General features: G+C 34.0%; 7 protein-coding genes and 1 non-coding gene across 12 annotated transcripts; 2 read left to right on the forward strand and 6 right to left on the reverse strand.

Annotated features, from left to right (window-relative positions):
* Positions 1-297: 297 nt before the first annotated feature.
* On the reverse strand, positions 298-3,354 carry LOC108475014 (receptor-like protein EIX1). Its single transcript, XM_017777032.1, has one exon. The coding sequence runs from the start codon at positions 3,352-3,354 to the stop codon at positions 298-300; it is 3,057 nt and encodes a 1,018-aa protein (XP_017632521.1).
* An 11,549-nt stretch (positions 3,355-14,903) lies between these two features.
* On the reverse strand, positions 14,904-21,616 carry LOC108475015 (uncharacterized). The gene is given in 5 exon segments (XM_053026313.1): positions 14,904-17,023; positions 17,026-18,351; positions 18,846-19,177; positions 19,179-20,416; positions 20,492-21,616. Coding segments are annotated over 5 exon segments (6,141 nt in total).
* Positions 21,617-22,484: 868 nt separating this feature from the next.
* Positions 22,485-24,268, reverse strand: LOC108475016 (uncharacterized). Its single transcript, XM_053026314.1, has 3 exons — positions 24,250-24,268; positions 23,535-24,061; positions 22,485-23,456 (listed from the first exon to the last, which is right to left on the reverse strand). The coding sequence occupies exons 1-3, from the start codon at positions 24,266-24,268 to the stop codon at positions 22,485-22,487; spliced, it is 1,518 nt and encodes a 505-aa protein (XP_052882274.1).
* Positions 24,269-33,238: 8,970 nt separating this feature from the next.
* Positions 33,239-36,484, forward strand: LOC108476022 (scarecrow-like protein 1). 3 transcript variants are annotated; one of them, XM_053025869.1, is made up of 5 exons: positions 33,239-33,436; positions 33,863-33,924; positions 34,507-34,819; positions 34,919-35,509; positions 36,231-36,484. In XM_053025869.1, exons 2-5 carry the CDS (start codon positions 33,916-33,918, stop codon positions 36,239-36,241), a joined length of 924 nt encoding a protein of 307 aa, XP_052881829.1. In that variant the 5' UTR covers positions 33,239-33,436; positions 33,863-33,915; the 3' UTR covers positions 36,242-36,484. The 3 variants fall into 3 exon arrangements, with proteins under 3 accessions (XP_052881829.1, XP_052881828.1, XP_052881830.1); XM_053025868.1 differs by having other exon boundaries at positions 33,239-33,924; XM_053025870.1 differs by lacking the exon at positions 33,863-33,924 and having other exon boundaries at positions 33,240-33,436.
* Positions 36,485-36,555: 71 nt separating this feature from the next.
* On the reverse strand, positions 36,556-41,643 carry LOC108476024 (small RNA degrading nuclease 5). 2 transcript variants are annotated; one of them, XM_017778073.2, is made up of 14 exons: positions 41,370-41,643; positions 41,176-41,232; positions 41,015-41,080; positions 40,762-40,895; positions 40,575-40,684; positions 39,769-39,888; positions 39,589-39,659; positions 39,108-39,167; positions 38,758-38,813; positions 38,369-38,429; positions 37,975-38,242; positions 37,639-37,820; positions 37,257-37,552; positions 36,556-36,858 (listed from the first exon to the last, which is right to left on the reverse strand). In XM_017778073.2, exons 3-14 carry the CDS (start codon positions 41,036-41,038, stop codon positions 36,735-36,737), a joined length of 1,506 nt encoding a protein of 501 aa, XP_017633562.1. In that variant the 5' UTR covers positions 41,039-41,080; positions 41,176-41,232; positions 41,370-41,643; the 3' UTR covers positions 36,556-36,734. The 2 variants fall into 2 exon arrangements, with proteins under 2 accessions (XP_017633562.1, XP_017633561.1); XM_017778072.2 differs by having other exon boundaries at positions 41,339-41,643.
* A 487-nt stretch (positions 41,644-42,130) lies between these two features.
* On the forward strand, positions 42,131-44,769 carry LOC108474437 (uncharacterized). Its single transcript, XM_017776356.2, has 5 exons — positions 42,131-42,320; positions 42,413-42,542; positions 42,634-42,834; positions 43,115-43,282; positions 44,001-44,769. Exons 1-5 carry the CDS (start codon positions 42,187-42,189, stop codon positions 44,472-44,474), a joined length of 1,107 nt encoding a protein of 368 aa, XP_017631845.1. The 5' UTR covers positions 42,131-42,186; the 3' UTR covers positions 44,475-44,769.
* Positions 44,770-46,197: 1,428 nt separating this feature from the next.
* On the reverse strand, positions 46,198-49,463 carry LOC108475630 (mitogen-activated protein kinase kinase kinase 3-like). Of its 2 annotated transcripts, XM_017777613.2 has the most exons (9): positions 48,975-49,463; positions 48,025-48,288; positions 47,854-47,941; positions 47,687-47,749; positions 47,359-47,595; positions 47,224-47,283; positions 47,030-47,137; positions 46,688-46,914; positions 46,198-46,568 (listed from the first exon to the last, which is right to left on the reverse strand). In XM_017777613.2, exons 1-9 carry the CDS (start codon positions 49,358-49,360, stop codon positions 46,454-46,456), a joined length of 1,548 nt encoding a protein of 515 aa, XP_017633102.1. In that variant the 5' UTR covers positions 49,361-49,463; the 3' UTR covers positions 46,198-46,453. The 2 variants fall into 2 exon arrangements, with proteins under 2 accessions (XP_017633102.1, XP_017633103.1); XM_017777614.2 differs by lacking the exon at positions 47,687-47,749 and having other exon boundaries at positions 48,975-49,462.
* A 2,902-nt stretch (positions 49,464-52,365) lies between these two features.
* Positions 52,366-52,437, reverse strand: TRNAQ-UUG (transfer RNA glutamine (anticodon UUG)). Its single transcript has one exon. It is a non-coding gene; the product is annotated as a tRNA-Gln (tRNA).
* Between the last annotated feature and the right edge of the window lie 19,207 nt (positions 52,438-71,644).

Below are 71,644 nucleotides of genomic sequence, written 5' to 3' on the forward strand. Positions count from 1 at the left end.
CCCGAAGGTCTGAGGAGAAGAAAAAGTAATTATTTTCCTAGCATTTGGCTTTCTTTATTTTTCGAAAGGTGGGGGAGTTTGGTAAAATGATTTCCCGGAAAAGGGAAGCAACTTTCCATTCACCTAATCAACACGACAACAAAATTTTGAAATTATTTTTTTGTGAAGACATTTTAGTTCAATCAAACAATTTTATTTTACGAATATTTATCTACAAGCAATTAATTTACCTACTAATCATCAAAGAGCTGAAAGAACTGAAACAATCTTTGGAAAAAGGATCAACCGTTCATTAATTTAGAAAACAAAGAGATAAAAAGAAGAGAAAATCACTGGTTTAACAGATGATACTCTGATTTTTCTGCATCTGATGATTCCATCTACGATTCGGTCAACGCTTGCCCAATAAGCCTTCCTCCATTTCTCATTCACCAAATAAACAACCCCGAAAAGTCCCCAGAAACCAACTACATAGCCTGCAAATGCCAGTGCGAGCACTGCAAATGCCAGTGCGAGCACCATTTTCCACTCCCCAGATTGTTCTTCGCTATGCTCAGACTCAGATGATTCTGGCGTTGGGAAATCTTCTCTGTCGCAGTGGATACCATCGGGAGCTCCACACAAGAATTTGTTGCCAATGTATGCTAACCCATCTCTGCTCAACGTATCAAAGTGTGGGCTTGTCGGGATTTCGCCACTCAGATTGTTGTGTGCCAAGTTTAAAGTTGAGAGTGGATCCAACAAAGCCAATGACACGGGGATCTCTCCGCTTAGATTATTGTAACTCAGGTCGAGAGATTCCAAAAGACTTATGTTTCCAATGGCGGTTGGGATGTTACCAGAGAGACGATTATGGGAGAGATTGAGTGCATAAAGCCCTTGCAGATGGCCTAATTCCGATGGAAGATTTCCAGTAAGATTGTTGCATGAAAGATCCAGTTCATTATTATACGTTCGAACCATATCAAGTTGCATTGACAATCCCTTAGCGACCAGGTTCACTTGAACACCAATGTACAGTTGTGAGATGATAAACCCAAGAAGATTCCTATCCTTTGGCCTGTTTATGATTGTCTTTAAACCAGATAGCTTTTCAGGGATTGGACCAGACAGTTGATTATTAGAAAAGCCAATGAATTGCAGATTTTCTAATGCATTTATCTCTTCCGGAATTGAACCATTGAACGAGTTGAATTCCAACAAAAGAATTCGGAGGTCTTTGAGGTCTCCAATGAATTCAGGGATCTTTCCACTGAGTTTGTTGTTTCCCATATCGATAACCGATATTCTCTCAAGTCTATGAACAACAGCAGGGAATGGACCATCAAAATGATTGCCACTAATATTTAAAAAGCTCAATCTTTTCGCACCTTGCAGTTCCTCTGGAATACCACCGGTAAGATTGTTCGAGCCGAGGTTTAGATACACTAAAGAGCTGCAATTTCCGAAGCTGGTCGGAATGGTTCCGAACAAGTTGTTGCTGGAAAGATCTAGCAGCATAAGCTCACAGTTTTCTTGACATAAAGAGAATGGGACCCGACCAAAAAGTTTATTATCAGAGAGTGCCAAGTACCTAATGTTGCCTAGTCCAACCTCTGCAGGAACGTTGCCTGTGAAATTGTTCGCTGATAAATCCAAAGCTTGAATATTCTCGAGCTGCTGAGGGATCAATCCGTGAAGCAGATTGTTTCTTAATTTAAGTGTTGTCTGCATGAAAAATGACTTTAGCTTAATGCTAGGTGGGATGACACCTTGGAGCCTGTTGAAAGAAAGATCTAAGTAGCCTAAATTGGGAAGATTGAACAGCCAAGAAGGAATTGTCCCTGATAGACTGTTATTGGACAAACTTAAAAATACTAGTTTGGTCAGGTTTGATATAAAATCTGGGATTTTGCCTCCTATGTTACATGAATCAAGGGACAACAACTGTGGTTGAAACCTTGGTGGAAATGGTTGTTGGTCTACTTTCACAGTTAGCCCACTAAATCCCAGAATTAAGAGATATGGAGCTGAGTTTCTGAAAAAAGATGACAATGAAGGGATTGATCCATTCATCTTGTTGGAACTAACCTCAAGGTAGCTGAGCTCATTGAGCTGGCCTATGCAATTTGGAATGTTTCCGGTAAAAGAGTTGCCTGCTAACAATAGACACCTGAGAGAGGAGATACTACAAATTGTGTCCGGGATCAATCCATGAAAAGAGTTCTGAAGCAAAGATAGAAGTTGCAGGCTTTTTAAATTGGATATTGATGGTGAAATCTCACCACTTATGTTGTTCATATCTAGACGCAATTTTTCCAACCTTGAAAGGTTCATCATGGAGGCAGGTATCCGTCCTTGAATCAAACTGCTGTATGCTATGAAATCAACTAATGAGGTGATGTTGGCGATGGAGGGTGGGATGGATCCAGTGACATGAGTAGATGATATGTCGATTGATTCTAATCGAGGCCATGGGACTGCAAACATTGAATGGAGATCAACCATAACATCAGAGTTGTTTCCCACATAAAGTGTCTTTACTTGAGGAAGGTAAGGGATATGACCTTGTAGGTTCGATCTGGTGAGGTCTAGGACTGAGAGGGAGGTGAGATTGGCCAACTTACTCGGGATTTTCGACGCCAAGAAGTTGTAGTCCATGTACAATTCAGATAATTTAGTGAGGTTGAGAAGTTGTTCAACTGGAACCTCCCCAGAAATCCTACAATTAGACAGCTTAAGCAACCTCAGCCTGGAAAGAGTCGATACCGATTTAGCCCACAGGTTTGATCGAGATGCTTTGTATAAATCCACACCACACAGTTTTAGTTTTCTGAGATTATTCAACCTTTGCAACCAACTCAAATTTGGTGCATACAAATTGCCTCGATTCATGTATGAGTATTGAGAACCTTCATGAATTGTCGAGGTAGATGACAAGGTATAGTAAATTGATGAGTAGTCGACAATGCTCGAAGAGCAAGAAAGATCAAGTTCCATCAGGGAAGTAAGGTTGGAAAACTGGGTTGTAATGGAACCATTGAACATAACATTCGATAGATTGAGATACGTGAGTCCAGTGAGATTTGAGAATCCTAAAGGAACCTTTGAGAAACTGAAGTTGTTGAAACTGAGGTCAAGGTATCTGAGATGAGTAAGGGAGAACAAAGAAGGGGGGATGGTTCCAGTAAGAGCAGTAGATGGGACATCAGACGTTGAAACAAGTTGGGAATTCATGTCCAGAATAAGGCTGTCTGGTTTGGGATTTCGAAGGTCAATGGCTGTCACATGAAACGAGTCCGAACAGTCGATTCCATACCAGCTGCAGCAGTTTTGGCCTTTCCATGAAGATAAACGATTTGAAGGGTCTACCATGTTTGATTTGAAGCTCATCAATGCTTCTCTTTCTTGTTCATGACAAGAAGCATTTATAACAAGTAGTTTGGAAGAAATAAACAGTAGGAAAGTAAAGAAGGTCATGATGAGTTTTATGCATTAAAACAAAGTAATTTCTTGGATATGATCCGTTAAGAGATCCAATAGTTTTTATAGGAGCAGTAATTGAAGTTGCAGAGAAAACCCTGTTAAATTGTTATTTTCAAAGTTTTGATTGATAGGGGGAAGTGAGTGATGTAACATTATACAGGTAACTTGTTCTGATCAAGTCATGTATCTAAAGACAATTTCATAGGAAATTTAAAGCTCTGTGATAGTGATAGCGATAGTGTTGATACCTAAAGACAATTTCGTAGGAAATTTCGAGTTGGAATTTTTTCTGATCAAATCCTATCCCATCTCGACTCTTAAAAACAAAAAAAAATTGTCTAAAATTTCACAGAGATTCCACTCCCCCGAATTTAACTTTATTTTATTTTTATTTTTATTTTAAATCAAATAAAATTTATTTATTTTTATTTTGAACGAAATATGTTTTTCTTTTTGAGTTTATACTTAACCTTAAAATATTTATTTATTGAAAGTAAAAGTTAATATATATTATGATATTTTTGTAAATACCTCAAAATGAGTGAGCAAATTTATCTAAAATTCGATCCCGATCCGATTCGATTATTTTTCAAAGTTCATCCAACTTATAGGTTCCAGGGCCGAGTTGAGGCTCGGTTCCAAAAGAATTTCAAGGCCAGGCTCGTTTTCAAGTTGGCCCACCTCGCCTGAAAAAGCTTGTTTCACTATTTAAAATTTTTAAAAATATTAAAAAAATATTTTTATTGGTGTTTTATATATTTTATAATTAAATTTAAATTTTAAAAATATTTTTCTATCATTTAAATTGAATTCACGTCAAGCTGATCCGAGATGCAAAAATCTTTGCCCAAACCTGGCCCAAGTTGGGTCGAACCTATCTGACTAGGGAAGTTTCCCTAACCCTTGGACAGGTCTAATCCAATCTATCCCGAATCTGATTTTTTTGAAAAAAAACAATCCTAATAGGTTGAGTCGAATCAAAACCCATTCGATTTAAAAAAAATTCTATCCCCATCCATGTTTTGTATGAAGCAAGCACCATGCCACTTATTTATTTAGGCATAACGATAATTTTGGCCTTCCAATTTTACAAAAAAAATTATTTTAACATTTCATTTAATTTTGTCTCTTTTAATCATTGAACTTGTATTTTTTGTCAAATCACCTAAAAATGAATGAAAAAGTTAACGTTTATTAAATTTTTTGACATGTAGATTGCCACATAGATAATATATCAACATTTAATTAATTTTTAAAATTTAAAAACATTATAATTATTTTTGTATTTTTATAATTTTTAACAATTTTAATGATTTTTAATTTTTAAAAGTTTTTATAATTTTTTTGAATTTTTAAATTTAAAAATTAATTAAATGTTGATGTGCCATCCAAGTGACAATCCACATGTATGCAATGTTAATAAAGTTAAAATACGTTAACATTTTCATTTATTTTGGAGCGATTTAACAAAAATATAAATTTGATGTCTAAAAATGAAAATTTAAATGAAGAGCTAAAATAAATTTTTTATAAAGTTAAAAGACCAAATAAGTAATTATACAATTTATTTATTATTGTTACTTCATCAATGAGAGAACAATATACAAATGGACTGTGATTTTCTCTTTTCTATTTCTTGTTACATTTAAACTTTTAATAAGGGTATATGAATTATTCAAAAGTTAGATCTGTTAAATTGTTAAAATCATCATTCTCAATAGTGTGTTAACTAATAAAATAACCCTAAATAAAATGTAAAAATATTTGAAGGAAATTAACAAATTTGTCTAATATCTTTGATTTGGTTCCAACGATTAAAAAAGCTTCTTAAAAATTATTGCTTTCCTTTCCTTCTTATTTATCTACACATCACTTTTAGTTTTAGCATCACTATTTTATCCAATTAATAACTAAAGAGACGTGCTATTAGTTCTGTTGCAATTAAATACTTATTATGGTTTGTGGATTAAGAGTGTTTTCTTATATCTTTAAAATTGAGAATTGACCTATAGATTGCGTTTGTATGGTAATTTAAATGGGTGTATGAGTTTGAGATTTTAATGTATCAAAAAATATTTATTATTTCATTATATAATTCATCAAATCTTATTTTCGATTTTTATTTGATTAATTGACACTTAACGAGGAAAAAATTAAAAGATATTAATTTAGTTGATAAAATATAAAATAACTTTATATCACATTTTATTTAATTGCATCAATGAAAAATATTAAATTATGTATAGAGTGATTAAATTGTAAATTTACTAATAGTTGAATGACCAAATTATAAATTTACTAATAATTAAGTGCTCAAATTGTACACTTACTCGTCCCTACATCTAATGTTTGTTAGGAACTTAACGAGCCAATCACCAACTTATAACTTTCAAATGTTTCAATAACCATTTTGTAATTTTTTAAAGTTGAATGACTAAAATATATATTTACTAATAGTTGATGGATGTCGAAACCACCAAATATGATTTCCTATCTCAGAATCGAATTAAATTGTAGTATAGAGTGTTGGAACATTTTCAAATATCTTTAGTGTTCCAATAACTATAAATGAATAGGTATAATTAATCAAAAGATTATATTGTTTGATTTTTGAAAAGAATTATAACTATTTAAATAATTTTATTTGAATAGTTATAATTAAATGAATAATTTTAAATACATTATTATTCGAAAAGACACCTATTGATGAAAGATGTCTCTATGAAGAGACATGAAAATTCCTATAAATAGGAATGAGATTTCATTTGGAAATCATATCATCAAATTCTAATATTCTATCATATCATCGAATTCTAATATTCTTTCTTTCCTTCCTTCGTTTTCTAATATTATTAGATTATTCTATAAAGTATTACTGCAGAAATCCTTTATAGAAATTGAGTTTCTTGTCATATAATGCTCAGTGTGTAGTGGACTATTCTCGTCAGTGCAAAACGCAAATAGTCATTGGCTTCATTGTATCCTCGAGGTTAATTTGCTTGGAACTCGTTTGCACACCGAAGATAGGTGGGGGCGAATATAACCTTAAAGATAGTGGCTTAATACACGCCTTGGAGCCTTATCTTATTTCTTCTTCTATTCGAGTTCCGTTCGTGTGTTCGAGATTTTCCTCATCAAAGTTTTATACTAACATAAAGAAGTAGGGTCGATCCCACAAGGACTGAGACTCCTAATTTTCCTATTTACATGACCATATTCTTGAGTCTAGGCAGCTGTCGTGCCCACTACTTATACGTGCAAAGCTAGAAAGTAAATAAACAGGAATTTTAGATGATAAAGGAAAAACAAGTATAAAATGAAATGAAATAATAACAGAATGATAGTTGCAAAATAAAATTAAGTAATTTAAATTAAATTGGTAAATCAAATATGTGAATGCTTAGCCTTAGCTTCAGCACACTCCGAATTCGAATCAATCCTTGAAAGTGGATTTTTCTCTTCCAGATGATAAATTAGTCATAGCGATGAAGGACCCCTTAACCACCAACTCTTCCTTATGTAGTTGGTTCAGGTACGATCTGCAAACTAACTCTTATCGATTATCTGACCACGTAACATGTGTCTGTAACTTAAGATCTCGCAGCCTTGCGATCTAGAAGAGCCCAACCTAAATTAACAACCTCAACATGTGTCTGTAATTTATCTTTGACATGATGCCATAGTGTCTTTCAACTATGGTCTTACTCATTTTCTGTCATGTTGCCATGGTATCTTTCAACCATGGTCTTGTTCATTTCATATCACGTTGCCATGGTATCTTTCAACCATGGTCTTACACATTTCATATCGAGTTGCCATGGTATCTTTCAACCATGGTCTTACACATTTCATATCGAGAGCACACTCCATGAACCTCATCCTTACAAAGGGATTACCGGTCCAAAGCTAAATCCTCGTAATATAAACTCATAGAGTATTGTCGGGATTACCGGTCCAGGCTAAATCCCACAACGATAATTACTCTAATGAGCTTGAATCAATTACAGTCCAGGCTAAATTCAGACCCTAATTCGGATTACCGTCCGGGCTAAATTCATTTTACACATATTCTTCGGAGGGCTATATCGAGGATAGGATCACCGGTCCGCTAGATCCTTTTACCGTCAATTCCTTTTCGAGATCCATCGAATTTTCCTTTCATTCAAACGGATTTCTTCCCATTTTATCAAATATATCAATGTTTCATAAATTTCCATATAATGAACATTCAAATCATATTCATATCAAAAACATGCATTCCAAGCATTTAAGAATATAATTCAAGTTACACGAACTTACCTCATTGCTTGTTTGTGTTTATAATTTCATTAATCCGATATCTTTTCTTTTCCACGATCAAGTCTCATATTTGAGTCGTCCGGATCTTTATAAATAAATTTGATCATCATTTTCATTCATTTCATCTTCTAATGCATTTAATTAATGCTCTAGGCAAAATTACCATTTTGCCCCTAAACTTTTAATTAATTACGATTTCATCCTTAGGGTCAGGAAAATAAAATTCTTGCAATTTAATCCTTATTTCCGGCTAGTATTCTCATATATATTGATAACAGACCATGAATTCTATAAAATATCATAATTTTCCATAATTTCAACACTCTTCAATTTAATCCCTAAAACATGTTTTCCCCCGATCTTGAACTAAATTAATAATTTCATTCAATTTTGTAATTTAAATAATAAAATAATCCATTTCATGCAATTTGGTCACTTCTGACATTTTTACAAATTACCCATAAAGTTTTACTTTTATTCAATTTAGTCCCTAAGCCTAAAATATGCAAATTAGCCATGCTTAATGAATATTCATATATGTTTTCCTCCTCCTCCTCTCCATTCCACATCCTTGATGTATGTAGCACACTTGTAAGTAACATTATCTATAATCTTTATTATTTACTTTTATAAATATTCAAGCTGTCCATTTGTGTCATAGTCACTAAATTATTTATATCTGGAGCTATAGGACTCCAAATTAAGATCCGATAATTTTCCCTGAAACTAGACTCATATATATTCTTACCATAAAATTTTCATAATTTTTGGTTTAGTCAATAAGTACAGTTTATTCTTTAAAGTTACCCCTATTCTGCTGTCTGACAGTTGTGACCCTTCTTCACTAAAAATTAACTATCTCCTTGTACAGAATTCGAATGATATTCATATTTGTTTCTATTGAAAATAGACTCATTCAGGATTCTAAAAATATAAATTTAATCCCATAATTATTTTTATCCAATTTTTTTATGATTTTACAAATTCAGAATAGGGGAACCCAAAATCATTCTGACCTTGTCTCACAAAATTCATCATATCTCATGATTTAGAATTCCATTGCTTACATAATTTCTTTTATAAGAAACTAGACTTAATAAGATTTAATTTAATATTTTATTCATCCTATAATTAGATTTCTACAATTTTTGATGAATTTTAAAATTAGACTACTGCTGCTGTCCAAAACTGTTTTAGTACAAGATATTAATTACCATGTTATAACATCCTTATTTTCTTTTTCTACACCATTTCTCATCACTTTCTCTTATTTTTTTCTTCACTAACATATCAAGAACATAGGACCTTATGTAAGAAAACTCTACTATAACATTATTTCCATGCTTTATCAATAATAACAAACTTAAAAACATATTGAAATCTTGATGTACTTACCTTTTCTTATTGACTTCAATCTTTAACTTGATTTTTCTCTCTCCTCCAGCTTCGATTTCTTGAATCCAACTTGATATTATTGCTCCCCATCATCTCCTTGCTATCTTTCTCTCTTGATGGCTATGGAAATTCTTTCAATTTTTAGGTGAAAATAATGAATTTTTGGTGGAAGGACTAAATTGTAAAGAAAGCAAACTTCTTTTCTTCTTCTTATCTTACGTTAGTTTGCATGGGAAAGGAAATGTGTTGTTAATTCTTCATCTTTCCTTCCTTTTATACTAAATAAATAATAATATAATAATAAACATCTCATAAAATATTAATAAAATAATATTTATCTAATTAATTAATTTAAAATATCATCAACATAATCATTACATTCTAGAATTATCTCTCTTACTAATTGACCATTTTGCCCTTCATGCTCTTTTAGAATTCCATCCTTGAGTCATCACTTAATTTGGTAAAATTGTGATTTAGTCCCTCATAATTTTTTTTACCTATTCAATTTGGTCTTAATTCATCAATTTTTCTTGGTTTCTAGATCATTCCACCCTTAAAATATTTGCACCATTAGTCCTTCAACTTTTTTATATTTACACTTTAACCCCTTAAATTTTGAGTATTTACTCTTGTGCAACAAGACTTTTCTCATCTTTGCAATTTAGTCCTTTCTTGAATTAATATATCATAATATACTTCTCAATATTGACATTGTCGAAACCATCCCTCGATTTAAAAATTTTAAATTTTTAAAAAAGGGAGGAAATCGACTTTTGAAAAACAAATGCATGGAGTCGCCACCGATCTTTTGTTTTGGTGTGATCGGATCACCTAAAAATGAGGTTAGTTTAATAAAACATTTTTGGTTTATTAAAACAATGATTTTGGTCTACGAACTTTTGAGAAGATGGGTTCGGGAGTCGGTTACGCATGAGGAAGGATTAGCACCCTCACTACGCCCAAATTTGGTACCAAATCGATTAGATACTGCCCTTTTGTCTAAAATCAAAAATATTTTTGAAGTGTGGTTCTGTTTTAATAACATTTAAATAACCCGAGTCGGTTGCCAAAAATCTTCTTGTTTTGACATCCAAAAATTTTTAATTTGAAAATCACAAAAGGATGTTCAACTGTTTAGTTCAACGGAAAATCGAAACTCAGCACAGGAGGGCACGATTCTCAAATCGCCAAACATTGAACATCGTCTTCGTTTTAAAGTGTTTTTAATAAACATGAGTGCGAATATAAAGGAATATTTGATTGTCTTGAACAAACGAGAAATCACAACCCAGCACGATAGGGCATGATTCTCGAATTATCAAATACCGAGTATTGCCTTAGTTTTAAAAGATTTTTAGAAGATATGAGTGGAATTTTGAAGGGAAGCCCGGTTATTTTAAGCAAACGCAAAATTGCAACCCAACACGTTAGGGCACGATTTCGTGAATTGCTAAATATCGAACTTCGTCTTCGTTTTGAAAAATTTTTGAATGAATAATTATAGAGCTAGTTGAAGACATGTTAATTCGATTTGAAATAAAACGAAATTAACCATAAAATTTGGGTTTTTAGAGAACCACCTTTCAAAAATCAAGTGAAACGATGATATGAGGTAAAGGCACATATGGTGATACGATGCTTAATGAATAAGAGTATTGATTGAATAGCAGAATAAGCAATTAATCTAAAAATTGTGACCTAATTTCGATCATGTATGAATAATAATTAACAAGAATAAGATGGATACCATGCAAGGAATATACATATATATAAAGCAACCAATAGAGCATATGCAAAATAAAATGGAATTTAAAAGTCAAGTGGTATAGGATTAATAAACTCATGCTATATAAATTGACAAGTTTGAATAAAAACTAGGAATATATATATAACTATTGAAATAGATATTAGAAAATGAAAGTTGAATTAAATTGTATGTAAAATAATTTAGCACAAATTTATTTAAAAAGTTGACAAAAGTATACGATAATTTAAAATATATACAATACGAAAGAATAATGGAGATATATGACAAGACATAATACACAAAATAAATTTACGAAATAAATAAAATCTTTTGAAAATAACCATTTGTAAAAATAAAACATAGAAATACAAACAAGATTGAGTAAATTTTATAATAAGCTATAATAGTTTTACTTAATGTACTTATATATATATATATAGAAAGCTACGTGTATAAAATGTATAAATTAAATAATATATACACATGTATATAGATAGGTATCACTAAAACCTATATGTATATCATAATAATTTAAAAAGCGTGTTATGAGATATTATATAATAAAACGAGAACATACATATATTTAAGAGGGACTATAGGTGTAGAATAATGTGTGATTAATAATACGCGTAAAATAAAATTAACCTTATTATAAAGTATATATATATATACACATCTATGTGTATAATAAAAGGTTTAAACAACAAATTTAGAAGAAAATAAATAATTAGATATATACACGATTACATATATGGGTATATTTACACATATAAATGGAAGTATAAATAACAAACAAAAAACTATGCAAAACTTAACAAAATACTCCAAGATAATCTATTAAATGGTGAAAAGAAGCAAAATTCCACAAATAAAAGGGTTTCAAAAGAGAGAAAGAAAAATATTGGAAATAATAAATACAAGAAACTCAATTGAAACGAAAATAAAATTAAAAGGACAATTAATAAATAAAATAAGTTACTGAAATTAGAAGAAGGACTAAAACTTAACGTACGCAAACACATAGGGACTAGAACTGGCAATATACCAGATCCCAAAATACTGCGTTTGGGCGCGGATCCATTTGCAAATAAGTGTAAACTACATAGCTAAATTAATAAAAAAAGAAATACAAATGAAAGCCAAATGAAACATGGTGCAGCAGGGAGGGACCGGTGCTGCAAATAGACCCTCGTTGCGAAAATGCGCAGGTCATTAGGGCAGCTAAACGGATCGGGTCTGGGCTCCACCAAAAGACGTCGTTTTTGAGCCATTGAACTGTGCTTGAAACGGCGTCGCATTTGGCCCTTTAAAAAGGCTAAAAACTGGGTCACTCGGCCGAACCCTAGCCCCTTCCCCTCTTTCATTGCTTAATCGACTCCCAAGTGCTCCTCTCAGCACTAATGCGCCACCATGAGCGTCAGTCTGCGCGTTCGAGCCCTAAAGGAGGGGTTTTCGTCTTTGAAACCCCCATTCAAACTTCGATTTCGACGAAGTGAAGGGGGAACGACGGCTAGTTTCGCAAGGTAAACCTCTCTTTCGCTTTCTTTTTTTGTTTTTGAGATAGATCTCTTTCACTTTCTTTTTTTTTTTGTTTTTGAGATAGATTTCAAAATAAAAAGAAAATAAATGCGTAAAAATGAAAACAGGGAACAACCTTTGCAGAATATTCAGCTTCTTTGCATTTGATTCCTCTTTTTTTTGTGTAATCTCTTCGTAGTCTCCTTTTTTTACAATTGAAAATCAAAGGCTTTATAGCCGAAAAAAACAACAATTTTTGTCCTCTGCTTTTGTATTGGCTTGTTGCTGCTTTTGCTTGTTTTCTTTTTGCAGTCTGAGCACGGGTTGTGCGTTGGCGCTCGGGTATGGGTTCGAGACTCGGGCGACGTGAGGCCGCGTTGGCCCTTGGCACGAGGGTATGGGGCGATGGCGAGCAGTATGGGCGATTGAACTTGGGGCTAGGGTTTGTCACCGAGAAGTTTTAGGACTAGTTGGGCTAAGGTTTAGTTTTGGGCTTGGGTATATTGGGTCATTATATTTGTTTATGGGCCCGCAATATTGGGTCTGATCTGTTGCCCTCTTTGCTCATTGTCGTGTAACGAGAATAGAGCAAAGATTATAAAAGGACCAATTTTGCCCGGGCTCGCCGAGTCATGAGTTCCTGATCCTTGATCTTCTTTAAATGGCCTCTTGACGGCTTCAATCTGCTTTATTGCAACTCAGGAATGCGATATCTGCTATCTTTGGTCTGCTCTCCTGCTATGTATCTGCTCAATATGGAGAATTTGATCCGACCCTACCGTAACTTCAGAGGTATAGGACTCGTAATTCGTAGCTTTGATCTATTCCACTGTAACTCCAGGGAAATAAGATCCACTATCTTCAGCCTGCTCCACTACAATTTCAAGGAGATGAGACTCGTGATTTCAACCTGCCCCGCTGCAACTTTAGGGAGATAAGGTTTGTTTGGATCTGCTCTACTGCAACTTCAGAGAGAAGATCTGTGATTTTCAATCTACTCCACTGAAACTTCAAAGAGATCTGCTATGGCTTTTAGCCGCTCCAACGCCATTTCAGGGAGAAGATATTTGATTTCCAGCCTGTTACCCTACTACTTAGGGGGTTAAGGCCCATCATCTTCGATCTGTTTCCCTACTACTTAGGGGGTTAACATCTGTAAAATTAGCCTGTTACCCTACTGTTTAGGGGGTTAAGGCCCTTCGTCTTCGATCTGTTTCCCTACTACTTAGGGAGATAAGATCTGTAATTCAACCTGTTACCCTACTGCTTAGGGGTTTAAGGTTCTTCGTCTTCGATCTGCTCCACTTCTGCTTAGGGAGATAAGATCTGCAATTCAACCTGTTACCCTACTGCTTAGGGGGTTAAGGCCCTTCGTCTTCGATCTGTTTCCCTACTACTTAGGGAGATAAGATCTGTAATTCAACCTGTTACCCTACTGCTTAGGGGTTTAAGGTTCTTCGTCTTCGATCTGCTCCACTTCTGCTTAGGGAGATAAGATCTGCAATTCAACCTGTTACCCTACTGCTTAGGGGTTTAAGGTTCTTCATCTTCGATCTGCTCCACCATTCTTTGGAGTACATGACCTGTTGAATTCGTTTCATGGACCTTTTTATGCCAAATGATTAGGATGTCATGATCAGAATGAATCAAATGCTCCTAGCTAGACGTGTTATGAATGGATCAAATAACTAGGATGCTATGATTGAAATGAATCAAATGCTCTTAATTAGATGTGTTATGATGTATGAATGAAAATGTCCTTTTTTGATTTTTTTTTTTTTGCCTGATTTGGTATTACTCGTTGTTCATAACGTATTATTCTGCCTTTCCTTCGACTGGTACCTCTGGCAGAAAACCCCAAGAATAATCACAATCTGGGCTATTCTTCCTCTAACGTTTCTAACCCTTAAATTTGGGTAATTCAAACCAATTATTCCCGTTTCAGGTCATTGTATCATTTAGAAGCTTTTCAGAGTAATATGCAAAACTCTTTTGTGAATATTATTAGCCCATTAATCATCATTTCGATGAAAAACACTCGACAAAGGTTATCGCATTAGACAAAATGGAATTTTATTTGAGAACAAAACTCAAAATGAATAGGGTAATCAAGATAGTAAATTTGCTAAGATACAAAATGAGAACTAACGAATTAATCAAGATAGCACATTCTGCCAAAAAATGTAAAGTGAATGAGATAAGAAAAAGTGTCCCAGATATCGTAGTATGAATTTCTCTGCACAAATTTCTCGAGGACCCTTTGAACTCGGTATGCGTTAGAAGATCAAAAGTATTTTGTCGATGCCCCAAGATGTGGCATCCCTCCTTCTTGTCAATTCAGAGGAAACAGGACCACTTCATGCCCCCAACTTCGATCAAAATTTGAATCGCCCATTCCTGGGTTTTCAACTCAAAACCCCTTTGGTCTCAAAGCGCCCTTTTACGGGTTTTCGCCTTGGCCTCTCCGTTTTTTTTTTTAGGTAAAATACCTCTTGACCGAATCTGAATTCACGGGATTAGGCAAGCTTTTACCATCCATCTCGGTCAAAATCAGAGCCCCTCCAGAGAAAGCCTTCTTTACCACATAAGGTCCCTCCCAATTCGGCATCCATTTTCCTCTGAAGTCTTTTTGTATGGGAAGGATCTTTTTCAATACGAGGTCTCCTTCATGGAATTCTCTAGGACGAACCTTCTTATTGTAAGCCTGCATCATTCTCTTTTGATACATTTGACCATGATGGATAGCCTTTAGCCTCTTTTCCTCAATCAAGTTCAACTGGTCGTATCGAGACTGGATCCATTCTGCTTCATCTAACTTTAGTTCTGAAAGCACACGTAGAGAGGGAATCTCGACCTCAATAGGTAGAACCGCCTCCATTCCATAAACTAAAGAGAATGGTGTTGCCCCGGTAGATGTTTTGACTGACGTCCGGTAGGCATACAGGGCAAATGGTAATTTCTCGTGCCAATCTTTATAGGTCTCAGTCATTTTTCCTATGATTTTCTTTATATTTTTATTGGCCGCTTCTACTGCACCATTCATCTTTGGGTGATACGGTGACGAGTTATGATGTTTAATCTTGAACTGGCTACAGACCTCTGCTATCGTGCTATTGTTTAAGTTCAGTGCATTGTCCGATATGATTCGCTCAGGTATCCCATATCGACATATGATTTCTTTCTTCAAGAACTTACTGACTGCCGACTTTGTGACGTTGGCGTAAGAAGTGGCCTCTACCCATTTGGTGAAGTAATCTATAACCACAAAGATGAAACGATATCTGTTAGATGCCTTTGGTGAGATTGGCCCAATGACATCCATGCCCCACATGGAGAAAGGCCATGGAGAAGTCATGACGTGAAGGGGTGAAGGAGGTACATGAATTTTATCTCCATAGATTTGGCATTTATGGCATTTCTTGGCATAGTTGATGCAATCTCTTTCCATGGTGGACCAATAATATCCGAACCTCATAATTTGTCTGGCCAGGGTGAAACCATTAGCATGTGTTCCGCAGACACCCTCATGAACCTCTTCCAGGATTTGCTTAGCCTCGATAGCGTCTACACATCTTAAGAGTACCTGATCCTTCCTTCTCCTGTATAGGATTTCTCCATCCAAGACATAGTCACTGGCCAACCTTCTTAGTGTCCTCTTGTCATTCTCAGTCGCTTGGTCTGGGTATTCACGACTCTTCACATATCGTAAAATATCCTGATACCAAGGATGGTCATCTTTCTCTTCTTCTTCTTTGATGTTGCAGCAATGAGCCGGAGCCTCATAAATGCTCATTTGGATAGGCCTCATATCCTCTTGCTTGTTCACTTTGATCATAGAAGCTAAGGTTGCCAAAGCATCAGCCATCTGGTTTTCATCTCGTGGAAGGTAGCAGAAAGTGATATCGTCAAACTCCTCGATTAACTCAAGGACCAGCCTTCGATAATTGATCAGCTTAGGGTCTCTTGTCTCTCATTCCCTTTTAAGCTGATTGATCACTAATGCAGAATCCCCATATACCTCTAGCACTTTAATCTTACGTTCTATTGCTGCACGAATTCCCATGATACATGCTTCATATTCGGCCATATTGTTTGTGTAATCAAAATCCAGTTTGCTGGTGAAAGGATAATGATCTCCGTTTGGGGATACCAAGACTGCCCCGATTCCGTTACCCACAGCATTTGAAGCTCCGTCAAAATTCAATTTCCACAGGTGACCTTCTTGAGAGTCTTATTCCGTGGTTGCAACGTACATCAGGTCTTCATTCGGGAAGTCAAAGCTCAATAATTCATAATCTTCTAAAGCTCTACTGGCCAGAAAATCTGCTATTGCACTCCCCTTTACAGCCTTTTGGTTCACGTAGACTATGTCAAACTCGGAAAGCAAAATTTGCCAACGAGCCATTCTTCCGTTCAAAGCGTTTGATTCCATCATGTATTTCAAAGGGTCCAGTTTTGAGATGAGCCAAGTTGTGTGGTACAACATGTATTGCCTCAGTCTTCGGGTTGTCCAAATCAAAGCACAACACAACTTCTCGATCGGCGAATATCTCGTTTCACATTCAGTGAATTTCTTGCTAAGATAGTATATTGCCTTTTTTTTCTTCCAGTCTCGTCATGTTGGCCTAGCACACATCCCATGGAATTCTCGAACACCGTCAAGTACAATATCAGTGGTTTATCCGGACAAGGTGGCATCAGTACTGGGGCATTGGATAGGTAATGCTTGACCTTGTTAAAAGTTCTCTGGCACTCCTCATCCCAAACACCTGGATTATGCTTCCTAAGGAGATGAAATATCGGATCACATTTTTCTGTCAGTTGTGAGATGAACCGAGCGATGTAATTCAGCCTTCCTAGGAAACCTCGAACTTCTTTTTGAGTACGTGGTGGAGGTAATTCTTGTATAGCCCTGACTTTATCTAGGTCGATCTCAATTCCTTTTTCACTGACCACAAATCCCAACAGTTTTCCTAACTGGGCTCCGAAGGTACACTTTGCGGGGTTGAGTTTTAGTTGGAACTTCCTTAACCTTAAGAATAGTTTCCTCAGGACCTGCACATGCTCATTTTCTGTTCTGGATTTTGCAATCATGTCATCGACGTAAACTTCGATCTCCTTGTGCATCATATCATGGAATAAAGTTACCATGGCTCTCTGATATGTTGCTCCCGAGTTTTTTAGCCCAAATGGCATAACTTTATAACAAAATGTTCTCCACATGGTTACGAATGTAGTCTTTTCCATGTCTTCCGGATGCATCTTTATTTGGTTGTATCCCGAGAAGCCGTCCATAAACGAGAAAAGTGAGTAACCCGCCGTGTTATCCACTAATGTATCAATGTGAGGCAACGGAAAGTTATCTTTTGGGCTGGCTTTGTTTAGATCCCTATAATCTACGCACATCCGTACCTTCCCATCTTTCTTAGGAACTGGGACTATATTGGCCACCCATTCTGAGTACTTGACCACTTGTAAGAAACCGGCGTCGAACTGCTTCTTGACCTCTTCTTTTATTTTCAACAAAACATCGGGTCTCATCCTTCGGAGTTTCTGTTGAACTGGCTTGCATTCTTCCTTTATAGGGAGTCGATGCACCACGATATCGGTATTCAATCCGGGCATGTCTTTATATGACCAGGCAAAGACATCCTTGAATTCTCGGAGTAACTCGATGAGGCCTCGCTTTGTTTCTGCAGCGATACTAGCTCCAATTTTCACCTCTTTTCCTTCTCCTTAGCTCACAATTTCTACCGACTCTTTGTGAGGTAAGATTTGTTTCTCCTCTTGTTCTACTATTCTTAACAAATCAGGAGATAGGCCACAATTTTGGTCATCTTCAAAATCCTCCGTGTCCTCTATACACAAGTCTTGTTCGAAAGGAATCTCTGAGTCATTGGCAATATCGCTCATATCATTGATATCTGGGGACCTGTTATAGATGAAGAAAGAAATCCAAAGAACAATGAATCTAAGAATATTTTATTTGTATGGTATGACTATGAATGAATTGGAAAGGATAAAAGAATATTCACTCAAGATGATACGCAAAAATACATTTTTTATTGAAATAACGATATTTGGACATATGCCTATTTCATGAAAGGATTCTTATTGCCCCTAGGCTGAGAGCAATAAGCTTGTTTTGAACATTACTCTGAGTTAACCCTAAAAGTTACGGGGATCTCCTCCACGGTCCAATTGTTCAAAACGCTTCGAGGATGTAAGGCTAATTCAGCTAAATTTTCTTCAGTTTTCCCCTCGGATATGGCGTTAATGCTCGAACTGTTCAATATTTCTTCGGCGGGCTCTTTCCTTGTCGATCTTCCTTTAGAGTGAATAGTCCCTCATGAGACGAATGTTTTGGATAAATGAGGGAAGACCATCGGCTCCCACTTGACCTCCTCACCATACAAACGCGTTCTCCTCATCTCTTGCCTTTTCTCTAGCTCTTTCTTCTTTTGCTTCGCATCTAGCTTAAATCCTAAGCCAAAGCGGTCTCGTTTTTCCTTCAACACTGGTACCTCGATCCTTCCTTGGAGGCATCTTCCCAGTCCTTTCCCTGGCAAAGCTCCTTTGCCAACAGTTAATCGTAGGCCCATCCTTGTGGTTTTGGATATTCTAGGTGCTGGGATCTTGTTTCCTTCGACGATGAATGTAGCATTGACAAATTCTAGTGATCGAAAAGAACATTCTATCGCCTCATCATCTGCATGCATCGCACGTGCGGTGCGCCACGGTGACAGATGCAATGATGTCTTCCTCCGCGTTTATCGTTATCAACCTACCCTCAGTTACCAACTTCAACTTTTGGTGTAGGGACGACGGTACTGCCCCTGCCGAGTAAATCCACGGTCTCCCTAACAGGCAATTGTATGAGGGCTTGATGTCCATTACTAAGAAGTCCACCTCGTATGTATTTGGGCCAATCAAGAGAGGTATCTCGATTCTTCCCATCACTCTCCTTTCCGTACCATCAAATGTTCTCACGACGTTTTGACATGTCTTCATGTGAGAGCTATCAACTGGCAGCCTATTTAGCGTGGACAAGGGCATGACATTCAATGCCGATCCATTATCAATCAATACCCCCGGCAATGTGTATCCTTTGTAGCGAGTGGTAATGTGTAGGGCCTTTGTAGATCCCATGCCTCCCGGTGGTATTTCATCATCATTAAAGAAAATAAAATTATCCGCGCTGATGTTATTGACCAGACGATCGAGTTTGTTGACAGAGATGTCATCCGCAACATATGTTTCATTTAAAACCTTCATTAATGCACTTCGGTGAGTATCTGAACTCAAGAGCAAGGCTAGTACGGATATACGAGCTGGCTGTTTGTGCAATTGCTCCACAACGCTGTACTCACTGTGTTTTAAGAATTTTAAGAATTCTTTAGCCTCTTTTTCAGTTACAGGCTCATTGACGGGTGATTCAGGTCTGGTCGTCTTTTCCTTTTCTTGTTCAATGACCACGAATTTTCCTTTAGCTGATTCTGCCTTTGTGTTCGGAGTATAACGCCTTCCGCTGCGTGTATAGAAACCCTCGTCTTGACCTTTCTCCAAAGCGACAACTGGATTCTCCCCTCCCGGGATCGTTACATTGCAGTCGTAATTCCAAGGAACCCTTTTGCTATCCTTATAAGGGAAAGCAACGGGCTTTTGAATTATGACCTTTGGCGCAATTGGTACTCCGACTTCATTGACTTTTGGTCGGGATATAATTACGACCGGGTGATTGACCCCTCGGACATTGTTGGTTGGCCCTTGCTCTGACGTGCACACATCTTCTCCCTTCGGGCCCTCGGTGTACTCAAAGAATTCGATCTCTTTATTTTCTATCAATCTCTGTACCAGAGCCCTGAATTTATTGCACTTTTGGATCTCATGCCCTTCCTCGTCGTGGAATTCACAATAGTATTTCCCTCCTTTAGGCTTCTCCTTTAAACCTTGTATAAGTAAACCTTCTTCCACCATTTTCTTCCAAACCTATCTCAACGGGGTCTTTACCTCTGATACGTCCATCTTAGTTCTCCTTCCTCTACTTTCGCTTATCACGTTTACCCCATTGTCTGAATGACTGGGTAATGGATTTCCCACCACATTAGGTTTTGTGGGATCATCGAACTTCACAATGCCCATCTTTATGAACCTTTCGACTAATTTTTTGAGGGCCGTGCAGTTCTCAATTGTGTGCCCCGCAATTCCTGCATGGTATTCGTATTGCGAGTTTGCATCATACCACTTTGGGAATGGAGGTTGCATGGGTTTTAGGTAAAAGGGAGACACTACATGCGCATCGAACAGATTCTGGTAAAGCTTCCTATACGTCATTGGGATTGGCGTGAACTGGACTCTTTCGGTGTTAGGCCTTGGATTAGAATCTTGACTTGCGGAGCCCTGATGGCTAGTAGTCACTGCTCTCAGCTGGTTTACTGTGACCGGCTTGGAATAACCCTTATAATATGCGCTCGCATTGTTCACCTCGTTTTCTTTCCTTCTTGGAGCCGTTCTCTTGGCATTTTCCCCTGCTTCAATCTTCCCACATCTTACCGCGTTTTCTATCATCTCCCCGGACATTACTATGTCCGAGAAGCTTTTAGTAGCACTTCCTAACATGTGGTTAATGAATGGGGCCTTTAGAGTGTTAATAAATAGCATGGTCGTTTCCTTCTCCAAGAGGGGTGGCTGGACTTGCATCGCTATTTCCCTCCACCGTTGTGCATATTGTCTGAAGGTTTCACTCGGCTTCTTTTCCATGTTTTGTAGGGTGATTCTGTCAGGTGCTATGTCCGTCACGTGACCGTATTGTTTTATGAAAGCTTGAGCCAAGTCCTTCCATGAACCAATTTGGGCACGGCTGAGCTGGTTATACCACTTGGCCGCAGATCCGATCAAACTGTCCTGGAAACAGTGGATCAACAGCTGATCATTGTTAACATACCCTGTCATCCTTCGACAGAACATCGTAATATGAGCTTCAGGGCAGCTCGTCCCGTTATACTTTTCGAACTCCGGGGTTTTAAATTTTGGTGGGAGCACCAGATCTGGGACCAAGCTTAAGTCCTTGGCGTCGATCCCGCCACAATAATCAGTAGCTTCCATTGCTTTGAATTTTTCCTCAGGCCATTTGCACCGATTATCGAGTTGTTTTGCCATATCTATTTTTCCTTTCTCCATTTCTGCCATGTCATCAAGGTCCGGGACAAATGGATTAGCTGGATTATCCCCGAGATTAGAGCCTGGTATTGCTGGGGCATGATCGTGACAGATGGTTTCGGTAAATTAATCTCGGACTTTATCGATACATGCGTCGGAGTGAAGCCAGGGGGGTATTGAGGATCCTCGTTAGTTTCTTCAACTTTATCCATAGGGCCCTTTCCCTTATCCGCTCCTTTCAACAACAGCTGGGATAATTGACTCATCATTTCTCTCTAGGACTCCATCATTTGCTCTTTCATCTCTCGCTGAATCTTGGCTAATTGCTCTTGCATCTGAGACTGTATTTGTTCTTGTATTTCTTTTTGCATCTACTCCAATTTCTCAAGTCTCTTATCCATTGATTTTTTCCTTGTACCGTAGGGGTGTGTGGTTGGTTGGTTTTCGTTCGTTTCCAGGTTACTGAAATAATTTTTAATTAATTAATTAGAAAACTCTTATGGCCTTTAATGCATAATGATATGATGCAAATGCAAATGCATGAATGCAAAGGAGGCATCAATTTTTGATTCAATTGCCCTTAGAAAATTTTACTTGAAAATAAAATCTTTTACATAAAGTCGAGTTACAAATAAAATCTCGCTCTAGCGCTCAAAGTCCTAATTTTTCTAAGCAATGAGGCCAGCTCTTGTCCGCGCTCCGATACTAACTCATATTTCACGCTCAGTGTGTCCGCCTGGACAGCTAAAGTTTGCAAGTAGTCCGCTACTTCCCGAATCTGAGTTATGGCCTCCCCCATAAGGTAATCTCTGTTTCTAACTTGGTCTTGCGCATGGTGAAGTTGCTCCTTCTAACGATCCTCGTTTGCCTCGAAAAATTGGATCCTCATCTCATAGTTTTACAGCGACGCCTCTAACTCTTCAATTTTTCCTTTCATTTCTTCTATCTTGCTCAAGCTTGCCTTCAATTCCATCGCGGTGTTGCGGTTTCGGTATTGACGCAGAGACTTCTCGACTTCTGACACTCTAGCCCTTAATTCCCCTCGCTCATTTCTGCTTTCCGACAGACTTTTCTCCAAATCTTCGTTTCGTGCCTGAGCTTCTTGGAATTTCCTTTCCCACCGGTTGGTATTAGCCTTTTCTTCTCGAATTTCATGGCGCCATTGTTCGGAAGTCTTACCTAAGCCCGCAGTCCTCATAGATAGGCGTAACTTCTTGTAGTCCATTTTCAAACTGTCTAGATCTTCTTCAGCCTTAGTCTTTCCTTTTTTCCACTTCTCAGCCTCTGACTTCTGGACATCAGCCTCTAACCTTAGGTGCATCTTCTCTTCCTCCAATTGTTCGATCTTCTTCCCAAGCTCCAAACTTTTCTTCTCGAAATCTTGTCTTATAATCTCTAATTCTGATGGGGCGATTTGTAATTGTTCTCCGACAGGTCGAGCACTCTCCAAGCTTGGCCTAGGAATATTATCATTAATCCTCTTCTTAAACCACTCGCTGTACTCGGGTGTTACCATAGAATCGATGGCTAACCTCTTCATCCAGCCAGTTTGTTTCCAAGCATCTGATAATTCCCGAACTTTCTTCTTATAGTGAGCACCTTTAAACGAGAATTCATTCTGAGCAAGTCTGTAGGTCGTGGGTACAAACTGCCTCGACTTGTATTGCCTCAAAGCTATCAACGGAGTATACCCAGTAGCTCCCCAGATTCCTAACAATGGCACCCAATCGAAGTTACCACATCGGTACATGATCTCGTCGAGGACCATCCAATAGGCTCTCCATTCAATATCCCCCTCCTTGAGGTTTTGAAGAATATCCATCCATTTCTCCTCCGAGATATCCTCTCTCCTCTGTATGGCTGCTTCTTCCTTCAAAGGGGAATAACCTTCGGAAAAGACTCGGTAAGAAACCTTGTCTACCTTCTACAAGTGCCCATGAAACCATACCATCAATAGTTGAGCACATCCAATGAATCGCCCCTCGCCCGCCTTCCGACATGAGCTCAAAGATCTGAAAGTTTCTGCCAATATCGCCGGTACTGGAGTGATTCCCTTCTCAAGGTGATCAAACAAGTCAATGACCGCCTTGTCCACGTGCCTCAAAGCCTTAGGAAAGATCACTAATCCGTAGATGCTTAAGGCAAATATATCGACCCTCTTTCTTTCGTCTGGGTGAGTCAAGATCAAATCTTGCAAATTCTCCCAAGGGACACATTTGCTATCTCTTTTTTGCTGAATCCGGGCGGTGACCCAAGGCTCGCTCATCTCAGAAATGCTCATCAGTTTCTTCACGAAAGCCTGACTACTAAAAACCCGGGCATAAGTCTTTCGGACCTGAATTTTTGGACACCTAAGCAGCGTAGTGTATTCCTCTATAGTAGGTACCAAATCCACTTCTCCAAAGGTGAAACACTTGTATGCAGAATTCCAAAATTGCACCGAGGCTCGGAACAAATGCTTATCCACTCTAATGTCTAGCAGATAGGATATATCACCATAACTTTGGTAAAACAACTGCTTGATCCTTTCATCCCAACTAGCCCAAATGTCTCTCAACTCTTGCAGCTCATTCTGTACTACATTGACGCGAGTGAAATCCCGTAGCTCCGATACATGCCCTTCTGCTAAGCTATCCCCTCTCTCAGATTGTAGCTTTTCCGACCAAGCACGAACGGCCGCATTATCCTCGACTTTACTAAGAAATTCATTCTCCATGTCAAATTTTCTAACTTAGTAATTGAATGTAGATTAACGCCTCCTTTAGTATATAATGTCATGTAAAAAAGACAATCAGAACAAAACATCGGTTAGTATCAGATAATAGCGATAGCATGCAAGTACACAAACGGTGATTATAACGCATATACAGGTAAGTACTAAGGCTCGACGCGGCTCCACCCAAGGATCGTTCCTACGGTTCACTATATGTGGTTTAGATCTAGGAAAAGAGGTACCCGAACCAGCAGATTCCTCAATCCTCACCCATTATAGGCTCATATAGATCGAGTTCGGTTCGGGGGGATACATTTCCCTATGACCATGCGGAGATGAAAATCTCACGAAATCATAGGTACGAATGTACCCCGGAAGCAATCCACTAGCCCATGCGGAGGTGAAAACCTCACGAAAGCGTAGTTTCTTACTCCCACTTAGAAAGTGTGACCGCAGTGGTCATGCAATGAAATGCAGTACTATTATACAAGACCCGCACCAAAACAATCATACAATCGAATGCAATCGAAAGATGCATGATTCTTAAAATACATTTTCGGTTTTTGACAAAAGGACAGTAAATAATCGATTTTCATAGCTCGACTCTCAAGTCCCCAGTGGAGTCGCCAAGCTGTCGAAACCATCCCTCGATTTAAAAATTTTAAATTTTTAAAAAAGGGGGGAAATCGACTTTTGAAAAACAAATGCATGGAGTCGCCACCGATATTTTGTTTTGGTGTGATCAGATCACCTAAAAATGAGGTTAGTTTAATAAAACATTTTTGGTTTATTAAAACAATGATTTTGGTCTACAAACTTTTGAGAAGATGGGTTCGGGAGTCGGTTACGCATGAGGAAGGATTAGCACCCTCACTACGCCCAAATTTGGTACCGAATCGATTAGATACTGACCTTTTGTCTAAAATCAAAAATATTTTTGAAGTGTGGTTCTGTTTTAATAACATTTAAATAACCCGAGTCGGTTGCCAAAAATCTTCTTGTTTTGACATCCAAAAATTTTTAATTTGAAAATTACAAAAGGATGTTCAACTGTTTAGTTCAACGGAAAATCGAAACCCAGCACAGGAGGGCACGATTCTCAAATCGCCAAACATTGAACATCGTCTTCGTTTTAAAGTGTTTTTAATAAACATGAGTGTGAATATAAAGGAATATTCGATTGTCTTGAACAAACGAGAAATCACAACCCAGCACGATAGGGCATGATTCTCGAATTATCAAATACCGAGTATTGCCTTAGTTTTAAAAGATTTTTAGAAGATATGAGTGGAATTTTGAAGGGAAGCCCGATTATTTTAAGCAAACGCAAAATTGCAACCCAACACGTTAGGGCACGATTCCGCGAATTGCTAAATATCGAACTTCGTCTTCGTTTTGAAAAATTTTTGAATGAATAATTATAGAGCTAGTTGAAGACATGTTAATTCGATTTGAAATAAAACGAAATTAACCATAAAATTTGGGTTTTTAGAGAACCGCCTTTCAAAAATCAAGTGAAACGATGATATGAGGTAAAGGCACATATGGTGATACGATGCTTAATGAATAAGAGTATTGATTGAATAGCAGAATAAGCAATTAATCTAAAAATTGTGACCTAATTTCGATCATGTATGAATAATAATTAACAAGAATAAGATGGATACCATGCAAGGAATATACATATATATAAAGCAACCAATAGAGCATATGCAAAATAAAATGGAATTTAAAAGTCAAGTGGTATAGGATTAATAAACTCATGCTATATAAATTGACAAGTTTGAATAAAAACTAGGAATATATATATAACTATTGAAATAGATATTAGAAAATGAAAGTTGAATTAAATTGTATGTAAAATAATTTAGCACAAATTTATTTAAAAAGTTGACAAAAGTATACGATAATTTAAAATATATACAATACGAAAGAATAATGGAGATATATGACAAGACATAATACACAAAATAAATTTACGAAATAAATAAAATCTTTTGAAAATAACCATTTGTAAAAATAAAACATAGAAATACAAACAAGATTGAGTAAATTTTATAATAAGCTATAATAGTTTTACGAATGTACTTATATATATATATATAGAGAGAGAAAGCTACGTGTATAAAACGTATAAATTAAATAATATATACACATGTATATAGATAGGTATCACTAAAACCTATATGTATATCATAATAATTTAAAAGCTGTGTTATGAGATATTATATAATAAAAGCGAGAACATACATATATTTAAGAGGGACTATAGGTGTAGAATAATGTGTGATTAATAATACGCGTAAAATAAAATTAACCTTATTATAAAGTATATATATATATATATACACATCTATGTGTATAATAAAAGGTTTAAACAACAAATTTAAAAGAAAATAAATAATTAGATATATACACATTACATATATGGGTATATTTACACATATAAATGGAAGTATAAATAACAAACAAAAACTATGCAAAACTTAACAAAATACTCCAAGATAATCTATTAAATGGTGAATAAGAAGCAAAATTCCACAAATAAAAGGGTTTCAAAGAGAGAAAGAAAAATATTGGAAATAATAAATACAAGAAACTCAATTGAAACGAAAATAAAATTAAAAGGACAATTAATAAATAAAATAAGTTCTTGAAATTAGAAGAAGGACTAAAACTTAACGTCACGCAAACACATAGGGACTAGAACGGCAATATACCGATCCCAAAATATGCATTTGGGCGGATCCATTTGCAAATAAGTGTAAACTACATAGCTAAATTAATAAAAAAGAAATACAAATGAAAGCCAAATGAAACATGGTGCAAGAGGAGGGACCGGTCTTGCAAATAGACCTCGCTATAAAATGCGCAGGTCATCAGGGCAGCTAAACGGATCGGGTCTGGGCTCTACCAAACGACATCGTTTTTGAGCCATTGAACTGTGCTTGAAACGTCGTCGCATTTGGCCCTTTAAAAAGGCTAAAAACTGGGTCACTCGGCCGAACCCTAGCCCCTTCCCCTCTTTCATTGCTTAATCGACTCCCAAGTGCTCCTCTCAGCACTAATGCGCCACCATGAGCGTCGGTCTGCTCGTTCGAGCCCTAAAGGAGGGGTTTTCGTCTTTGAAACCCCCATTCAGACTTCGATTTCGACGAAGTGAAGGGGGAGCGACGGCTAGTTTCGCAAGGTAAACCTCTCTTTCGCTTTCTTTTTTTGTTTTTGAGATAGATCTCTTTCGCTTTCTTTTTTTTTTTTTTTTTGTTTTTGAGATAGATTTCAAAATAAAAAGAAAATAAATGCGTAAAAATGAAAACAGGGAACAACCTTTGCAGAATATTCAACTTCTTTGCATTTGATTTCTCTTTTTTTTGTGTAATCTCTTCGTAGTCTCCTTTTTTTACAATTGAAAATCAAAGGCTTTATAGCCGAAAAAAACAACAATTTTTGTCCTCTGCTTTTGTATTGGCTTGTTGCTGCTTTTGCTTGTTTTCTTTTGCAGTCGAGCACGGGTCTGTGCGTTGGCGCTGGGTATGGGTTCGTAGATCTGGGCGACGTGAGGCCGTCGTTGGCCCTTGGCACGAGGGTATGGGGCGATGGCAGACAGTATGGGCGATTGAACTTGGGGGCTAGGGTTTGTCGGCTGAGAAGTTTTAGGACTAGTTGGGCTAAGGTTTAGTTTTGGGCTTGGGTATATTGGGCTGTTATATTTGTTTATGGGCCCGGGAAATATTGGGTCTGTACAGACATCACTCAAAAATTCCCCTTTTGTCACTTTATTTCCTTATTTTACTATATCACGGATAATATTTTACTGTAAAAATTTTCGGGGTATTACAAAAAAATTATTTTCAATTCAATTTCAAATGCGTCCTTCCATGCTACATTTTCAGGCTTTTATACATTTCCCATATGCTAATTTTAGCATGATTCCCTCTAAAATTATGCCTAACAACCAACAAAAATCCACATAATTTTCTAAATCCACATAATTTTTTGCAGAGGGACTTTTGTAAGTTTTGATTAAGGTAGTGTTTGAAAAGTCACCTAATAATTGGATTTGGGTGTAATTGCTTGTAATTACACAAGAGTAACATGTTTAGATATCTATTTTAATTGATGGGTCTTACCGAGTTGAGTGTAATTGGAGTACCCTAATTACACCTTCCAATTTATAGGAGGTGGGAATTGGACTGATTCGCAAGTAATTACACCCAATTCCAATTTTTAAAAAATTATTTTTATACAAGTTATAAAAATTATATTATAAGCATGAACACGCATGAAAATTTGGAATTGTTATGCCAAAATATTTCATATATTATAAATCTTAAAAATTATTATAAAAACAATTGATATATTTTATAAAGTTATAACAAAGAAATATATATTTAAATCCTAAAAATTTAAAGATATGGTTAAAATTTTATTATAGAAAATAATTTATATATTATAAAATTGTTATAATATATGTTTCTTTATAGAAAAGTTATGACTAAGAAGTATAGACATAATTTATTAATATGTCCATGCTATATATTATAAAAATAATATATTTATTCATAAAATTGTTTTATCATAACTTATTTATAAAAAAAAACCTTCTAAAGTTATGAAAAATATTATTTATAAGAAGTGTTATTAAAGGTTTGGACAATTTATAAAATATTTTTCTATAAAGGTTATATATTATAAATTGTATATACTTTTATATTTAATTTACATATTATAGAAATTGATATAATTTAGTATAAGTTTTCTCTAAATTTAAGTTTTTATAATTAAAGCTATGAGGTATGAGCTATTCGGACTATGAACCAAAATATTATAAGGTTGATATTAATTATGCAAATAGAAAATATTTTCTTGCACTATATGATGGTGTATGATACCATTTGAGAAAATGGTGTCAGACGCAAGCACCATAGATAGATTATGGACTCTTTAATTTAAGACATTCAATGTTTTGAAATGTGATTGAAAGGACATTTGTTGTTTTAAAAAAATATTTCTCATATTAGCAACATCACATTAGTATAACTTTAATCATAGTTGAAATTGTGATGATCCAAACTTCAAAAAGTACATGGAAGGAGGAGATATTGATAATTTTAATTATATAGATTTAAATTCAAATAATAATAAACTCGATTAAGGACCAACAAATGATGATAAGGAGTATATGTTAAGTATTAAAGAGGAATAACCTAACAAATATGCACTAAAACAATTAAAAAATTTCATCTGGTGTTTTTTTATTGTTATTTCTATTAGAAATTGTATTAAAAACTACTTTTTTAACTAATATAATACATATGATGACCTGATTTTAATTTTTGTTACTTATTTAAAAATTATTTTATTATATTAATAATTTTGTAATAATTAATATTTTTAAAATATAAATTATTTAATTATGTAATTACAAATTGTAGTGTCAACTATGACATAAAAATTACCATATAATTATATTCTATCAATAATTTTACATAAAATATTACCCAACCACAAAATGATCAAATCTTTAGTAATGTTTTGTATAATCAATCAATTACACAAAACATTATCATATTGTACAAATTTATAAATTTTTATTTAACTACACAAATTATTATAAAATTGTAATTACTATTTTCTACAACATAAATTATCTAATTACACAAATTAATTATACAACCTTAAATCTTAGGAATAAAGAAACATTTAGGCTTTCATGACAATGTTTTTAATTTGATTTTTAAATTTTGTTGGTTCACATTAATCTTAAAATTTAATAGTTTTTTGCTTAAACTTAAATTTTGTTAAAGTATGATGAAGTAACATTATGAGTTTCTGTCAAATTATAATTTGATTTTTTATAATATATATTTTGAATTTCTTTATACTTTTAACATTTTCTTTTTGTATATTTTTAGATTTTATATTATTTTTTATTTTTTAAATGATAACATCTCACAACCTTATAATATCATATTATTATTTTTATACGAAATTTAAATTTAAAAATCAAAATGAAAATAAATTCTAAAATTAACATAGAGCAAAGTTTTCTAAAATCAAATTAAAAATTACTAAATTCAGTATTTTAAAAATCAAGATAATGCTCGGTAAATTTAACTATGGAATTAGGACAGCAATCATTTGATTTGACAAATTAAACTTTGGCTTATATTTCAAAGCCAAAGTCTCCCTATTTCTTATCTTATGATTGCTCACTACTCGGTTTTGATTCATTTCACATTGCATATTCTTTATACTTCAATGGTAAATTTGACATTGTTATATAAACATAAATGAAGCAATTGAAGTCAACCCAAACTTAAAATACACTCCTCTTTTTCGAAATATGTATATTTTTATATTCAATAAAAGGAGTTTTTACAATTTAAAATAATTCTATCTTTTCTTGAATTAAAATATATAAAAAAACTTATTGATTAAATTTTAATTCAATTCACATTAGTATTATTACCAATGTAAAAGAACATGAATTTAAGTGAGCTAAAATGTATTATTTTCCTATTTATAAATTAAAAATGATCATGAATATTCTAAAAGTTAAATATAATCAAAATATAAAATTAGATAGTTCAAAGAAAATATTGAAAATTGTATAAGGATAATGATCAAATAAAAAGATAAAATGTTGCTAAAATGTCCAAAAAGTAATTTAAAAAGAATAAAAAACTAATATAAAAGAGAAAAAAAAAAAGGAAAAGCCATCAAAGTTGTTAAGAGGTTGACTATTTCTGACGTCTCCTTCTGGACTACGTGTTTTAGCCACGAAGATTGAATATTGGAGTCGTGGAGAACTTTCACGACTGTCTTTTTATCCTTGCACGCGTTTCGACTACCTTACACGCCAAAAGTAAAACAATTATTATTTTAAATGAGATTCAAATTTATGAAACTTAATGCTACAAAATTATTATTATTTTTATGTTTTAATTTGATTAATATAAATATTATTATCAATGTAAAAATATGTAAATTTAAATGTGTTAAAATGTGTTATTCTTTTATTTATTAATTAGAAAAAATTATAAATAATTTTAAATATTATATAAAAATATATCATAAATTAATTATAGAATACATTATTTTTCACCTTTCGTATAATAAATACCGTACGGATTATCCTCATAAAATTTACTTTTTTTATCTAATTGTGTTTCAACCTAACATGATTGAAAATGTAGAAATGATGTAATTTTAAACGAATTTGAGAAAACGTATGAAGAAAATTTTATTATTTTATTTTATTTTCTTAGAATTGAAACAAGATGGAATATATATATATATATATATATATATATTTATATTTTTGAGATGCAACGAAAAGTTCTACACAACTCTCAAAAGTAAATAATTTTTTACATGAAAAAATTTAACCCATGAAAAAGAGTTAATGTATATTTTGTCTTGAATTTATTACAAATTGATATTTATTTTATTTAATTAAATTATTTTAAGATATTTTAGTTAATTCTTATTAAAGTTTTGATAATGTGATACTATTCGTTAATAACATAATGATACGTGGTAACTTTAAAGTAATACACTTAATAATCATTATTTGAAAATAAAAAGATTTAAAATTTTAAAAATATATAAATTTATAAACAATTATACAATTATATAAAATTATAAGAAATTATAAAACTATAAACATTCTAGAAAAATTCTAAATTATAAAAAAATTAAAATCTAAAAATCCTAAAAACATTTGGAAATTTTTTGAAAATATCATTTTTATGTTATTATTGTTTGAAAGTATAAAAAATATAAATTTTCAAAATGAATTTAAACAAAATAATGTCCATATTCATTTGAATATGAATATCTTTCTATTTTAGATTTATTTAGGAGGTGAATTAAAATCTAATTTCTGATTAATTATAACAATCACATCATCAAAAAATTAATATTTTTAAGTATTTGGAGTAATGTGAGTGATGAAATCTAAATTTTGTATCAATTTAATAAAATAAAATAAATACAAACTAGATAAGTGTCAAAATTAAAGGGTAAAAATATGCTTTAACTAGAAAGTCTAACAAAAATATTTTAAATAAAACAAAAAACTTGGTTTAAATAATATATTTTTTAATAATTTTATAAAAAACAATAATAAAGTTTAAACATTAAACCTTAAGCTGACAAAAAAAGCCTCCAACCACTATTTAAAATTTTTTATAATTTTTTTTCTTTCAGTTAAATCATGAGTATAACATAATTTAATAATTTTAATAAAAATAATTGGGTAAAAAAATTTGGTCAATGAATTATAAAAAGTTATAAAATAATTATTTAATTATTTAATTTTATTTTTATTACCAACTGACAAATTTAGCCATCAACATATATGAATTATACCAATTTAGTCTTAATTCTAAAATTTTAACCCTTAATATTTACATATCGTAATTTAGTCTTTTTATATTTTTTGTAATATTAAGAATTAATTTTAAAAAAATAATAATAGATAAAAATTATTATCTTATATTTTGAGTGTTTCTACTTTTTTTTATATATTTTCAACTAAATTTAACTAATAAAATTAGTTTTTTAGTTTTTAAGTGAAATATATTACAAAAAAAAGAAAAACTATAAAAATAACCAATTTACACGATACTCAAATGTTGAAAGTAAAATTTTTAGAGTTAAGACTAATTTAGCATAATATATAAATATTTATGTCAACTTTAAAAGCTGCCGCCTTTAGTCAGTTATGACAAAAAAAAGTTAAGTAATTATTTTATAATTTTTAAAATTAAGTGACAAAAATATTTTAATAGTTAGATAATTATTATTGACATTTATTAAATAATTTAATATATATTAATATTAGTGCAGGGGGTTTGAAATATATTAGACGGTGAGGATTGAATGATTAGAAAAAGAACAGCCAATGATGGCGCCACATAAAAAGAGAGAGCCACAAAGCATCATCACATTGCGCTCTCTAAACAGCGTCTCAGAGTCAGACAAGTTGGTATAAACATGCAGACTCTGACAAAACAAACAAAATAAAATAAATAAAACCTGTTTTTCATTTTATGAGATAGAAGAAAAACACACAAAGTCACAATAAACAATTTAGGAAAAAAGAACACCCTTTCAGTTTCAGTTTGAGGGTGAGTTTCTCACTAGAAAATTGAATTTGCTTTTTCATGTCTGGTCTTTCTCTTTCTTCTCTTAGTATTACAACTTGGGTCATAATGGAATATTGATCTGTTCAGATTCTTGTAGCCCTTTGAAGTTACCCATTTATTATATTATATATATCCTTATCTGGGTATTCTTTGTTTGTTTGTTTATTCTTTTTTTTCTTACAATTTTGGTTTTGTTTTTACTTCTTTGTTGGGTGTTTTTCCTTGTGCTTCGTTGATTATTTAATCATACCTAACCGCATAATCTAAAGTGTTTGGAATAGGTATATTTTCTTTAGGATTGGTATTTAATTAGTTGAATACAAGGTCTATCCCATCGTTTTCATCTCCATTGAAGCAAAGTGCTATAAAGTTCAGCTTTATCTGGAATTTTATCTGTTGAAATTGTAGGATTTTTCTGTACAAATAATGATCTTTGCCTCTTCTTCTTGAAGACCTTTCTCATGCATCAGGTAAAGGAAAACCCTTTCTTTTTTTGAACTTTTTGATGAGTTTTTTAAGCCCTGAAATGGAACATCAAGAACTTGTTTTTGAATTGTTGAATGTTTTGCTGTGTCCTGTATGTTGCCTGTTGTTCTTTTTCCCTCAAAATCAGTTCTCAGAACCTTGAATTTGATCATTTTTCGAGCTATTTGGTAGACTTGTTTACGAGCCTTGAAATCGAGTTTTTTTGCTGACGGATCTTCATCCGGGTCGATGCTTTCTCTGTTATTTGTATGTTAAGGATGATAGCAAAACATGTCTATGGCAACCTTTCTAAGATCTTTCTGGTCTGAGAATGCTGAAACCCAAACTCTTTCACCATACTCACAAGTGATTGTCCAGCCTGATCTGACCAAGAAGGGATCCCAACTTCCCGGTTTCCGTAATCTAAATACTGCGGTGACATGGTCCATTTCTTACGGGCCACTTGTTTTGTACTAACACGTCTTGCTGCCAATGATTAGTCACATGATGCAGATTATTTCATGTTACTCATAAGCTATTTGAGTTCATGTCTTGCATCGGTGTTTGATTTGTGATTTTTTCTGCAGGAACCATTTTATAATTCGACTGTCCAGAGAGTTGGAACCATGTCTTTAGTAAGGTCTGCGGAACCAGCTACTGCGTCATGTAGAAATACGAAGCTCTATTCAATACAGGATAGCAGTGACAGTACTGGCATGGCCATTCGAATGTTTGGTTCTGATAAGCATAAGTCTGTTTATGTTATGGATTCTTACAGCAGCGAGAGCTACGAGAAATACTTCCTTGATTCTCCTACAGATGAGCTTATACATTCATCTAGTTCTGGAATTTCTGGAAGTTCAGTTCGCCTACAAGATGTCTCTTCTTGCCAGATAAGAGGTAGTTCATTTTTCTCCGTAACTGATCTAAAACCATTGAAGTCTTCTATTTCGTTAATTCAATGCTCTTATATTGTCCAATCCATTTTTTTTTAAAAAGATTACTCAGAAATCCAAAGCCCAGATACGCTAGACTCTGATTCGGATAAGATGAAACTGAAGCTTCAAGAACTGGAGAGAGCTCTGCTTGCTGATAATGACGTTGATGGGGATGATGACATGTTTGGCACTGGTCTAAGCATGGAAGTAGATGGTGAGTGGTCTGATCCTATCAGGATGGGTTCTCATCACGACTCGCCAAAGGAGTCATCATCCTCAGGTTCTTATCTCGATTGCGTTAGTGGTGACAAAGAGGTTTCACATGTGTCATCTCAGACTCCTAAGCAAATGCTGATTGAATGTGCTGCTATACTCTCAGAAGGTCACATTGAAAAAGCTTCAGCCATAATAAATGAGCTTCGCCAGAAGGTCTCGATTCAAGGAGATCCGCCCCAGAGAATTGCAGCCTACATGGTCGAAGGCCTTGCAGCTCGCATGGCAGCATCCGGAAAATATCTTTACAAAGCTTTAAGATGCAAAGAGCCCCCTTCTTCTGATAGGCTTGCAGCAATGCAAATCCTCTTTGAAGTGTGCCCTTGTTTCAAGTTTGGATTTATGGCAGCAAATGGTGCAATTATTGAGGCATTTAAAGGTGAGAAAAGAGTACATATAATAGATTTTGATATAAGTCAAGGTAGTCAATATATTACACTGATTCAAACAATAGCTAAGCTGCCGGGTAAGCCACCTCATTTGAGGTTAACCGGAGTTGATGACCCTGAGTCAGTCCAACGTCTTAATGGAGGCCTCGAAATTGTCGGACTAAGACTTGAGAAGCTAGCAGAAATACTCGGTGTACCTTTCGAGTTTCGAGCAGTTCCCTCGAGGACTTCACTTGTTGCTCCATCTATGCTGGATTGCAAGCCAGGCGAAGCACTTATAGTGAACTTTGCGTTTCAACTCCATCACATGCCTGATGAGAGTGTTTCAACGATCAATCAGCGAGATCAGCTTCTTCGGATGGTTAAGAGCATGAATCCAAAACTTGTTACTGTCGTTGAGCAAGATGTAAACACAAACACATCACCATTCTTCCCAAGGTTTATCGAAGCCTATAGTTACTACTCTGCTGTTTTTGACTCCCTGGACGCCACCCTTCCTAGGGAGAGCCAGGATCGGATGAACGTCGAAAGACAGTGCCTGGCACGGGACATAGTTAACATCATTGCATGTGAAGGAGAGGAAAGGATAGAACGATACGAAGTCGCAGGGAAGTGGAGGGCAAGGATGATAATGGCTGGCTTCAAGTCATGTCCGATGAGTTCGAATGTAATTGATACAATCCAGAAGCTTATCAAGGAATACTGTGACAGGTACAAGCTGAAGGAGGATGTGGGTGCACTTCATTTTGGTTGGGAAGACAAAAGCTTGATTGTTGCTTCAGCATGGAGTTAGGAAGTTCAGCTCTGAATGTTCATTGTAAACTATAGAGTTGTTCCAGAAAAATGACTTTAATCCTTTGTGCTTATGTAAAATTCCAGAGAAGAGTAGGTATTGCTAATTATCTAACATTTTTCTTAAATAATATATGTTTTTCGAAACATTTGAACGATGTTCACCTCAATAACTCGAGCTGCTTAAGTTTTTTGAGTCAAGTCCAAGTAAATTGAAAAAGAAAGGAGAAACACAAAAGAGAACTGCACAAAACTTTTAATAACCATTAGCAGTATAGAAATTTGATCATTGTTTACAAAATTTTCCCAGTACGGCATCAAAAGAATGATTGTAATTTGTTAAAATTGTAACAGCCTGTGAACTTACACGAGCATTCCTCATTGCTCTCGGAAATTGCAAGACAAATTTGTGTGTGTGTATATCTAATGCTTCATACCAACAAAACATAACGCTACCTCAGCTTGGGCTTGTAGCTCTTCCAAAACCTTAATAAGTTTCTCACGTGGAATCATTGTTTCACTTTGCTCTGTCAGCATTTTCCTCAATCTTCATCCATGCACATGAAAAAGGGCAAGCCAAAATTAATATTATGATTGAAAATTCAATGGGAAAAGGAAAGCTAATTATTGACATGTTATTAGGACTTCAATTTTCTTAAAGTACTCATGTTTGACACTTAATATTTGGACATGAACACAAGGATATAATCCTCTAAATAAATGAAAAAACTTAGAAAAATTGAGCAGACCCGTTTCTGGAAACATATTTAGGTGCGACACTCACCTTCAAGTCCAGGTAACTAAAATCTCATTGATGTCAAACCATATTTATGCAACAGTAATTGAATACTTACAAATGGATCAGGGTAACATTATTCAAAAGATTTAAGAGAGAGAAAGGTATACTGCATAGTGTATGCGTGACACAGGTTAAGTAAAACTTACCTATGAACAATGGCTATGTCCCCATGTCCGGTGCATATTATAAACATCGAGTTAGTGGGTAATGCAGTGTGGAGACTACGAACCCTAGCGTCGATGCGTGTTAAAATTTCCTTTAGCTCAGTTGAAATATTGTATTTTACTCCTTTGTGTTTGGCAGGTTTCTTATCACATGTAAGCAATGATATCATTTCTGCAAGCTTTCCATTCAACTTTACGTCATCCTCAGCTTGTTTTCTGAAATAGGAATTCAATTCTGAAAATTGTGTCCAGACGAAGTGAACACGGTCATTCTTGACCTGCCACAACAGATAAATGTACGAAGTTGATAAGCAAGCTTGGATAGAAGAAGGTATACCAGAAAAGCAATATAACGAAGCCTTACCTCTTTTCTAGCCTTTAAAAGTGCTTCATCATCAGAGCAAACTGGGATTGCATGGGATGACTCAGAAGCATATCGCTTCACTATGGAAACATCATCAATGAAAGAGGAGGTCTTGCCACAATCACCCAGAAGTGTAAGGAGCTTCCTACGCATAAAGGATGGTGGCGAACCAAAATCAGGTCCTAACACAAGAAGCAAAGACAGTATAAGAATTTACATATGCGTTTCTACATTATAAAAAAGATAATCATATGATAAACCTTGATGCAAGGTATATCTGAGTTCTTGACGTAAAAGAACCTAATCAATGTGAATGCAAAGAAAATAAGTACTTGCCATTTCTAATCTTTAACAGAGCCAAATCCATAGCAGCTCTTGCATCTTCAATGCTATCATGTCCACTCCCCGACTGCTGTATTTCCCGAGAAAGAAATCTCTTCGCAAGAACTCGAAGAGCACTTTTATAAGATCCACCGCGAGGGTGTTTGTATATTACAGATGTATCAATTATCAGATCATGAGAAATTTTCAAAGCTAATAAGTCATTCTCCAAGGAGTGCCCAACTAAGATGGTATCTTTGTGAACCAGTGTCAGAAAATCTTCCTGAAAACAGGAAGAAAATATAAATAATTTGTACATGAGCTTTTTTTTAATGGAACATTATTTCAACAATAGTGCAGTAAAAATATAACGACAATGATTAGTGATAGTCAACAAAGGGAGATGAACCTGAACATTTTGAAGAGTTGTAGTCACTCCACTCAACATCTCGTGTGTGATTCCACTAAACCTGCTTAAGAAATAAACAAAATTATGAAATTGACCTAATGATAAGAGATAATAAAGTGTATGCCTAGAGACAGGGAGAGTGATCTCAGAGTTGGATGACTGAAGATTTCAAATCTGTCAACACAAATTGAGTTGAACGATTCGAAGCATGGGAAATTTTTTCAAACACAAACACAAAAAAAAAAAAAAAAAAAAACGGCATAAACTTGACCAACTAAGAGATTTTTTTCCTTTTGCTTGAATAACATTAAGAGATAGTAGACAAAAGAAATATAGTTTTCATGAAACTCTACTTGGACCTAACTTCAACAGTTCCAAATACCATTTACCTTGTGTTGTAATCGGTGATACGGTTTGATGGTTTAACCAATTTATCCAGTACAACCTGTCAACAAAAATCATTTCATTTTTAGCCAATTTATCTAGTAAATGTGTTGTATCATTTACATGATGCAGCAATAAAAAGATGGTTTACTCTTTTCTTTCTTTTTTTTCCATCTTTCTTATGGGAGTAAAAGTTCATTAAAAAGATATAGGAGTATTATTTGTATGCCTTAAATGCCAATTATAGGCCACTAGCAAAATTATCTAAAAGAAACTGACAAATAGTTGGCTAGGAAACTGATAAGAAATATTAGAAAAGAAAAAGAAAAGAGAGAAAAGATTCCATTCAACATGCCTGTCCTTCAATATCAACCAGGGTCACTCTTGTAAGCTCAAAACCCTCACTTGTTATACACTGCATTAACGTAAGCAGACAAAAAATAAGAGAAAGAAAACAAAGTCCATCATGATGAGCACACAGAATTAACTACATAAATACAAGAAAACTTAATAGCCAGAGCAGAAGGTAAGAAGCGCAATTGTCCAGAGTATATAGTAATTTATTTTCTACTTGAGCAAACAATCACATAAATTCAGATCAGAGATGAACGTTTTAAGCCACAGGTGGGTCTGGAGAGAAAATTAGTGTACCAAGGAAATTCTAGGCAAAGCTCTCAAGCTTTATGTAGGATTTTATCTAACTTCTTCAGTAGAAAGCAACAATATCTTGTCACTGTACATTCTCCAACTAATAGTTTACATGATTTTATCTTATTTCACAATAAAGAAGCAAAAAGACATCATGATCTAGTCATAAGCTAACACACAGGATTTACCATTTCACAGTCAAGTGCCAACATTTCATAAGGAGAAGATCCATCAGGAGCAGGACGAGTAGGAAGAAAACCTACATGTAACAAATCCAAGAATGAACCAAGGACATTTGAACAATGAAGAAGCAAGATTAAGATGCTAAGAAAAGTATATGTAACAGTCAGAGAAAACATTTAGCAAACCTGGTTGATCATAACAAAATCCATTGTCTTCTAGTTCCTTTGCTGTAAGCGTATAATATGAAATGGGGAAAGGAATGTCTTTCAAGATTTCTGCAGAGTCCATTGAAGAGATGGATGTTTCTGCATAAAGATGTCATTTTATAATCAACAGGTTATTGCGTTGGTAAAAATCCGCAAATAAGTTAAGATGTTACTAAGCAAAACCTTGTAATGTTGTGATGCTGAAAGCAACAAAAGGATTGCCAAGTGGCAACATAACCTATGCAACATAATAGGAACCATCTCATCTCCTAAATATAACTTTTTGATAATTGTAGACATTATAAAGAAAAAATCTTAATCAAGACAGTGAATGATTACTATGATTTTGATTTTACAATTATGAAAAGTAAACTGGAACAGAACATAATTGTTTACGAATTTGCCTTTCTACTTATTTGAATATTTTCTTTCTCACAGAGAATTTACACTCCCAATAACCTTATTTGATATGATAAATAACCAACATGATTTAAGGATTGCAGCCCAACTCTGAGTGAATAGTAAAGAACTGGGAACACCATTTATCAACAAGTGTGGAACAGCTGAAATACCTTCATTCTGTCTCAATGAAAATTAGTTAAGACCACCAGAAGAGTACATGGCACATGTTTAAGGTCCCCAAAGCTTTTCTTTTCTAGTCACACAAGTTGGACTAGCAATCCTCTAACGAAAATCAACTAACCCTGTCAAGCACCTAATTCCAGCATACAAGTAAGAAATTTATGCAAACAAAGAAGTAGACCAAGCAAAGACGGATTTTGCACCTTGTTCAGCTGATTGGCTTACATCCCTTGCTGAATCAATTACATTTCTCTTTCTCTTCACTTTGCACGTTAGGAGTGCGTCTATTGTTTGCATCCCATCTGATACACAACTATAAAAACAACAGAACTCATAAACACAGCACATTGCATCATAGACAGGAAATGCAGAAACAAAATCATTACGAACCTAAGTGCTAAAAGTGCCCGAGGATTGCCACAACTTTGTTTAAAACCAGAAAGTTTCATGGATTGAGCTATGTACAAAGCTGCATCCAAGCCAGGGACATAAAGCATAACAACTTTCGGTATCAGCGGCTTATTCTGCAAACAATGTAAAACAAGAACATGTTTTTTATAAAACCCAATAATGAAAGACTTTGTTCCACTCATTAATGAGGAAACCAATAATAAAGTTTAATACATAACATTATATTCTTTACCTTAATAAAGACCCAGGAAGGCATGAATCCATCGGCAAGAACCCAGGTAACAAGTCCTTGAACATCCTGGTACCAAAACAAAAATCCCCAAAGTTCAACTATGTTTCTCAGAGTATAAATAATGGTTTTCCCCCTCATAACGTCAGTTTTAAGAAACTTACTTGCAAATTCAAAGTACTGTCAGCTTCTGGCGTCTTGAAAACAAGTTCTGCTTTTGCCTGCAAAAGGGAAGGCTTCAAGTTTCATTCCATTCCCCCATTATACTAAAGATAATCAATATATTCTGTACATAAAACTTGAAAGCAAGAGAAAAAGGGAGAGTACTTGAGGTCCATAAATATCAAAATAATTAGACCTCTCCTTCTTTTCCTCCTCTGGAATTGCCTCTTCACTCATTTCCTTTAGAGACGCCATTTTCTTCTTTAAAAAAACAAATCTGCTTAGTTTCTCTCTAATTTTCTGGGAACCCAAACAATATTTTTCTTTTTCTATTTTTTCTTTTAACAAATATGGGCAATTCGGCAGAGAATGGAATTGGAAAAGTAGAGTAATGGAAAATAGTCTGAACCCTTGTGCTAATTGCTAACTAAGATTGGGAATTGGGTTGAACCGGGTTTCTTTAAGGTCCAAGCGGTGCGTTTTTAACCTTCTGCGGCTTTTAAATATAAAGTCAAAATTTTCTGTTAGTCCTTGTACTATGTGTAAATTACAATTTAATTGTTGTGTACTTTTTAAATTTGAAATTTAATTCTTAACCTAAATGATAGAACTTAATTAATTAATTGAATAAGTTAAATTTTTATGTTAATATCATACTAAGTATAATTTGTGAATTTAAATATTTTCTCTAATTTAATATTTTTAATTTTAATATTATCTCAAAAGTTAATAATTAAATCCATTAATTAAAATAGTTATTATTTTATAAAAATTATGTCAAAATAATAATCTGGTAATATTTTTTACCTATAAGATTTTAAAAATAAGAGAATTTAGATGAAAGAATTTAATATATATTCGATTAAAAATATCAAATTGAAATATAAAGATTAAATTTAAAATTTACGCATGGTATAAGGACTGGTAGCAGAATTTGTCCTAAAGATTACCTGGAAGATCTGGTATATAATAAGAGGGAAAGAAGCGAGGGGGCTAGAGAGATAAAAAGAAGAATGTCGAAAACGCTGGTGCAACCGATAGGGCAAAAGCGGCTGACGAATGTGGCCGTCGTGCGTTTGAAGAAACACGGGATGCGATTTGAAATCGCTTGCTACAAAAACAAAGTCCTCTCATGGCGTTCCCGGGTGTAAGTTTTTGTTTCCAAATTTCACTTACTAATTGTTGTTATTGAATTTTGATTAAATTTTTTTAAAAAGGGAAAGAATTTTATTGCAACAGCGAGAAAGATGTGGACGAGGTTCTACAGTCCCACACGGTTTACTCCAATGTTTCGAAAGGGGTTCTTGCTAAGACCAAAGATTTGGTTGCTGCTTTTGGGACTGATGATCAGACTAAAATTTGTTTGGAGGTAATTCTAAAATTTCAATTATTTTACTAAGATAAAACTATTATTGGTTAATTCTCTGTTTGCTGATTGTGGGTTTTTGTTTGGGTGGTAGATTTTGGAGAAAGGGGAGCTACAAGTTGCTGGGAAGGAAAGGGAATCGCAATTTTCGAGTCAGTTTCGGGATATAGCGACGATTGTCATGCAAAAAACCATCAATCCTGAAACTCATCGCCCTTACACCATTAGTATGATTGAGAGACTAATGCATGAAATTCATTTCGCTGTTGATCCCAATAGTAGTTCCAAAAAGCAGGTCGTTTTTTTTGTTGTTGTTGAAGTATTTAGTTATGGATTAGCAAAAGAAACTGATGAATCTTCTTTGTTCAATGGAATTTTTCATGCCATGTTGAGTAATGCTTCTCCAATTGATTTAGCATCAGATATATTATTTTTGCTTTACTTCATATTTAGATGTGCGTAGTTATGCCTGACATAAAGTTGTTCATTGGAGTTGTATTCTTTTAGTTGAATTTCATGTATAATATGATAGCTTTTTGTGTTTTCTTCTTTGCCTGATGGTTTATATTTCTCAGGCTCTAGAGGTTATTCGTCAGCTTCAGAATAACTTCCCCATAAAACGGTCGCCCATGAGATTACGACTCATAGTTCCTGGACAGAACTTTCATTCTCTTTGTGAGAAGCTGAATGAATGGGGTGCTACCATTGTTTCAAAAGATGAATCCGGAACTCAGCTGTCAGTAGTAAGTGAGCTGCATCCTCTGTTTCCTCAAGGGGAAGCATTCACTCTTGGTTTAGTCATTTTATCAATGTTCTCTTAACAATGGTTATAAGTTCACCACATTTTTAGCATTATTTACTGATATATTTAAAGGTATTTGCCTGGATGCTCCATTTGGGTAGTTATTCAAGCATCATTTTTTTCGCTAGTTATGTGAATGTCACGAATTGAATCCATCAAAATTGGAAGTTAGGATAATTTGTCAAGCAAGGATGCTTGAATAGTGTTGATGCATTTTTTTTTTTGTTAATTTTGATTTTTGTTGATTTTAATAACTACATGATTGAAGCCAAATAATGTGAAGGCATATTTAACCATGCATGAGCATAAACTTTGTCAAGCAGGTAGAAGCTTGTACCCGATTGGGAATTTTACTCTTATTTTAGTTCCATGCTTCTTGCACCCATAATTTCTGATTGACCTTCACTCGAGTGGTCATAGACACTAAAGTTATATGTGCATCAGTACATTTGAGAAGCATATCTGGAACTTTCTAATTAGCACCATTATGTTTACATGTCTGTCACTTCTGTTTTTATCATTACTTAATACTTTTGGGATTAAATTAGTTTATCCAAGTGACTGAGCTGGCTGTTGATATCTATTTAACTGTGTGCTTTTCCTTTTATCTTAGGGTTTTCTTTTTCAAGTACTTAAGCTCTTGTTTGCTGGTTTTTCAGATTTGTGAAATAGAACCAGGGCTTTTCCGAGAATGTGACTCCCTTGTGAGGAATTTACAGGGTAGATTGGAAATACTTTCAGTGTCTGTACATGCCGAGGGGGATACGCAAGTGGATAATTACGATGATGAGGATATATCATCACAGCTGCCCAAGGATTCGGCCGAGTCAGCATCATCACGTTTACCCCCAGAATCTTCTGATTCAGTTATCCAACTAAGTGAGAAAATACAAAAGCATACCATCTATTCAGGAAATGGGAATGCTGAAGGGGAGGCAAAGCAACATAAGTGCAGCACATGCAATGCATTTGTGGGGGATTCCAAACAGTACAGGGATCACTTTAGGAGTGAGTGGCACAAGCATAATTTAAAACGGAAAACCAGGCAACTTCCTCCTCTTACTGCAGAAGAGTGCTTAGCTGATGTGGAATTGAGTGACTCAAAAACGGATTTGCAGGATTATTCATTTTGATTTGGGGCTAAAAACTAATGTCAGTGCATATACCATTTCTTTTCTTTTACGATCTTTCGTTGTTTTGATCAGCTGGACATGAACTCAGTTGTAAATTTGGCTTTGTATTACTTGGGTATGACCATTAGATGCGGGTATTCGGGTGTGAGTTTCAGATACGAATATGTCAAATTTTGTTTAAGATTTTTATTTAGAGGGTTTTTGGAGGAGCACATCTCTATTCAGGTATGTCTGTGACTGGCTATGTATTGAACATGGATTAAGTATATTAATCTGAAGAATTTAGCTTATAAAACTGGTGGTGTACATGCATATTTTTAATTGCGTTTCAGCCAAGGTAGTATGATATTAGTGAACATATTGTTTTTCTCTTAGTATTAGTACTGCTATGTATTAGGATTAGGGTATATTTATAATAATATGGATTTATTGATATTTTTAATAAATATTTAGGATGAAATAAATTTTGGACTTTGAATTTACCAATTATGTCCACTTTAGTATTTGAATTTTTTTTAGATCACTTTGGGATTTGATTCCGTTAACGTTAACATTTGATGTTGTAACTATTGTTCTTGAAATATGACTAGATTGGTCGGTTGATCGGATTGATTGGATTGAGAATTGATTGGTACACTGGTTCAAACAAAGGGTTTGTTTAAATCGATTGAATTAGAAATTGCTCGAAATCAATAAAAAAAAATTGAAACAAAAACTAATAACTGAACAGGTTGAACCGATTTAATAATTTTTTAAAATTTTATTAATTATTAATTATTGTTGGTTTAACAGTTGAATCGATCAAATATATGTATATAAAAAATTAGTAGTTTGATTGGTTCAATTATTGGTCTAGTTAGGAATGTTCAAACGGTTGGTTTGTTAATATCCAAACCAAATAACCATTGACCAAATTACTGGAAATGTAAAATTCTTTAACCGTTAATTGGAATGATTTTTTTTTAAAAACATTAAACTGAACTAAAATATTTTGGTTAATTTAGTTAGTTAACTGAATTAATTGAAATTCATATTTTTTGTCTTCGATTAAAATAAGTATAAAATATTAAAAATACGTTGTTAATATTTATTTTTTAATAGTTCAAAAATTTTAAATAGAAGCGAAAACAACAAATAAAACATTTGGAACATTTGATAAATCCTGAAAGTTGACAATTGTTAACTTTCAAGATTTATGTAATGTTCCAAATGGATTATTTATTTCTATTAATTGGTTAATTCGATTAATTATCTGATTATGAATCAAATTAACCAATAATTAAAATTTAAGAAAAAAATCATTAATCGATCTCCGATCAAACTAAATTCGTCTATCGGTCGATTAACCGAATTAGGCCAGTTCGGTTAGTTAATTCGATTTTAACGAAACTATAAACACCCTTAGGTTTGGTTATTAGAACACTGTGTGTGACACTTTAAAATTATTTTACATCATCATTAATTTTTTATATTTTTTAAGTTGAAGGATAAAAATAAATATAATTGTGAAGTTCGAATATAAAAAAGAAATGCAGATATCAAAATAGATATTAATATATTATAACTAAGTTTATTAAAATAATGTAATTAATCAAAATAGTGGTTGGATGAAATCAAAGGCGGTTGGAGTACTATTTCAGGTCTAGGTAGGTTTGTTTCATTCTAAAGTTGTCCCAAAATAAATGCTACAATTTGACTCCTAGCTAATCCCAATAGCATAAACTTTGATTCATAAATTTACTTATTTTGATGCATATAATTCATTTCCGAAAACAAATAATTATATTAACAAATACAAAACCTCCTAATATGTACAAGCAATCTACTTTACATCTTCAAAGTTGACATTCACAAGCCAATCTATCACCTCATTTCTTGCTTCTCACCTCTCTGGAAAATTTCAAACATAATGCCTCTACTTTACTTACATAACGTGTGGGATCCCAGGGGATTTCTCCATTGATGCTGAATGAAACCAACTAATAAGATGTTTGATAAGATGAACGATGAGAGCTTCCGCAAGCTGATTTAAATTGTTGAGTCGAGTTCCAGCAAGGTGATTCGGGTAAAGAAGAAGCAAGTGATATTTCATCCCTGCAATCAATGACAAGATTTCAAAGTTAGATGAATTTACTCTTCTGCTTGTGAGACGCTTTTTGTGGGACAACTATAAGTACGGACAAGGACAAGATCATGAGATGTTTAGCAGTTACCATGAGCCCTTTGAAGGTCTTCTTCTATCATCAACCAAATTGAATTTTGTTGGTTCCACCATAGATTGGTCTTGGACAAAGGGATGCTGAAGCAGTTGCAGTGCTGTAGGGCGTGCAGTTGGTTCCCTTTGCAAGCAAAGCTTTATGAAATTCTGAGCATCCTTTGAAAGGTTATTAGGGATTTCTGGAAAACCCTTACTGTTTGCTATCTTAAATATGGCTGCAACCTGGTTTAAAAACGACATAAACAAAAATAAACAAAATTTAGGGGTCTTGGTTATAATTGCAATGGATGTCATCATGATCAATTACAATAAATATCGGTGATAACGGCGCTCGTACCCCTTCGTACTGGCTCCAGGGAGGTTTTGATGTCGCCATCTCAAGAACTGTACACCCTAGGCTCCATATGTCAACAGCTAAGCTATATCCATGAGCATTCATGATAACCTGGAAAGATCAGTGGATGTTAAGATTAAACAACTTCTAAAACATGGGAGAAAAATTGTATAAAATAGATATGGAAGAATAGGTACCTCTGGTGCCATCCAATAAGGGCTTCCTTTAAAAGAAAGCATTGAAGAACAAGATGTCATCTGGATTTTAAAACACAAATTCATCAGAAACATCTTCCCTTACTAAAAACACAATGTTAATAGTTAAATCCGTACATGTTTAGCCATTCCAAAATCAGCAAGCTTGATTTCACCATTAGGAGCTACCAGTGTGTTGGCTCCTTTGATATCCCTATGTACTGTCTTCCTTGCATGTAAGTAAGCCAAGCCACTGAGTATTTGCCTTGTGTAACTTCGGATAACAGGTTCCTTGAATGGTCCATATTCACCTAGTAATTTGTGTACTGAACCCCCTGAAACGTATTCCAAGTAAACCGAAAGCTTGTCTGATCCCTGCATAAATTAAACTTGGATTGTTTCAACTTATTGACCAAACTTGTAAACAAATTGGATTAATAGACATGTAAAGGCTGCCAAGCCGAACCAGTTCGCTCCCATAATATTGGACAATGTTTGGATGAGACAACTCACTAAGCAAGGATATCTCCTGTTTCGCATTAGAAGAAAGAGATTCTAATCAATAACCCCCAAACATTGCCATGAAAGAAACGATGTTTTAAGACACTGAGATTTTGTAAAAACCAGACCAACCTGGTTCAGTTGTTTGAGACATTCTTTTGATGGTTGATCATCTGTAATGACCTTAACTTCCTTCACTGCACACATTGTTCCATTTTCACTGTTGGAAAAAGTAATATATAAAGCTTTTTCTTTTGAATTCATTCATATGAAAGGGCAATGAAATTATATCAAATATTTTACCTATTAAATCCAGCATAAACATGTCCAAATGTCCCTCTTCCTAGAAGCTTCCCTTTCTTCCATTTAGATGGAGATTTCGTTGGAGGTTTATTAGGTGAAGTAGGAGGAGGAAGGGGAAGACGATGACATGGATGTTTCTCAGTTGGGGATTCTAAACTGGCATCCCATGGTGACAGATATCGAGGTGATTGATGCATATACGAAGCTTTTGATCCTGAATTTGAGCCTTTTGACCATAAGTTGCTGTTATTTTCTTCATATACTCTACAACCAAATCATAAACTATGTCACTTATATATCAGAGTTTTTATATTAATATTTTCTAAAAGAATCATGTGAGCACCGTAGCTTTAATGATGTTAACAACAGGGGAACCACCAGATGAACGGTATAAAATATCCAGCTATTATATTTGCCTTTTCTTCATTAAGGCAAAAGAAAATACATTAATTAGTATTACAAGTTTGGTAGATGATAACCGACACATTTCTGCACATAGCTTTTCAGGCACTTAAATTATAAATTATATGTTAAATAATTTGTCATAAATGATAATTATATCTTCTATTTTACTTTTTGTTTTTGTTAATAATTTTTATGCTAAATATACTCGATTGTTTACTGTAACATTGTAGCAATTCATTTTATCATTTTTTCTTTAATTTTTAATCAATTTCTTTTTAGTTTAAAATGCCTAAATTTACTTAAAATTTAAATATAATTTAATTTTATAATAATTCAATATTTTCATTATTTTTAATGTTGTATATAATTTGATAAAGAAATATAAAACAAAGAGGGTGAAGTTTTCTGAAAATCAAACCAGTATTGAGTGGAAATTTATGGAATTTTCACTAAAATCTGTATCAGATAGTTATTATTTGATCTTCATGAGCAAAACAGAAGATGAAACAAGTTTTTTAAGGAACTTGAGAATATAAGCTACAAACCTGAAGGAACTGAAATCCCCATGAATATCATCATCATCATCAGAAGAAGAAGAAGATTCATTTGAGGTAAAACTTGAAACTGACACCCTTTCTGAACCAAAACTTGAACCCCTTTGATGGGACTCCATTGATGCCCTACATGAAGAAGCTGAAGGCTGTGGCAATGGATAAGCTTTCTTCTCCCTACTTTTACTTCCTAAATCTGAATCAGAATCCCACAACACTGAACACCCATGAAAGGAGATTGGATGAACTTCAATATCATAACTGTTTCTCGGAGATTTTTTACTCGCTGCAGCTGCTTCATGCAAGCCTTTTGGCTTCTCCATGCTATGTTTATTGTTGTTCCTTGTTGTATATGTTTTCTTCATGCTCTTTTCTTCCATATAATAAAGCACTGTGTGAGGAAGAACTAAGTTTGTTTTAGGCTGAAGTTGTGCTTTATGAACCCACTTGTTTATATAGTGGTTAACATTAATGTGATACCGCGTGCTTGCCTGTATATACACGGGTGTGTTTATCTACCGAGGCCTTCCACTGGCTACTTGGTTTGAAATGATTTAATGTACGTCCAATCCTACGGTAAAATTTTATGACAATCCATTTTTGATATAAAATTAACTTCAGGTATCTTTTGATTTTCGAATTAAAATGGATGGTACCTGGATAGAGTCAGGTCTTCTCCATTTTTGGTTTGTTTTTGGATAGGAAATCAATATTACTTGGAAGAAACTTCGAAAATAAGCATATATCTAAGGACATTTACTTGACTCTTTGATTATCTGCAATTAGTTTAGATGTTCATTATAAGAGCAAAAGATTGGTCAGATTATTACATAATGATGACGAATTTATGATTCCAAAGCAAAACAGAAAAACATATTGTCACTTCTTAAATTCTCCATTTTAAAACAATATATCAGAGCAGATCAAATACATTCAATTATGAGCATCTTTTCAACTGCACAGCCTTGTCCTTAAATATACCATTAACCACTTTTTTCCTTAACAGTCAATCACTAACAAAGATCTTGCATCTTGTTGTATCAGACAACCTTTTCTTTTTATATAGGAAAGGATTGTAACTTGTTAATGGAGGGAAACTTGCTAATAGAAGAAAGTGTTAGAAAACCCAACAATTTCAACCCTAACTTATTAAATGTCACCTTTCGAAAAACAGACATAAGCTTTTTGGTTTTAATGCTTTGTCTTCTTCTGCACATTTGACTTGTCTGCAACTTCTCCAATACAGAAAATTGCTTCCATGAGAAAAACACAGATTTGGAAAATTCAAACAAGTGCAAGCCACGAAGACAACATTCAGTACTCGTCAACTTGGTTTCAACTGCATGCATGCCGCCCTGGTGGACATGGCAGTGGATAAATTATTGATGAAATACATGGCATCAAAATGCTCTCCGCTACATTTTAGATATTATTGGTTTTGTGTCCCATTATAATAAAACCGAAGTGGACCTTACTGCATTGATGAATTGTCTTTGTCAGCTAAACAATTTGCAAAACCAGCAACTACCCCCCCCCCTCCTCTTATGGTGGAAAACCGCTGCCTTTCCTTTTCTGTTAAATGTCCACAACCTATATGATGATGTATGTTAGTTTTCTTATTTAGGGTGGACCCTTTAATTATGCATGAAAACTATGGAAACTTTTGACATTAGAATTCACAGTTTTGGCCATTGTTTCAAAGACATTAAACTCGGCAGATGATTGGTTATTCTCGTATACACTACAAGAAAAATGAGTATTTTGTAGATGTTAAATTTAATTTTTAAAATACTAATTACAATAACTAAATTAAATTATTGCTAAATATTATAAAGTTAGCAATGACTTTAACATATGTCGTGTAATTTAATTTTCTTTCTATTAATAGTAACAACACGATTTGTCGTGATGAATTATTAGTAAAAGGTATAGCAACTAAACAAGTTGTTGCTAAACCTTAAAATATTAGTAAGAACCTTAAAATGTTGTTACAACAAAGTGAATTGTTAATGAAATTTGTAACGACTAGAAGAGTTGTTAAACGCTAAAATATTAGTAATAGCCTTAAAATGTTATTACTTAATTTAATTTTATATTTATTCATTGCAACGACACGATTTATCGTTATGAATTATTAATTAAATTTGTAATAACAAAATAAATTATTGTTAAATGTTAAAATATTAACCATAATCATAAAATGTTGTTACGTATTTTAATCTTCTACTTATTGATTACAACAAAATGATTTGCCGTTATCAATTATTAAAAAAGTTTGTAATGATAAAACAAGTTATAAGTCATTTACACATATTTAAACGTGAGTATACGTAAAAAAAACTGGAAAAAAGGGAACATGTACGTGTTCGATGTAGCTGTTTGCTTTGCCTTTCATGGAGCAAATGATTATGAAAATCTCAAATTCGATGTCCTTCTGTCTTGTCTACTCATAGTTAAGCAACTTGATTCAGTTTCCCTGGCGCAACCCTTCCTAAAATTTCTTTATCAATAAAAAGAATAGGACGATCACTTATTATTTAGTGCCTGATTCATCGAACATAGTACAAGGAGCTGCTTCTCTAACAATGTTTGATACCCTTTCAAATTGAATGTTGGATATACATTCATATATTAAGTCGTCGATATTATCACTAAACTCTTGCGTGGACGAGATCGAAGAGATAGTGCTAGAAACAGCTAACTAATTTGTTGCATGCTGGTTCAAATTTATGAAAGCTGTAAATTTTCAAATCAGAAATGAGATTCAAGCATTATTAGGTTTAGATCATTTCATACCGATTGAAGAGTTGTTTTCATATAGAATGTAGGATTGTTTCTTAGCTGCTAAATACACTTTGAATTATATTATTTCACATTTGATAGATCAAATTAGAATTGTTTAGTAAAGATAACACAAATAAATTTTTCTGTATGACCTAAATTCGAGAATGACTACACTTTGGATATTAAGTTAAAATTAATGCTTAATTTTGATTATGTATAAGTTCAATTATGTATTAATCAAGTCCTATAAAATAATGAATATTTTAAATTACATGAATTTATCAAATCCAAAAATATTTTTGTTAATTTATATATTTCTCTTGTCGTGCTATAGTCTATGTTCAAGGATTGTGGCTACTTTTCTCAACAATATTGTCTTCAAGATTCAAACCATGTTCTTCCTTAAAAATATAATGTGTCTAATCATTGCACTCAATACTTTATACAAATATAAATAAAATTTTATGAATTAAAACTTAACTTTCACTCGGAATCGAAATAATTGGAGATGTTGGTTGGATACAACTTATATCTATATCAACATAAATGAAAAATTCTAAATTATTGGAGATGCGGAATAGAAGTGAACTATATATATAAAAGGTCCTACCGGGAGTCGAGCCCAGGTTGCTGGATTCAAAGTCCAGAGTGCTAACCACTACACCATAGAACCTTATAGCCATTGGCCTCGATTTATATTATTTATTTTTAATAAAATAAAAGATCAATCGTTCCACCCTGACAAGTTACTCATTTGGTAACAAAAGCTGGAATTCGATAAGATCTTGGGGTTGCAGGGGGAAGCTAGTTCTTGCTGGCAAATCTGTTAGGATCGCGAATACACCCTACTGCGGGGCGAAAAAATAAATTTTATCAACCACAAGTCATGGTTTCATGTGCGAGGAATGAATCGGATTGAAAAATATAAAAAAGAATATATGTATATATATAAAGGACATGATAAATTTGTTTAAATTACACGAGATAATGGAGAAAATACCGTTGATGAAATAAAACAGTTTCAAGATGCATTGTGGGTTTCTCCAAAAGAAGTTTTATGAAGGATTTGAATCTAAATTAAATGAAATATCTCCTATAGTCATTAGTTTACACTTACACCTTCAAAACAAATAAATTGTGTGCTATTCGAAAAATCAAAATCTAGAGTATGTTTTGAGATAAGATCATATATTAAGAACAATGCTCATAGAGTACTTTGCAACATGTGCAAAACATAACAAAGCAAGAGTATAAAGAGTTTCCAGAGCATTATATATGGATTAAGAAAGTAATAAACTATCAAAATAGTCGTTTTTGTTTGCTTCGGATTACATTTTAGTCACCTATGTTTGAAATGTTACATTTTAGTCACTTATATTATCATTTTGTTACGAAATGGTAACTCTATCATTAATATCTGTTACCTCCCAAATGATAGTCTGATGTGGCAATTAAAATGGGTTTAAAATGCCAACGTGGATGTCCAGCTGGGATGAGAAAAGGTTTTTTTTTTTATTATAAAAATAGAATACAAAATTTGCCCTAAAACCCAAATTATTCACGCTGTACATCCCAAAATTTTGTATTCTATTTTCATAAAAGAATTTAAGTTTTCTCATCCCAATTAGACATCCATTTTGGCATTTAAAATACATTTTCACTTCCATGTCGGACTGCCATTTGGGAGGTAACAGATCTTAACGGCAGAGTGACCATTTCGTAGCAAAATGATAACATAAATAACTAAAACGCAACATTTCAAACATAAGTGACTAAAATGTAACTTAAGACAAATAAAAGTTACTATTTTGATAGTTTACCCATAAGAAAACACAAGAATGGAGAGATTAATGAAGTAGAGAGTTCATTGATCATATAAATAGTGCTAATCTAGAAGGTGAAAAATTCTACCTTAGATTATTGTTGAATCATGGTACGGGTCCAACTTTATTTCAAGATTTTTTAACCGTAAATGGTACTTCATATTTATCATTTAAAGAAGTTGTAGAAAATAGAGGAATTTTGAAATCAAACTAGAGCACATCACATTGTTGAAATGAATCAAACGAGAGCACATCACATTGTTGAAATGAAGCAAGTACATATCAAATGTCACAAAGACTTGGAAAATGATTTGCAGTGATATTGAAACATTGTGAACAAGGAAATGTAAGAAGACTATGGGATGTATACTTTGATGTCATTTCTGAAGATTTTTAAAAGATACATGCAAATGGCGAGGCTACAATTAAATCAAACACTTTAAAAAGTATCAACTATTTCTTAGAAGATAAATAATAACAATAATACCCTTATTTATTTTAATAATATTTCTTTATTAAAAATAAATATAAAGTTTTGAGAAAACATTTGGAAAATAAAATCTTAAATAATTTTATTTTTTCTAACTTTTATGGCAGTTATGGGCAAAACTATCAATGTTAAGAATACTTCATACTGTATTTTCATATCATAAGAGGTTGTTATACATTCATATATAGAGAGTACATGCATGAAGACTATAACTACTAGTTAACTAATAAATGCTAGCTAACAATCTTTAACTGTTGAATAACAGCTTCTTTAACTGTTAGTCTAACATTCCCCTGGTTTCTTCAACTTTTGAGAGAACTTTAAGAGCTTGTCGAAATAAGACAAATTACTTCGGGGAAATTGGTTTGGTAAGGACATCTGCAATCTGTTTAGCTGAGGGAACATAGTTAAACTGTAAGGTACCATCAAGAACTCTTTCTCAAATAAAATGGTGATCGATCTCAACATGTTTCATTTTATCATGATGAGTAGGATTTGCAGCTATGGAGACTGTAGAGGTATTGTCGCACCAGACTACAGGTGTCTGAGAAAGTGTCAGACCGATTTTATTGAGTAGTTGTTTAACCCATAGCAACTCGGATACACAGTTGGCTAGACTGCGATACTCTGCTTCAGAAGATGATCGTGATACTACAGGTTACTTTTTAGAGCTCCATGCAACAGGGTTGGGTCCTAGATATACCACATAACCTGTAGTAGCTTCAACTGATGAGGCCCAGTCAGCATCAGAGTAGCACACTACTTCAGTATTTCCTTTGGAAAAATACAAGCCATGATCAACAATCCCACTAAGGTATCGGAGAACTCGTTTCACAGTTTTCCAGTGAGTTTCACCCGGATGGTTCATATATTGGCTTAGTTTGTTAACACAGAACGATAAGTCTGGTCGTGTTATACATAGGTACTAAAGTATACCTACTGTGCTTCGATATAAATGTGCATCAGGAAACGAAACGGAGGACTATCATCTACTGTAGTCAACTTAGGTGTGCTATCCATGGGAGTTGGTGTAGCAGTTGCACCCAGCATTTCAGTATTGGAAAGTATCTCTGACACATATTTTTTTTGACTGAGGAGCATCCCTTGTGTCATGTGCTGAACTTCAATGCCGAGAAAGAAACTCAGCTAAGCTATATCCTTGAAAGTAAATTTTTTGTTGAGCTGACAGACCACATTATTAATAGCAGCATTTGAGCTCCCTGTGATAACAATATCATTAACATAGACCATAAGAAGTAAGATGTTGTCAGACGATCTTTGAGACCATAAGAAGTAAGATGTTGTCAGACGATCTTCGAATGAACAGAGAGGTATCAGTCTTTGATGCACTAAAACCAAGCTGAGTCACCAGAAAACTTTTGAGAGTGTGAAACCATGCTCTAGGGGCTTAGCGCAGGCCATATAGTGTTTTGCTCAATCTGCACACCAGCTTTTGACCATCTATCCCAGACACCTCAAACCCAGGAGGTTGATCCATGTAGATTTCTTCAGTCAGATCACCATTGAGGAAGGCGTTATTTACATCAATTTATCTTAAGGACCAAGCCTTCATAACAGCAGTAGCAAACATAGTTTGAATGGTTGCAGCTCGAACGACGGGGCTAAAAGTATCCCGAAAATCAAGACCAGGATGTTGAGAGAAACCTTTCACGACTAACCATGCTTTATACCGTTCTACTATCCCATCAACCTTTCTTTTGACTTTGAACAACCATTTGCAACCAATAGTTCTTCGATTTACAAGTAGAGGACAAAGAGTCCATATGTTATTCTAAAGTAAAGCTAGAAGCTCACTATGCATAGCTGTTGTCCATCGTGTATTTTTCATAGCATCATGAATTTCAGTAGGAGTATCACTTGATAAATCAGGTGTTTTGACCAGGTAGGCCTTAGGTTTGAAAACACCTGCTTTACTACGGGTGATCATGGCATGAGAGTTAAGAGGAGCTGAGAGGGAAGACGATGGATGGGACGAACTATTGGTAGGTATATTCAAGTTCAAATTTGAGGGATAATTGATGGATATACTAGGAGAAGTGGACCTACATAGTGACTAATCAACATGGAAGGTGTTGACCAGGAGGTTATCAAGTGAAGTTCGGATGGAAACAGCAGGTATGGTGTTAGAAGAAGGGATGGGAGTAGTTAGGTGATGGGGAGCCAGTACAAGAAGTTTGGAACTAGAAGGTGGTGAATGTATAGGAGAAACAACCTTTGAACTAGTGGTTTGAAAAGGAAAGACAGACTCATTAAAGGTTACATGACAAGAAATATATGTTTTGCCATCTTGATCTTGACATCGATATCCATAATGAATAAGTGAATATCCAAGAAAAAAACACTGGGTTAAGCGAAACTGAAGCTTATGTTTGTTGAATGGTCTTAGATTAGGGAAGCAAAGACAACCAAAAACTCGAAGAAAAGAATAATCTGGTTTGACATGAAATAGTTTTTCATAAAGTGTGATATTACCTAAAGAAGAAGAAGGCAACCTGTTTATCAAGTATACTGCACTGCTGAACGCATCGTTCTAGTAGGACAGAGGCATGGAGGCATGTGCAAGCATGGAGAGATCAGCCTCTACAATCTGTCTATGCTTGCGTTTAACAAAATCGTTTTGCTCAGAACTATACGGGTAGGTAACACGCTATCGAATGCCATATTGAGCTAAGTACCCTTTTAATGCCTAAAATTCACTACCCCCATCAGTTTGCAAGGCAAGAAGCGGACATCCAAGAGCCCTTTCAGCCTACTTGTGAAACAGTGGAAAAACAGTAAGCACTTTCGATTTCGTATGCAAAAAGTAGACCCAAGTATATCGAGAGCATGCATCAGTGAACAGAACATAATAGCGAAATATGTTAGAAGAGATCGAAGCTAGACCTCAGACATCGGCAACTACCAACTGAAGCGACTTAGAATACTCAGTTAATATCTTAGGAAATGGCAACTTGTGTTCTTTTACTAAGTGACAAGCATCGCAACTGAGAGAGTCTTTATCCGAAATAAAAGAGATATTACAATAATGCAGAGCTTTTCTAAGTGTAGCATTACAAGGATGTCCTAATCTAGAGTACCATAGACTCAGAGGCATAGTAGCAATAGTAGCAAAACATTGAGCTGAGGCTGAACGAACAACAGTCTTGAACTGGCTAGGTAGAGTAAGTCTATACAAGCCATCATGGACAGAACCCCGAAGTAGAACCTCCCTAGTATGAAGATCTCGAACCTGACACTGTGTAGGGAAAAACTCAAACATCACCTTATTGTCTTTTGTAAACTTTGAAACTGACAAAAGATTCTTGGTTTTTCCAGGCACAAACAATAAGGATTTCATGAATAAGGCACGAGACTAAGTACAAAAAGAAGACTGACCAGTAGACCGAACAGTGAGTGCCATACCATTGCCAACATAAACTTTATCTGGGACAGTATAGGAACCACTTTCACCGAGTGCAATAGGGGAGATTATGAGATGATGAGTTACACCCGAATCAGGGTACCAAGTATTATCAGCAACTGTTTCGACGTAGCGAGAAGGGCCTGAGGATTTGACGGAACTTGTTGAGGTGAACCAACAGGATGCATAGAACCAGCAACAATTGGATTAGTCTATATGGGAACATGAACAGGTGAAGTAAACCATCCTTGGGGCAAGTTGTGAGATGTACCAGCCATAGGAGATGGTACCCAGGAGAAGATAGGTGCGCCACTATTAAACATGCACACATTTGCTTGAGGAGGAAGGGGAGGTGGTCTGTAGTTAGTGCTCTTGTAGGAGATATCAAAACGATAATAACAATGATCAACCATGTGACCAGATTTCCTGCACAACTAACACTGCATACGAGAGCCTAAAAAACGACCACGCCCACTGCTACAAGTGTTTGAGGGGGGTCAATAAGCTGGCACAGAACCACCGTCATTGCCATGCACCTCAAGAGAATGAGAAACTAGTTTTGCTAAGCTAGGAGTTTCCATTGTGGTAATTTGTTGGCGTGCTTCAGCATCAAGAAGCATCATAGATACATCTTGGACACTATAAGGAACCTGACTAGCAGTAATTATTGTAACAACAGAATCATAATCAGTAGACAAACCATTGAGAATGGCAGTGACATGTTCTTGGTTACTAATGACCTCTCCGCAGCTAGTAAGACAATCACAATAACCTTTTACTTTCATCAAGAAGTCTCACATGGAGAGATCAGCTTTACGTTGCGAATGTAATGCGCATCTATAAATCATCAACTGGGATATGGTTTTGCTGCCATATACACTAACAAGTGCAGTCCAAATCTAAGCACTCGTATTGAGACCAATGAGATGAGGGAGAACAAAAAGACTTACGGAAGACAGCAACCAAGATGCGAGCGTACTGTCCTGCTGCTCAAACCGATCAAACTTAGGATTGGGATGTGATACCCTAGTATCATCAAGAATTGTCTAAGGGGGAGGAACAGTACCAGGATCAATGAAATGCTGAAGCTTAAACGTTTAATTGCTAAAAGAATCTGTTGATGCCATAGAAGATAGTTGTTATCATCAAGAAGGACACTGATCTTCTTGGTAGAAAAGAAATGACTGTTAACTCCATCGAAAAAAGCGGACGCCATCATGTAACAGACTGCTCAATAGATAGACTGGAAGACATAAGGCACGCAACAAATCAAGAAGGAGTTCCCAGGAAGAGATGAACCTCTGATACCATGTTAAGAATACTTCATACTATATTTTCATATCATAAGAGGTTGCTATACATTCACATATACAGATTACATGCATGAAGGCTATAACTGCTAGTTAACTAATAACTGCTAGCTAACAATCTTTAGCTGCTGAATAACAGCTTCTTTAACTGTTAGTCTAACAATCAAAACTTATGATTTGCCTTTCTTTAAAAATAGATATTATTGATAATAAATAAATAAATGCTACTGAAGATGAATTACAGACTTACAAAGAAACATTTGATGAAACATCAGTGGAAATTCCTCTTGAAGATTATGAAATGCAAACAAAGTTAATTGTTGAACAAGAAATTGCATTTTAGATGGAATTAATTCAAGAAAAAGTGGAGCCTTTTTCATTGATGGACTTGGAGGAACAGGAAAAAAATGTTATATCGAGCCTTATTTACTCATTTTAGATCAAGAGGAATGATTGCAATAACAATAGCAACATCTGGTATAGCTGCTGCAATAATGTCAGGTGATCGGACGACATATTAAAGATTTATTTTGCCATTAAATCCCAAAGATACAACTTTATGTGTTTTTTCAAAACAAGATGGTGTTTGTAGAATTGTTAAAAAAAAACATGTTATATTATATGGGATGAAGCTCCTATGGCTAAAAAAGCTACAAATACATTTGTTGGCCCATCAAAATCAGGAAGATTACAGAGGATGATAATGATGGAAGAAGATATAATACATTATTGCTACTTCTTATTATGAGAATTTTTTAAAATATGATATCACTTACATATTTATATTTTGTAGAGAACTCAAATATCAGCATGTATTGTTTACTGAAGCAATATTGAAGCTCAAACATACTTTCTTGAAGAACAAGACTTACATACCCAAATCCTAAAGTCCAAGGAGTAAATCTTACATGCCCAAATGTCAACAAAAGTATCATTATAGAGGTGTTTCAGTTGACTGCATCAGTGACTGTTGGAACTGCTAACAGTAGTTATTGGTTCCTAGGGTTGTTCCCACGTTTCTGCCCACCACGTTTGTGTGATAGTAGGGGCATGAATCGGTGCCGCTATAAAAATCCCCAAACAATGAGGTGGTTAAGTATTAAAAATATTTTCTAAAAACAATTGCATCTAGTGAAGTTTTTGGGTGTTTAGAAAATTAATGATTTTTTCTGTTTTCTAAATTTCGTGTTTTTGGTATAACTAAATATGATGTCCTCGTTGTTTGTTTGATGCGCTAGACAAGTGGTACTATAACATCTTGATTTTGGCATTTTAGTTTAGACAATGGTTGGAGGTATTTTTGTTTGATTTTTCCACTTTTTAAATTTTGTTTAAACCATGATTTATGCTTACAGTGATTCATTCATTACAACCAATCCTTTAATAACATTATGCAACATCTTTTTTTTTTCATTTTAGATATCTTTCGAAATAACTAGAAGTTACAATAACTTTATTCGATAAAGCAAAAAGGATTGTTAGTAGTCCAATATCAAAATATATAGTTTTTCATTACTATTAGGGTAAATAATTATTTGTAAATTTAATTCCATCTTAAATATGAAAAATTGAAGATTTTACAATTTTGCAATTTTTCCTAATGCATAAAGGAAAAGAAAACAATGGAGAACCAAACTACAACAAAAACATGATTTCATGTGTAGGTAAAAAATATGTATTCTTCATCCATATGGACTTGAAATAAGACTCTCAGCAAACTCGAAAGCATTTAATAGCAAAATAAACTAAAATATATGACGAAGATCTTCTAACATCTACCATAAAAACAACGGCGGAGCCAAGTAGAGACCCAGGAGGCCATGCCCCCCCAAAGTTTAATTTTTTTTCTATTTAGTCCTTTGTAAATATACTATGGCCCTCCTAAAAATATAAGTAGGCCCCTTAAGGTTTAAGATTTTTGCAATTTCCCCCTTGGCATATATATTATAGTCCTCTTAAAAATATAAGTAGGCCCTCTAATATTTTTATAGTATTAAAAATAATATTAAAAGTTGATTCTTCATAATAAAAAATCACTCATTATGGCTTTTGAATGATATTTTTGTTAAATAATAATTTAATATTTATATAATATTTTACTTAAAATAATAATATTTTATAATTAATATATATATGTATATATAAAAGGAAAAGAAAAGATGAACAAACTTTTATCATCTTTCTTCTTCATCTTAGTACCTAGCAAGAAAAGAAGAAGGAAAAATCATCATTTTTCCACCAAATTTTAAGTATAAGATATGTTTTTCTTCAAAATTTTTATAGATTTTGAATCTTTGAAGCTTGTTTTACATATATGTACCAATAGTTTTTTATTTTATCAAGTGTATTAAAAGTTGTTGTTAAAAGATATTGATGGAAGCTTATTTTGAATTGATTGTTTATATGTTTAAATCGATTGTTACGTAGCACGTCTAATTTTAACTTAACCCCCTCAAGATTAACATACTGGCTTCGACATTGAGTGAACATAAGTGAAATGATGAAAAAACTTTTCTCATAAAAAATAGATAAAAGGAAACAAAGGATGAAAAATTATTGTGATGGAAGACTATATGCATGCATCAAATAAAAATAAAAGGTCAAAAAGAAAAGAATATATAGAAAAGATGATGATCCTTTGAGGCTTATAATAAACAAAAAGAAAAATCAAAGTAAAAAATCAATAAGTTTCAATTTTATGTGCATTTCAATATTTTATAATTTTATAATTTCTTATATTTATTTAAGAGAATAAATAATAAATTATTTTATTTTATAATTTTTTTGAAATAAATTAAATAATATATGATTGTTGCACGTGAGTTGATAAGAGAAGAGATTGTATGAAACTGTGATTCCATGACATTCTTATCCATTTCTAATAAGAGGATGACAAATCAGATTTTTCCTCCTAATTTTCAATTTTTTCCTCCTTCAAAATCAACTAAAACTGCTAAAAATTAGGGAGCAAAATCTGATTTGTCATTCTCATATTGGAAAGAGATAGGGATGATATGGAATCTCAATTTCATACAATTCTTTCTCGATTTGATATTAGTATAAAAAAGCTCTAAGGCCTTTCTTAAAAGACACCTATCCACTTTTTTTTCTTACATGAAAAAATAATAGTTAAATTTTAGTTCTAATCACTCTACTTTTTTAAGTTTATATAAGTGTAACAACTTATTTTTAGTGAAATCGGAATAGTGGTTTCGGGACCACAAATTCGAGTCAGAAAGAAAATTTATTTTAATGTTATTCTATGGTCCGCATTATGATAGGAATGTTATATGAAAATTCTGATAAGAAAATTTTACCGATTATGTGTTTAATTAGGGAAAGGACCAAATTGCATAAAATGAAAAAGTTGAGTTCTAGTAGCTAAAATGATCAATTAGCTATGGAATTCAAAACAAGAAGTCCTTATATGGTAATTAGACCATTAAAGAAAAGTTATTTTGGTGATTCATCCATGGAAAATTAGAAAAAGCCAAGGACTAAATTGAAAAGTGGAAAAATTAATGGATGATAAATAACTAAATAGAAGTGTTATCATTTTATATCATCTTCATCCCCAAAATTTGCATGGAAACCCTAGGAAAGAGAAAGGAAACTAATCAAGCTTAATTAGGTATGTTTTCTTGTCTCGTTTTTAGTAATTTTTATATTTTTGAGATCGGGATAATCTAATCTTTCTATTTTGGGGGATTAATTTGAAAAGTTATCAAAGTAACAAAGTTTTCCCATGGATGAATATGCTGAAATTTTTAAATTTATGGTAGAAAAGGAAAGGTTGTTGATAGATAAACAACTTTTACAAAGAGAATTTTGATGAAATTGTGATTTAGGGACTAAATTGAAAAATTGTAAAACCCATTGAAAATTTTGATTTTTAAGAAATTCATGGGCTGTTATTAAGACATGTAAAAATCGGATAGGCTTGGAATAAGGATTAAATTGCATAAATTTCATTTTCTGAGCCTAGGGATGAAATTAAAATTTATGAAAAGTTTAGGGGCAAAATGGTAATTTTTCCTAGAGTGTAAATAGAAACCAATTGAATATGAAATCTGATAAATTGATGATTAAATTCATTTATATAGATCCAGACAACTCAAATTCGAAATTAGATCGAGGAAAAGAAAAAATTTCAGATTAGTAGATTTTCATACACAAACAAGTGTCAAGGTAAGTTCGTGTAACCGAATTGTGTTTAATTATATGTTTGAATCGAATGTGGTATGTGATTGTATGAATTATATAAATGTAAAAAAAATGAAATAATCATATTTTTAATCATATTCGGAAAATAATAAGATTCGTTTGAATAATGAAATTCGATGGATATATGTGATTTCCCATATTACATGGGTCATGCATATGTTGTAGATGGAATATAGCTTGGACGAGCAATCTTCTTAAAGCCCTCTTGATTATCTTGATAAATAGTTCTTACGAGCATCCTGATCGGTAGTGATCATGCATGTGTTGCGCACTACCACAACTCTGTATGAGCGTCCTGTTACATAATTCGATCAGTTGTGACCCAGCATATAATGCGGACACAAACGTAACTCTATGTGAACGTCCTGATATAAGCTCTTATGGGCTTTCTGACATGATCGCTTGGACTCTCTGTTACCTTATCTGGTGCTCCCTAATAATAACTCTTCGAAGTTACTTGATAAGCTCTATGAGCTCCCTGAATAAAACTCTTATGAGTTTCATGTTTAGCCCGGATAAGTTACATGGCTCATCTGAGCATCCTGATATGTGGCTCGAGAGTGTGCTCTCTGATTAAGTGTCCTAATGGATACCCCTTATTATGAATTGAAGGTTTACAGTTTTGTATACCTTGTGCGTATTACCTGAGTATCCTTCAATATTTCAATAATTCAATGAACAAAACTTCTGACATGAGAAATTATGAGATTAAAAGAGTTATGCCCCAAATACTTTTGAAATACCTGAAAGGAGTGTAGCATAATGAGCTCATCCATGCTTACTTAATGTACATGTGAATTATATGACTAACTTGCTTATTTGAATGTATATGATTGGGCAAATTTGCTAATTTGTTGGAAAGCATGTTATTGTTACACTTATTTAAATGAATATGATTGGTAAGTTTACTTTTTGTTATACAAACTTAATAAGCATTAATCACTTACTAGGTTTTATTTTCTTTATTTTATAGTGCTCGGGAAACTCATAAAGGTTGGAGATCGGTCGGAGTATCATCACACTATCCACCAGTCTATTTCGGTATAAAATGCAATCTTATTTTGGTATAATGGCATGTATAGGTTAACTTGGGCAATGTTGGAAAATACTTGGTTGTTTGTAATTTAGCCATTGGAATGGTTAATAATGATTTGTTTTGGTATATTATTATGAGGTTATATATATCATGATTAACATATATGTATGTGGTTGGTTAGATTGAATTAGGGTAAAATATAAGTCTTTACTAAAAGGTAAGTTTGATCATAAGAATGTATATAATGTTATTTCATACATGTTATTGATGTTTGCTAGATTTATATGACTTGAATTGGTTGGAAAATATATGCAAATATTGCTGTAGGTTAAATGTTAAATTTGGGTGAGAAATAAGGCTAGGAAAGGGCTTTATTTTGTCCACATAGGTAGACACACGGGTGGGTGTCTTGGCCGTGTGTGACACATGGCCTGGCACATGGGCATGTGGTTTAGCCGTGTGTCCTCTGCGTCTAAAAATTTAGAAACAGAATGCTCAGAATTGGGTACACAGGCAGAGACACGAGTGTGCGTCCAGTCGTGTGTACTACACGGCCTAGAACACGGGCGTGTGTCTTGGCCGTGTGAAACCTGCACCTAATTTGTGAAAATTAAATTAACCACATGGCCTAGCACACAGGCGTGTGGCAGGCCCTGTGGCATAAGTCAGAGAGTTACGTGGGTAAGGACACGGGCTGGGACACGACCGTGTGCCTCACATCGAATCCCCACACGACCTGAGACATAGGCATGTCACTTGGCCGTGTGAGCTACATAGCCTACTCACATGGGCGTGTGACCTTTGTATTAAAGAAAAATTTTAAATTTTGCAAAAAATTCTTTGAGATCCCGATTTAGTCCCGATTTAATTCTAATGTTCAAATAGGGCCTCGAGGGTCCATTTAAGGGACAATATGATTATTTTTTAATATGAATAGTAAATGATATGAATTATCTATAATTGTTCTGTAAACTCTGGTAATGCTCTATAACCCTATTGTAGCGACGGTTACGGATTAGGGGTGTTATAATAAGAATTATTAAATTTTAAATTTGATCATTATATTTTGCTTAAATTTGAGATTTTATTTTTATAATTTCTTTTGACTTAATTTAGACATCTATCCGCTCTTTCTTTTTCTTTTCTTTTGACATGAAAAAATAATAGCTAAATTTCAGTTCTAATCCATCTACGTTTTTAAGAATACACAAGAATTATTAAATTCTAATTTTGGTCCCTATATTCGTTCATATTTGAGACTTTAATTTTGACATAACTTAATTGTAATAACCCGATCTTGGGCCTAGTCGGAATAGTAGTTTTGGAACCACTAAGCCGAGGTTAGAGAAATTACTTTTAATGTTATGTTATGTTTTGTAGCATGATTATATTAGTGCATGAAAATTTTGGTGAAATAATTTTAGCAATTGCATGCTCAATTGCGAAAAAAGACTAAATTGCATAAAGGGAAAAAGTTTTGTTTTTCTAACAGATGGTGTTAAATAGCTAAAGAATCATAATTAGGGGTCTTTAAAGGGAAAATAAACCCATTTCAATAGGGTGGTCGGCCATAGAGACAATAGGAGTCAAAAAGTCAAAAATTTAATAGGGTTGGTTTTGATTGTAACACCCCTATCCCGTAACCGTCACCGGAATAGGTGAGGGGCATTACCGGACTTGTAACTCATGCCAGATCAGTAAAATTTTAAACATTTTCTTGGAGTAAAGATCATTCAATTGGATAATTTCTAGACACAACCAGGGATAAAATTTAAAACTTATAAAAGTAAACATTCAAAAGATGTCATATTCGCATGGCTTATATACATTAACCAAAATATCCTCCCACTACTAGTCTATTCTATACATGCCATAAGATAATCCAAAACATAGCAGTACCAAACAGTGGATAGTGATAGTGTGACAAGTTACTGACGATCCTCGAGCAAAAAAGCCAAAATCAACAATCTATAAAACAGAGAAACATAACAACAGAGTAAGCTTTTGTAAGCTTAGTAAGTCTTAAGCAATTTAAAACCAGTGAACTCAAATATAACCAATTTGTTTATTTGATTCACAATAACATTTCATTTCATATCTATAGTTATCCTCATCGGACAAATCAAAATGTATATTCCCCAATATCCTATAGTATTTCTCCATAACCGAATACTCACATATTCATATGGCATTTTCACATTTGCTTTTCACTTTACAATCATGATTTAATTCTGATGGGTCTAACATGTACAAGTATTTATCACATACCTGACCAACCAAATTAAAAGTCGATCTTACGAATTCTCATATAACCTCTTTCTAGGTATACTACCCTTTTGGCGAATATACACAATTACGTAATACACAATAAGCAGATAAATTCTCACTTGATAGTGATCTCTTATAAACATAGGTACATTACATATTTTCACCTAACTTTTCACATTGACCAAATGCACAATAATCATAGAACAGTCTTATTGCTTTACTCACATATGCATCACATAACAACCTTGTGATTTAATCCAAATCAAGCTTAAATATAATCTCAAAATACATACCTGACCAACTTAACGCATTGAACGTATTTATTACCAATTGTTACTGTGAAGTCGTATAATCTTATGCTTTACTCGAATCTTCAGCGAGACCTTTAGCTCGAATAATCCCCACACGTAGTCATCGGGTCTTACCCGGGCATAATCTCCACACGTAGCCATCGGGTCTTACCCGGAATATATTTCCAAGTTTCATGTACATTTAATCACATGTTACAATATTCACATCGACTGTCATATTTGTAATTCATTTGTCTCATCAAATATCTAAATATACACACCTTTCACATTTGGTCATTCGGCCACAATATATACACATCTCATACATATTTCACATTAGCCATTCGGCTTTACCACATATACATATCTCATACATATTTCACACTAGCCATTCGGCTTTACCACACATATATATATTTATCTTGTACATCAATTTCAGCAATAGCTTATAAGCAACTCAATTAGTTTCATCAATGTTTACAACAAAATCACATATTCACTACAAGCTGTTTTCCTGAGCAACAGTCATTAAATTATTTGTAACTGGAGCTACGAAACTCCAAATGAAGTGTTGTTAATTTTCCCTGAAAACAGACTCATATATCTTCTATCCATAAAATTTTCAGGATTTTTGGTTTGACCAATCAATACCAGAATTTTTCTTAAAGTTTCCCTTATTTCACTGTTTGACTATACTGACTACTCTTCACTACGAATCAACTTTCTCATTGTACAGAATTCAAAATATGTTCTTGTTTATTTCATTTGAAACCAGACTCATTAAGGAGTCTAAGCATACAAAATTTTATCTTATAACAATTTTTTTTGTGTGATTTATAATGATTTTCTAAAAAAAAACAGGGGATTTTGGAGTCATTCTGACACTGTCTCACACAACTTTAAATATCTCTTTATAAGAAATTCCTTTGCTTACACGGTTTCTTTTATAAGAAACTAGACTAATTAAGCTTTGATTACATATTTTATTCAGCCTATAATTCCACACCAACAATTTATGGTGATTTTCTAAAATCACATTACTGCTGCTGTCCTAAGCAAATTATTACAATTTGCTCTTAAATTTCCAAGTCCAAACACTTATGTACTTACCATTTGAGTTTAAAACATATCATGGCCACATCACATCTTATTAATTCAACTCATTATGTCCTATTATGATTGAATTTACTCAATGTTTAATCACTTAAAACTTACCTCGGAAGTGGTCAACGACTAGATATCCACGGCTATTCGTTTACTTTCTCTTTTCCCCTATCCGACTTTGATCCTCTTTGCTCTTAAGCTTAAGTAAAACAATAGATTTGCTTAAGTACTTAACTAATACTATTCACTTAACAATCACATTTGGCAATCACATATCATTTAATCTATATCTAAAACAATAGATTTCAATATGTATCATATTTAAAAAAACATGCCATGACTCGATTTCATGCTTATTTAATTTATATCTAATTCACATTCACAAGCAAAGAGTCACTTAATTTATCATGTTTTCTTATACATGAATTTAATCATATTGCCGAATGTCCTTATGTGTACATGGTACATACATAAGGCATATATATATATATATATACCTATATATGACCATTACAATTTAAACATTTAATCATAATCGGCAAGCTTTATTTCAACTATTTAAGGTGCAAACCAATTATGTTATTCATTAACATTTCGCCATATTAAATCTTTGATTAACCAATTTAACACATACCAAAATCCAATCATACATCTAACCTTTATCTCAATACCAAACCGAGTTATAAGACTATACATTACACTAAGCATATCATTAAACATACCTATTCAATTTAGCTAATTTCATAGCCGATTAATCACCTTACCCCACATTACTCAATGCCGAATATTAACCTAACATCACAAGCATAATCACCATGAAACTTACCTTAATACACATTTTATCCTATTGCCGAATACATATATATATCATCAAATAAATATTTATTCACATAACAACAATTCATTCACATCTCTATAAATGATCATAATCGGACATTATAAACAAATCAACTAGTTTAGCATTCAAATTCTTCTAACCATTCCTCAACCACTTACTCAATGAACAATAATCCAAGCACATCAAAGCATAGTCGAATGTATCATTCTTCTTAAATTCAAAAATAAATGCATGGGCTAACTTCAAAATCTATTTAACAACTCAACTTTACCAAAATTATCAAGAAATTAAGCCAAACATACCTCCAATTGCTAATATAATTGCCATACGTCTAAGGGCCCCCTTTTGTTCTTCTTTGATCCTAAGAATCGGCTATTGAGAGAAAGAATGGATAAAACTTTTTTTTTATCCCCTTTTTTTTTCCATTATAAAAACTTTATTTCATATTTTAAAAGTCTTTATTTAATTCTTTAACAAAATGTATATAATATCATTTAGTAGCCATCATTACAACAAATAAAATACATAGTTTCTCACCTAAAACCATCATGGTCGGCCATTATCATGAAAAATGGGGACTTTGACATGCAAGTCCCCATATTTAATCCATGCAACAATTTGGCCATTTTAAAAATTAACCAACACATTTTCAATGTTTCTCACATAAGCCCTTTTGATTAAATTCACATTCAATTGACAAAATCAAAGCATCAAAATTTCACACATAAATTGTAACATAAAATAGACATGAAATTTAACAATCAATTATTTGTGTGACTCGGTTTTGTGGTCTCGAAACCACTTCCCGACTAGGGTCAAATTAGGAATGTCACATTGATGACATTAGCTAATTGAATAAAAAATAAAAATCAAAAGGGGTCATCTTTCTTCTCCATATTTTCCGCAGAAAAATGAAGTGAAAAACCCACATAGGAGTTTGATGGTTATTTTTGTTGATTTTTGTACTTTAGGGACTCTTGTAGCTTAATTTAGCTAATGGCTATTTTGCAAAATGGTTGAAATTATAGGGTTTTTCCATGAGAGTTTTCATCTTTTTTACTGAATTTTTATGGAAGAAAATGAATCATGGTTGTTAAACAAACAACTTTTGTAAAGTAGTTTTCATGAAAACCCTAACTAATGACCATTTTACATAAGTTATAAATTATGGGGTAAATGTACGAAATAATGGGAATTTTGGGCTGCTTCTAGTATAAAAAATAATTCATCTAGACTTGGTTAGTGAGAAAATTCGATAAAAATCAATTTACGAGCCTAAGAGTAAAATAGTAATTTTGTGAAAGTCTAGGGGCAAAATAGTCATTTTTCCAAAATATGAATTATGAAATGCATTGATTAATATAATGATTAATTTAGTGAATTTTTATCATTTTAGATCAAGAAATATGAAATTCGGACCTAAACCGAGGAAAGGCTAAGTAAGTAGACTAAATCCAACTAGTCGCCCACTTTTTGTATACCGAGATAAGTTGTACATAAGGAAGGTAAATTTATTGTTATTATGTGTTGAATGATTAATTTTGCATAATATGATTATGAATAATGTATGATGAAATTAATGCTGTAAATTCCCGATTGAACCTAGGAATAGAGTGGAGATCCATGACATGACAATTAAGTGATATGCGTACTAGTGTAAGACCATGTCTGAGACATGGCATTGGCCATGATATGAGAGCCAGTGTAAGACCATGTTTGGAACATGGCATCGGTGATGTCGTGTGAGCCAGTGTAAGACCATGTCTGGGATAAGGCATCGGCATTGATATGTGCGCTAGTGTAAGACCATGTTTGAGACATGGCATCAGAAACATTATGAGAGCCAGTGTAAGACCATGTATGGGATATGGCATCGGCATTGAGATGGGAGCTAGTGTAAAACTGTGTATAGGACATGGCATCGTCCTCAATATGTGAGCCATTGTAAGACCATTTTGGAACACGACATCGACAATTCACCCTCTTATAAAGCTTGTTAGAGATCCTTTAGTATTCCAAATGGTTTCACGAGTTATTTTAAAAACTTATGACAATGATATGGAATGATATAATCATGTTGTGAGTGATACATGTTCTTATCTGAAACTCATGAGATATGAGTCTAGTTATGTTGCCTTGATTGTAAGAATGACATGAGTAAGTTCTAGCTATGAAAATGATCTTGGGATGATATTGAAATCTTTGGTTTATACTTGCAATATATATATAAGCACGTAGTGATATTTACCATGTTACTCAAGTAGGTTGTGTGGATTTATAATATGCATGGTTGATGTAGTTACTTATTTATATGTAACTTACTAAGCTTTATGCTCACTCCCTTTCCTTTCCATTTTCTTATAGTGCCACCAAGCTAGTATCGGGGATCAAGGGACGTCAGAGGCATCGATCACACTATCACCTGAAGCTTTGGTATAGCTAGTTTAACATTTGATTTTGGCATGTATAGGGACTTGAATATTTTGTTTAGTGTCTCGTTAGTTTAGCCACAATGGTTGGTTCATATGATGGATGTGATATTCATTTTGTATAGGCCATTAATGTTGGCTAATATTGATTATTATTAAATTCATTTTATGCAAATTTCTCATGGTTATGGTTGATTTGGTTATATTGTTATGCTTGGATTGGTTTTGGTTGATATTGTGTAGGTTGGGGCAAGTAAGGGTGGCAAAAAGGCTTGGTAAATAACTTTATTTTTATCCACACGGGCAGACACACGGGAGTGTGTCTAGGCCGTATGTGACACACGGTCTACCCCACGAGCGTGTAGTCTGGTCGTGTGTCCCCTGCACCTCAATTTTAGAAGTTAGTATACAAGGTAGTAAACACATGGGCAGAGACACGACAGTGTGTCTCAACTGTGTGGAGGACACGACCTAACACATGGGCGTATGCCTTGGCCGTGTGCCTTTAATTGGTTGATGATGTCAGAAATAGAATGTTAAGGTTTTTGTACACAGGTGTGTCATGGCTGTGTAAAGGACACGGACGTGTGCCAGGCCGTGTGAAAACCCCTGTAGGTTCGAATTGAAAAATAAATTTGCATGGTCTA

This window comes from Gossypium arboreum, chromosome 3 (assembly GCF_025698485.1).
Source record: "Gossypium arboreum isolate Shixiya-1 chromosome 3, ASM2569848v2, whole genome shotgun sequence".
NCBI lineage: Eukaryota > Viridiplantae > Streptophyta > Magnoliopsida > Malvales > Malvaceae > Gossypium > Gossypium arboreum.

Excerpts from the sequence above, each read along its gene's own strand:
- LOC108475014 (XM_017777032.1), bottom strand. The coding sequence starts at position 3,354 with ATGGTAGACCCTTCAAATCGTTTATCTTCATGGAAAGGCCAAAACTGC.
- LOC108475016 (XM_053026314.1), bottom strand. Across the intron at positions 23,457-23,534 it reads GATGTGCTCAACTATTGATG|GAAGAAGCAGCCATACAGAG; the intron begins GTATGGTTTCAT and ends TCCCCTTTGAAG.
- LOC108476022 (XM_053025868.1), top strand. Across the intron at positions 34,820-34,918 it reads CTCTTCTTGCCAGATAAGAG|ATTACTCAGAAATCCAAAGC; the intron begins GTAGTTCATTTT and ends TTTTTTAAAAAG.
- LOC108476024 (XM_017778072.2), bottom strand. The coding sequence starts at position 41,428 with ATGGCGTCTCTAAAGGAAATGAGTGAAGAGGCAATTCCAGAGGAGGAA. Across the intron at positions 41,233-41,338 it reads TTGATATTTATGGACCTCAA|GCAAAAGCAGAACTTGTTTT; the intron begins GTACTCTCCCTT and ends TCCCTTTTGCAG. Across the intron at positions 36,859-37,256 it reads GACATAGCCATTGTTCATAG|ATTGAGGAAAATGCTGACAG; the intron begins GTAAGTTTTACT and ends GCATGGATGAAG.
- LOC108474437 (XM_017776356.2), top strand. The coding sequence starts at position 42,187 with ATGTCGAAAACGCTGGTGCAACCGATAGGGCAAAAGCGGCTGACGAAT. Across the intron at positions 42,321-42,412 it reads CTCTCATGGCGTTCCCGGGT|CGAGAAAGATGTGGACGAGG; the intron begins GTAAGTTTTTGT and ends TTATTGCAACAG. Across the intron at positions 42,835-43,114 it reads ATAGTAGTTCCAAAAAGCAG|GCTCTAGAGGTTATTCGTCA; the intron begins GTCGTTTTTTTT and ends TATATTTCTCAG.
- LOC108475630 (XM_017777613.2), bottom strand. The coding sequence starts at position 49,360 with ATGGAAGAAAAGAGCATGAAGAAAACATATACAACAAGGAACAACAAT. Across the intron at positions 47,942-48,024 it reads GTTTATGCTGGATTTAATAG|TGAAAATGGAACAATGTGTG; the intron begins GTAAAATATTTG and ends TTTTTCCAACAG. Across the intron at positions 47,596-47,686 it reads AATATTATGGGAGCGAACTG|GGATCAGACAAGCTTTCGGT; the intron begins GTTCGGCTTGGC and ends TAATTTATGCAG.